This window comes from Gadus morhua, chromosome 19 (assembly GCF_902167405.1).
Source record: "Gadus morhua chromosome 19, gadMor3.0, whole genome shotgun sequence".
Taxonomy (NCBI): Eukaryota; Metazoa; Chordata; class Actinopteri; order Gadiformes; family Gadidae; genus Gadus; species Gadus morhua.
In genome coordinates, this window is record NC_044066.1 from 1,936,841 (window position 1) to 2,000,000 (window position 63,160).

General features: G+C 43.2%; 5 protein-coding genes across 10 annotated transcripts in view; 4 read left to right on the forward strand and 1 right to left on the reverse strand.

Annotated features, from left to right (window-relative positions):
* Positions 1-5,260: 5,260 nt before the first annotated feature.
* On the forward strand, positions 5,261-9,731 carry zgc:122979 (J domain-containing protein). The gene is made up of 4 exons (XM_030341138.1): positions 5,261-6,133; positions 6,833-7,091; positions 7,402-7,976; positions 8,712-9,731. Exons 1-4 carry the CDS (start codon positions 5,303-5,305, stop codon positions 8,943-8,945), a joined length of 1,899 nt encoding a protein of 632 aa, XP_030196998.1. The 5' UTR covers positions 5,261-5,302; the 3' UTR covers positions 8,946-9,731.
* A 2,623-nt stretch (positions 9,732-12,354) lies between these two features.
* On the forward strand, positions 12,355-14,729 carry hwa (huluwa). The gene is made up of 3 exons (XM_030341184.1): positions 12,355-13,196; positions 13,877-14,090; positions 14,165-14,729. Exons 1-3 carry the CDS (start codon positions 12,570-12,572, stop codon positions 14,329-14,331), a joined length of 1,008 nt encoding a protein of 335 aa, XP_030197044.1. The 5' UTR covers positions 12,355-12,569; the 3' UTR covers positions 14,332-14,729.
* A 1,703-nt stretch (positions 14,730-16,432) lies between these two features.
* Positions 16,433-27,842, forward strand: ark2n (arkadia (rnf111) N-terminal like PKA signaling regulator 2n). 5 transcript variants are annotated; one of them, XM_030341484.1, is made up of 5 exons: positions 16,436-16,647; positions 18,302-19,211; positions 23,656-23,826; positions 24,908-25,039; positions 25,198-27,842. In XM_030341484.1, exons 2-4 carry the CDS (start codon positions 18,368-18,370, stop codon positions 25,021-25,023), a joined length of 1,131 nt encoding a protein of 376 aa, XP_030197344.1. In that variant the 5' UTR covers positions 16,436-16,647; positions 18,302-18,367; the 3' UTR covers positions 25,024-25,039; positions 25,198-27,842. The 5 variants fall into 5 exon arrangements, with proteins under 5 accessions (XP_030197342.1, XP_030197344.1, XP_030197345.1 ...); XM_030341481.1 differs by having other exon boundaries at positions 16,438-16,647; positions 24,908-25,019; XM_030341485.1 differs by lacking the exon at positions 23,656-23,826.
* Positions 27,843-29,311: 1,469 nt separating this feature from the next.
* On the forward strand, positions 29,312-38,762 carry LOC115532183 (E3 ubiquitin-protein ligase RNF165). 2 transcript variants are annotated; one of them, XM_030341775.1, is made up of 8 exons: positions 29,312-29,586; positions 34,852-35,188; positions 36,117-36,242; positions 36,630-36,762; positions 36,851-36,955; positions 37,929-38,024; positions 38,136-38,248; positions 38,577-38,762. In XM_030341775.1, the coding sequence occupies exons 1-8, from the start codon at positions 29,526-29,528 to the stop codon at positions 38,692-38,694; spliced, it is 1,089 nt and encodes a 362-aa protein (XP_030197635.1). In that variant the 5' UTR covers positions 29,312-29,525; the 3' UTR covers positions 38,695-38,762. The 2 variants fall into 2 exon arrangements, with proteins under 2 accessions (XP_030197635.1, XP_030197636.1); XM_030341776.1 differs by having other exon boundaries at positions 37,941-38,024.
* Positions 38,763-40,686: 1,924 nt separating this feature from the next.
* The window catches only part of LOC115532180 (lipoxygenase homology domain-containing protein 1), a 72,045-nt gene continuing 49,571 nt past the window's right edge, over positions 40,687-63,160 (reverse strand). Inside the window, exons 34-40 of the mRNA XM_030341772.1 lie at positions 63,038-63,155; positions 61,409-61,586; positions 59,542-59,727; positions 58,053-58,223; positions 57,379-57,517; positions 47,193-47,348; positions 40,687-43,460 (exon numbers count right to left, since the gene is read on the reverse strand). Coding sequence (XP_030197632.1) covers positions 42,980-43,460; positions 47,193-47,348; positions 57,379-57,517; positions 58,053-58,223; positions 59,542-59,727; positions 61,409-61,586; positions 63,038-63,155 — 1,429 coding nt within the window. The 3' untranslated portion in view covers positions 40,687-42,979. The remainder of the gene's footprint in view (positions 43,461-47,192; positions 47,349-57,378; positions 57,518-58,052; positions 58,224-59,541; positions 59,728-61,408; positions 61,587-63,037; positions 63,156-63,160) is intronic.

Genomic DNA, 63,160 nt, shown 5'->3' on the forward strand with positions numbered 1-63,160 from the left:
GCATCTGAAGCTAAGCTAACAGACGCTGTGGAGAAAACTGAATTAACGACAATGGCGGAAGGTATTCGATCTGATATAGAAGATGGAGATTTCGAAGATCTGATGCTCGAATCAGATGTTCGTGGGCCCTAACAAACACCCATAGACACGCATAAACAGACAGAAAGACACATACACACTAACAAAGAAACTCGCACACACAATTAGAACCACACATGGCTAGCACACTAACAAACACAGGCACACTTACACAGACACACATGAATAGACACAATAAAAAACCTCCTGATTCTCCACCGGGCCAACTTTATTCAGAGTTATTTTCGTGCAAAACATCAGTATGAAGTGCTTAACTAGAGGAACCACACAACAGGAGGTAACCTGATACGATCCTTGGGTGTACAGTAGTGTTGGCTCGTTCGTCCGCGAACCGGTTCGAATGAACGAGTCTTTAGGACGAACGAACCGAACCGGTTCGTTTCTCTCGTTAGTTCGTTCGTCTCGTTCACCATTCGATTCACCGGAAACTCGACTGAACGAACGAACGGGTTTCCGGTAGCACTAACTCCACTGAGTCTGACTGACTCAGCTGAGAACCGTGCAATGGCGTGCATTCCATGATGCGATTTACCGCAACCGGAAACCAGGCTGAACGAACAAACGATTTGCGAACAACTCCTCCCAGGTCAGTCAAGTTTCCGGTAGCACTGAGTCTGACTGACTCAGCTGAGAACCGTGCAATGGCGTGCATTCCATGATGCGATTCACCGCTACCGGAAACTAGGCTGATTCGCGAACGACTCCTCCACCGAGTTTCCGGTGAATCGATTCACCGGAATCTCGACTGAACTGGGAGGAGTCGTTCGTGAATCGTTTGTCCGTTCAGCCTGGTTTCCGGTAGCGGTAAATTGCATCATGGAATGGACGCCATTGCACGGATCTCAGCTGAGTCAGTCAGACTCAGTGGAGTTAGTGCTACCGGAAACCCGAACGATTCGCGAATGACTCCTCTTTGCGAACTGAATCACGCGAACTGGGTAACGGAAACAAATCATTGAATCCACCACTAGTGTACAGCAGCTCAAGGGTACATCTCTGTGCTATGTCTGTGCTGACTCAGCTTCTGATGGGGGGGGGGACACTGTTAAGTTATTTAATTTTTATAAATATTATCATAGATCAACAGATGATCGTTCGGTTGCAACCCGGTATCACGCGATTTCGTGCTCATTGTCGCGGAAATTAATCGATTGAATCGTTTCCCAGAGCACCATTGTCCGACTTTTTTTTAAATTTTACAGAAATGTACAGAGTATTGCATACATTCATAACATTGCTCACAAGTTATTTCTTGTTGTTGATTACAGAGAATAAAAACGGTACAAGTGTACTGTACAAAGTACAAATCAGTACAAATCAATACTGTTCGTAACCAGCAAAACCGTAATACTACCCTTTCTGTCATTGTCCGACTTTTTACCCTTTAGTTATGTATAGACATTCCGATATTTCCGATTTCTTTCACAGGTCCGTGTCCTTTTAACTCACTAGCCTATAATTCCTGTTATCCTGCAAAGGTATGCAAAGTGAAAAAGGCTTGTCCACTTAAGATGTCTGAGAAAGCCACTGTCCGAGAAAGTGATCCATCTCTGACTCACATTCACTGCTGTCTGATTATTCCTCTACCATTCCTCCCCATCTGGGTGGTTCAAGAAATGTCCCTCCAACACACGGGTCAACAACCCTTGGAGATTGGAAGCTAAACGACACAGACAGCCTAGAACCCCTGTACAGCCTAGAATGGCCGTCACAGCCCATGTCACCTTGAATAGGTAAGTGTCCCTTTCGTACGCATCCATGATTCAGCTGTCGAAGCGTACAATAGGCAGTGTTGATTTAGAACTACCATATAAGGGAAGCTATCTTTCTGTTATAGGGGGTAGGATGGTTCCTTTAAATTGTAGCCCATCCCCCACGTCCAGCGGTAAGTCGATCATAGAGTCTCTGGAGGCAGTTATGTTCTTCACCAGACTCAAGGAGAGTGTTTCTATAAAACAGCCAGATGTTATCAAGTGCTTGAATAACACAACTCACTCAGCTGTAAAGTTGTTCCTCGGGACACTCGTGACACTGAGGACCGTAGGTTCATTCTCATAGGGACTCTGTCATAAATCATCCATACACAGCCTGTTAAGCCCTTTGAGACGGTAGCTGGGATTTACAAATGAAATGGAATTCAATCTAATTGAGCAGCACAGCCCCCACCTCCACAACCCCCACCACACCCTATCCAAGGAGAAGGATCCTTACACAGGGACTTACTATGTTGACAGCAGCACTTCCCCCTGATCCCCACCACACACCAAAACTACCACAGCAAAGCAGTCCCAAACCGGGACTCTCTCTAGGGAAAGCAGCACCACCCCACTACACCACCACCACACACTAGTACTACCCAAGAGAACGAGTCCCACACAGGGACTCGTTCTGTGGGGTGGCACAGCAGCACCACCCCGCTTCATTCCAACCCCATATTTCTAACATTAGACTATTTTTCCGCCAACCAATTTGTGTACAATTCACTCTGCTCTGAACCACTGAGCTTTGTCTTGGCAGCAGAATATATTAATGGCTGTGTCCAAGAGGGTTAATCATCTAAGACACTAGTGTAATGCCATGGTGTGTGGCGCATGAGTTAACACACAACTCAACAACGTGTCGTGCATTGGGGTTCAAAGAGGATCGCAACGTTACTTTGAGTCGTATACATGGGGATAAGATCTCCCCCCTCCTTTCAGCAAAACATACTTTTTAAAATCTAATAGCGGTTGAATTGAATCTGAAATAGGGCTTTCACGCAAATTGTAAGTATTTTCAAGCATAGCCAGCAGAGGGCAGACATGGCTAGGAGATGGCAGAGCCTGGATGAATGTTGCAGTTGAAAGCAATCCTGTCTAAAATAAAGAAGACATTATTGATACATTCCTTAAATAATTATTTAAACATCAGCCGATAAAGTATAGTTTTTGCATTATATCACATGAGCTAAAATCTCATTATATTCAAGGTTCTGCTGCCAATAACCCATTTGTTGATCAGACAGAACTGCTGTGATGGACTCATGAGATGATTTAAAATTCTGCAGACTTCAAAGAGTGAGAATGACTTCTTATCATTTCATGTAATTGTTGCTTAATAAATACATCTCAATATTCCCTGATAAATATGATATTTCCCCTCCCATCTATTTGTCTTTTATCAGTCATTTCTTATTTCTTGTTATTGCATTGAGCCTCTCATCTTAATTTCTCACACAGCTCTCTGTTCTTCTCTGGTCGAAGGATTCACATTGACACTCGTGAAATATCACGACCACGTCAAGCTGGAAGCTCCTTTCTGCCACCAATGCCATTATGTGTGTGTGTGTGTGTGTGTGTGTGTGTGTGTGTGTGTGTGTGTGTGTGTGTGTGTGTGTGTGTGTGTGCGTGTGTGTGTGTGTGTGTGTGTGTGTGTGTGTGTGTGTGTGTGTGTGTTAGTTTATGTATGAATGTGTGTGTTGGGGCCCGTCTGTCTGTGCATGTGCGTGTTGATGTGTGTGAGAAAAGTAGTGGACATTTGGGGGTGGGAGGGCTGCCTGTGTGTGTACTAGCCAGTGTGAACATTTCTGAAGCAGTGTGTACGTGGTGTTCCACAGGATTCGGGAGGGGAGTCGAAGTCCCCAACATGTGTGAGAGAGAGAAGAACAGGGCACGATGTGGCAGACAGAAAAACAGATGGGCCACAACTAGACTGTCTCGTTATAGTGGCACATTCCCTTCATTTTGTTCTGGTTCCTCCACTACTTTGAAGATTTCTGCTTTCAATTCTTTCCACATTTTAGGTGCAGTCTGAAGTGTAAACCTTTGAATCGTTTTTCATTACGATTCAAAATCAATTCCTTGATTCATTTGCATAAACTTTGAAGGACAGGAGAGGTGTGTAGGTGGAAGCTGTTTCTCACAGTTGGTGTCAACTTCAGTGTTATTTTTTTAATAGCCCTGTGTCACCTCTCATCCCTCTCATCCCTCTGTCTGTCTGTCTGTCTGTCTGTCTGTCTGTCTGTCTGTCCGTCTGTTGTTCTACTCTACCGATCCATCTTTCTATCTATCTATTTACATATCTTCCCTACCTATCTCTTTTCCTATCTGTTTAGTTATCACTCTGTCTTTATATTGGAATGTTTATCTATGCATCCATTTATCTACATTACTATTTGTAGATCTCTGTCTGTCTTGGTATGTCTGTCAATGCACATCAGCATGTCGCACTATCAAACCAATGACACTGTGCATTTGCAATTTAAGTTATGCCGTCTTTTCTGTCAAGCTGCATACATTACAGTGGATGTGGTGTCTAACCCCCCCCCCCCACCCCTCTCTTCCCATCCTCCAGGAGGGCAGCCGGTCAGACCAAGAGGTGCCTGTCTGTCCATTAAGCCGGTGGGGAAGGACTTCTATAAGCTCCTGGGAGAACTCCATGGAGAACGACATCAAGAAGGCACAGAGAATGGCGCTAAATCCATCTATCTATATATCTTTTTGTACGTCTAAATATCGGTCTGTCTGTCCATGGGTATGTCTGCCTAGGCACTTGTGCATGCACATGTAAGAGTGGGCATTCACAGCAAGAGGAAACGAGGTCCCCGTGGGCAGCGATAAGAACAAGCATTACTGAGAGCCAGAGATGTGTGATTCACTCCGTTCCTCCGATGTGAGCGGTATGTGAGTGCTCCTGCACATTCACACCAAATTTGTCCATGATATCCTGTTGGAATGATGGAGAATCTCATGGAAACTCCACAACTGATTGGCTGTGCTTGGCGTCAGAGCCAGGAAGTGATACCATGTATGTACGTACGTACCTCTCCATTCATAGCCCCGTCTGCTCCCAGTGCCGACGTGATGAGACAGTGTTGAGGTAGACCATCACGTGATCTGACACATACATCCAATACTTGCTGCAGGCGGATCTCTTCCAGTTCAGTCAGACACCCCATACATATAGTCATTTCATTTAATTGTATTTGTTGTATTTGGATGCCCTTATGATGTGTGATACTGTGATATATTGGATACTCATCTTTATTTCTCCCTTAAAGCTAATATATGTCCTATAGTAATACTACAATCTAATTTGATTATTATTTTATGTTAAATGATGATTGGTTGCGAAAGATAGTTTTTTAACATTAATAAATAGAGATACACTTTATTTAGCAGCCAGCACCTGCCCGTAACTTTTCTTAATACCACTCTCTGGCAATATGCCGCTGTCTATTTGTGGAGTACAAATTTGGCCAAATATGCCATGGTACAGCTTTAATGAGTTGAATGATAAACATGGACCTGTTAACATAGGTGTGTGTGTGTGTGTGTGTGTGTGTGTGTGTGTGTGTGTGTGTGTGTGTGTGTGTGTGTGTGTGTGTTTTATGTGTGTTTTAGGGTTGCTTTATAGCAATAGCCAGAATATCCGGTCTGTGCCAAGGGCAAAAACTGCAAATATGTACACAATCTATTTTAAAATCGGTTTAATAATTCAGAAGGCGAGAGATTCAGAAGGACGGAGTCTGGAATGCAGAAACCTGTCTGTGAATGTCTATATCCGTATATCTGTCCGTCTGCATTTGCACCCCCGCAGGATTTACATTGTCGTGACTCCATCCTTCAGAGCCCTGCCTCTAGATCTCCGGAAACATGCCTCGAGATGGAGAAGGAGGACGCTACATCCGCGTGATCATCGCAGGACCACCAATCACAGGCAGCAGGATCACCAATCACAGGCAGCAGGATCACCAATCACAGGCAGCAGACTGAAGGCACGGTGTTCCCTCTCGTCACAGCGCGGGGGCGGTGAGTGCAGCGATGCCCTGCGCCGCCGTATAAAGAGAGCGCAGAGGAGAGGAGATCTCAGGGCAAAGCAACCAGCTCACAATCAGCATCAGCACCACTCTAAACGCGAGGGCAAAGCCAAAAAAGGACCAACAACCATGGTGCTTATCTGGACCCAGTTTGGTGTAAAAAACAAGAATGTCAACTGCAAAGTACGAGTTATGCACCGGGATGACAGCTCCAGCTCAAACTCCTCTTCGTCGGGGGTAAGTTGAACACATTCTGTTTAATGAATTCTGTTTAGTTTTCCACTTTCACTGTCATTTTAATTGCTATATATTTTGCATATTTTCTGGTTAATTAAATAGGTTTGGGGTGTTGTAATCCAACTTTATTAATATAGCATATATAGTATATAGCATATACAGTAATGCTCTGAAAGTGTTATAATTGCAGTAGAAAATCTATGAATGAATGCCTCGAGTGTGCCGACGCTGTTTCTGAGGAATAACTCGGATGCAGAGTGTTTGGCAGAAAAAGGGAGGGCCATGGCTTTGGAAGATACCGACAGCGATTGAGTGGTTTACAGACAACTAATGTGCTACTTCGGCTTGATATAGACTTATTTGCATTGACAATGAATGACACAGAGACTGTTGACTATTTCTCAACCATGATTTGACAAGTCCCATATCCAACCAATATCACATGATAACCATAATGAGAAATGAGACAGATGAGAAAAATGTAAAACAGAATGAGCATTTGGACTGAAAGTGTATTCATGATACATGTAAAAAATCTGATCATCCTATCTTGAAGCTTTTCAAAATTGTATCATCAAAGACACTGCATTTGCAATGGCAATTGAAGTTATGCCTTTTAAATCTTTTCTGTCAAGCTGCATACATTACAGTGCATGTGGTATCTAACCCCTCCCCCCTCTCTCTTTTCCCTTCCTCCAGGAGAGCAGCCGGTCGGACCAAGAGGTGCCCTGTCTGTCCATCAAGCCGGCGGGGAAGGACTTCTATAAGCTCCTGGGCGTGCCGGCCGACGCCAGCGAAGACGACATCAAGAAGGCCTACAGGCGGATGGCGCTGAAGTTCCACCCGGACAAGAACAGCGACCCCGACGCAGAGGACAAGTTCAAGGAGATCGCGGAGGCCTACGAGATCCTCACTGACCCCAAGAAGAGGGCAATCTACGACCAGTATGGGGAGGAAGGTGAGAGAGGGGTGGTGGTGGTGATGATGATGAGTGGTTCGAGTTCTACTGTTTCTAAAGGCTGTAAAAATGATTAACAACAAAAACCTTTTATCTATTCCCTATTCCCGTGCTGCATGGGGTGTTAAATCATCTATTAGCATGTTTGGATTGAATGTAGGAATTGCTGCTCTAGTGTGCATCATTTAGGTTTAGCACTTAAGTCATACATTGGGAAGGTTTACAGATCAGATCGCTGAGTTCATTGGGAGTCCCTTAGTGAAATGGAACTGATCAATAACCCCCACCTCCTTTGTCCGTGTTGTTACAGGTCTTAAAAATGGTAACAGCACGTCAATGGCGAGCCACGGCAATGCCCACCGCAGCGGTTTCCAGGGCGATGCGCGGGCCACCTTCTCCACCTTCTTCCACGGCTCCGAGAGCTTTGACATCTTCTTCGGCTCCGACGTGGACAGCAGCAGCAGCGGCGGCGGCAGCGGCAGTGACGATGACGCCTTCAACCCCTTCAGCCGCTTTGTCTTCACCCAGGGGGGCGGCGAGGGGGGCCGCAGGGGCCGGCGCCGCCGCCTTCAGGGCCTTGCCGTGGTCCATGACCTCCTGGTCAGCCTGGAGGAGGTGTTCAGCGGCTGCACCAAGCACGTCAAGATCAGCCGTAGCCGCCTCAACCCCGACGGTCGCAGCCTGCGGTCGGAGGACAAGGTGCTGGACGTGGTGGTGAAGAAAGGTTGGAGGGCGGGCACCAAGATCACCTTCCCCCGCGAGGGTGACGAGACGCCCAACAACACGCCCGCTGACCTCACTTTCGTGCTGCGCGACAAGAAGCACGTGCAGTACAAGCGGGACGGCTCCAACATCGTGTACACGGCTAAGATCACCCTCAAAGAGGTGCGTGTTTACCCTCCGTCTACCCTCAGACCATACATGGTGCAGGAAGGGGTTGGTGTAGGCTGTAGACACCACACAGCTTATGATGAAATACACAAGGAAATCATTGGATGGGGGTAGGGGAGACTGAAATGGAGGCTTTATATAATACAAACCACTTAGTGACACCCACTCAGAAGAGGTTTGGATCAACGACTTTGCCTCCGTTATGTAAACTCACAACTAATAAGTCAAATAGATGACCCGAGTAAAGGTAGATTTGGTAGGTTTGAATTGTTCAGTGAAGTTCAGAATGCACCTGAGGATGCCATTGTTAAAACAGACCTGCAATAGAGAGAGGCTGTTGGCAGTCAGCCAGCCTCTGCTACCTCCCTGGCCCCTGCAGGCTGAGAGAGAGAGGGACTATATTTAGCTTTGGTGCTCACCGCCCCCTCTTCTCTCTCCTCCACTACACCACAGACTCCTCTGCATTCAGTCTCTCTGTCACAGAGAAAAGAGCTCCTCCATCTTCTCTATGGAGCATGTCCTCCCACGCACACACAGGAAGTGGAGCGCAGAGTAACAATAGATGCTTGCATAACTGAAAGAAATAGATATGACAAATCATGCAGGCATTCGGTTCATTTACAAATTTGATATTTTTCTTTTCATATTGTTTCTCCAACACTTACTGATAGATATATCATTCAGCAGTACTAATCTTATACGGCTCTTTTATTTTCTTCTTTCCTCCAGGCTCTCTGCGGATGCACGGTCAACGTGCCAACGTTGGACAACCGCATGATGCCGCTGCCCAGCAGTGACATCATAAAGCCGGGCTCGGTGCGGCGCCTGCGGGGGGAGGGCCTGCCACTGCCCCGGACCCCCGCGCAGCGGGGCGACCTGCTGGTGGAGTTCCAGGTCCTGTTCCCAGACCGGATCCCACCCCAGTCCCGGGAGATAATCAAACACAGCCTAGCCAAGTGCTAAGGTGCTAAAGGAGGGAATCATGATGAGGAGTCACGTGTGTGCTGAGAGTTCATGCAATCGCAGCCCTTGTCTGTAAGGTGCTGGTGTCCTGATCAACCAACCACAAGCCTGTCTTATTGTGTTTGGGATGAGACGGCAGTGAGACCGAAGGGCTGACTTGACTTTTGGCGGGGATTACGTGAGAACAATGATGATGATGGTGAAGATAATGAGGTCTGACTTTTTAATAGACGAGAGATGATGATTCTACTGTTGCACTTTAGGCATGCTTGAAACACAACCCAACAGAGGGTTGGAGGCCCCCAGCAGAATGGGTCTTGGGTAGTCTGAGGTCTATAATATTCCACTGACTCCATACTAGCCTTTCCTCTTGAAACAAAAGGACATTTATATGTACTGTTATACTTGCAGGAATATACCTGGTTCCTACAACAGTTTGCAATTCAGCTCTTGATTTATATGTCTACTTCGATCTATATATAGATCGATATAGACTCTTATATCATGCCTGAGAGGTAAAACGGTATGAGGTTTTCAAAGTTATATGGTGTTCATATGACAGATTGTTTACATTGAATTATTACAATAACAAAAATGTACTTGTGTACAAAGAAGTTTATACATTGTCTCTAAGAGAGATGCATATCTGTCAAATGTTCTATTGAATCATTTGAAATGTTTATATACTCTACAATGATGAGCCTTTGAAGTAATATACATTTATATGGATGTAAAGCATGTAAAACAAATATATTAAATCATATTAAAAAATGCCGGTATACCTGTACTTTTTCTCACCATGAAATACATAAGCCATGAGCCAATGGTAGGACCCAATGATTCTATATTACGGTTAAACTTTACTTTGATAGTCACAGTATCAATCGACCAAGCCATCACCAACCTATCAACCAAGTAACAATTGAGAGGAAATGGATTATCAGTAAATATCAACGTTGCCTAATTATACTGTCAGTTGACTCTCAATCGACATGTCAACAATGTGTGAGTTGACACTCAATAAGGTTATCAAGAACAATTTCATATATATTCTATTTAGTTTAACTGGTTATTAACATGTTGATTACATACATACAATTTAGTTAAGTGAAAACTCCCAGCCATCAGACAGTTAGATAACACTTAAATTTAACATATATGGTCTTCATAACCTAATTTAGGGTCAATTTACAGAATTTGGACAAATCAAGGGAGTGTCTGCTAACAATTAACTGAGCAAATGGTTATACTAAAGCATTGGTCGCCAACCCGTTGATCGCGATCGACTGGTCGATCTTTGAGGCTTTCCATGTAGATCCCGAAAAAAAAAGAAAAGAAAAAAAAAATCTTTTTCATAATACATTTTGCAAGCACATCTCTCTCACTCTCTGGAGGCCATTTACCAGGAGTAAAAAAAGTATATCGACGAAAACGACATCCCCATTAATAAACTAGTTGCCATTAGGCTACTACTGATGGGGCCCCGGCAATGCGAGGTGTGCGGGCAGGTTTCATAGCGCTGTGCCTTAATGACCCCAAATTTCCTGCATTCATGGATTATCACTGTTATCCATCAACAGGCCTTGGTTGGGAAAGTCTTGAACTTTTCCCATGTCATGACACTGGTGGTCAAACTGATAAACTCGATTAGAGTGAAAGCGCTTCAGCACCGCTTATTCAAGGCGTTATTGGATGAGCTCGATGCCGCATACGGAGACCTACTTCTCCACGCTGAAGTCCGGGGGTTGAGTCGCGGCAAAGTGTTGTAGCGATTTGTTGACTTGCTGACTTTTTTGTCAACAAGGAACGAGGAGCACGAGGAATTGCCGATGATGCGTGGCTACTGGATCTCGGCTTTTTGACCGACCTAACGGCAGAACTTAACACACTCAACAACGAGCTGCAGGGAAAAGACAGACACCTGCCCCACATGAGTTGTGCAGTGAATAGGTTCAAGGCCAAGCTGGGTGTTTGGACCACACACCTAAAGAACAAGAGGCTGACCCACTTCCCAAACTTGGAGAAAATGTCACACGCCATTAAAAAAAATGATTTTTTAACCCTGAGTAGAACTGTGCCGAGCTGGACAAAGTGACAACTGAGTTAAATCGGAGTTTTGTTGAGTTAGACGTCATGGAAGTTATTGTTGCATTCCTCTCAAACCCATTTCTGCACATTGATATAGAACAGGTAGCAGACAGACTCCAGCAGGTATTTGCTTTGCCAAGTGGAGTTGACATGGAGATGGTTGATTTGCAAAATGACATAGTGCTGAAAAACAGATCAAGGGACAGGGACTTTTGGAGACTGGTCAGCAAAGAGAAGTATCCTCTCCTCACTGCATGTGCACTAATAGTGAGTGCCTAATTTGGATCTACTCATCTTTGTGAAATGGCGTTTTCACAAATGAAAATAATCAAATCAAAGTACAGGAGCCGTCTTACAGACCAACACCTCACTGACTGTCTCAGGCTGGCTGTCTGTAGCTATGAGCCAGACTTCAAGGCACTCACTGACAGTATTCAGTCACAGCCACAGCCATCACACTAATTTGAGTAACATGACTGCAAGAGTTTTGCCTTTAGATGGCGTTGTAGGGTGATGCTGCTTTAGATAGGACATGGCGCTTACTTAATTGCACTGAGAATTTTATTAATACACATTACAGTTCCACTTTCTAAAATGTGAAGCATACATTTGTTAACTTCCATGTGGTTATTGGGTAAGCAAAACAGTTAATTACACTTCAATATCTGTCCACTGCAAGTCTGTATATTTTGTGTGTGTGTTGTGGTACAGTTGTACAATATTATAAATGGGAAATAGGGCACATGGCTTTATTTTTTGTTTCAGTTAGTTTTGATTGATTGCATTAAAAAAAAAAGCTGAACAAAGAATTACAAGTAATTCATACAATTAGACTCAATAAAAGGCCTTTCATTGGAAATACATTCTGCGCTGTCTGTTTTTTCTCAAGTCTTCAATAGGTAGATCTTGCCTTTCACACAGGTCGAGGTCAGAGATCTTGGGCTTAAAAAGTTTGAGTCACATAGTCTGTACTAAAGGATTACTCAATTCATAGCGGTAAAACGAGTAATCCCCAACATTATTGCGTAACTAAATGTCGCCTCCGGGTGGGCTTTGTTGGTAGCACCTCACTCGTGGATAATCTCAACATAAAAAAGTTAGATACAGGTCTGAATTCTCTAATTGGGGTTCTGCCAATTAGAACAACCGATGTAAGCCTCACAACAGGGCTCGTACATCCCCATTCCTCATGGAATTGGTTCGTTGGCCATTCTGAGCCTTGAGAGAGTTGAAGCGATGTGATGTTCGGAGGTACCAGCATTAGTTCGTAATTCGGAGAGAGGAAATCGAGAGATGCTGTACAAAGGCATACTATCTGTTGGGAGAAAATGAAGCAAGTTGGATTCCAAGATCAGCAACATGTCAGTGTTTGCAACTCTCATCCAGTCAGAGGGAGGCTTGAGGAACAGGCTGACAAACAGTCTGACTAGTGCACATTGATTGACACGACCGACCACCTGCGCACAGTCAACACTGCAAATCTCCACAGCGATAACTAAGTTTATAAACATCAGCCCGAATGTCCCCTCGTATGAAATGTCGACAGTGGGTGTTGCATCAACAAACCTACACGACGCTTTCCCCGTGACCACTCTGACTATCCTTATCCTGTCGCTCATACCCTGTGTGCTCATTCTGCTGCTGCTCAACTGTCTGTTCCTGGCCTACAAACTACTGAACATCTCCAGAAACAAAAGACAGACCCACCAACAGGACTCCGAACAAATGCTGCTCCACTCGTGCGTCTCGACTCGCCACCGGGTGGCTCGGATCACCGAAGAGCCCTTCTTCCAGAGTCAGGGCAGGAGAATGTCCACCTCCATGTCAGAGCCGACTCTGCCTGGACCAGTGACCTCGTCGAGGACCTCATCCAAGGAGAATGTCCCTGGGGAGCACGGCCTACGGTTCTTGAGACCAGATGGGGCCACTGGAACCGGGTCAGGGTCCCTGACGGCGCCCAGCACCATACTAGCGAACTCTGCTGCGTCTGGCTGCCCCTCCAGGGTGCATAGAAACGTGAAAACAATCAACAGGAATAAAGTGGATTGGTGTAGAAGTGCACGTCTCTTGTGGCAGTTCAGCGATTCAGACGTGGACACGAGATCAGACCACGCACCGCCCAACTCTCCTGCAGTAGTAGACTCACAGGACCAACCCTCAAAGGTAACACCTTGTAAAAGATACCACTGTAATAATACAGTTCTCATGATGCATGACTTGAGTTTTGCAATTTGTGTATGTGTGTCACTTTTAATTTGAAATGAGATTTCTTGCACAACCGTAGCCTTCATTAAAAATAAAAAAACAATAAAAAAGTATTTAGCCTATATATATTTTACATTGTTTTCTTATTGTAAATGTTTCTGTTTTTCTATGTTTCTTGGCTTGCAGTACTTGTGGCCTACATTCTTACGCTATCTTCAGTTGTTTGTTGTTGCTTGCACCAAACACCAAGACTAATTATTTGTACGTGTAAGACTTACTAGGCAAAAAAGCAAATTCTGAATGAATAGGATGAGCTATATAGACCTATCAGATCTTTAAAATAACCTTATAGGAAAAGAAATGTACCCTTTTTTACTATGTGGTTTCACGTCTCGTAGCAATTTCCCAGTTATTTTGGTGTACCCTTTACACCACAATAACCTAAAATAAAGGGTTGTTTGAAGAATATAAGCCCTCATTGTGATGCTTTGAAAATGTTATTGTAAAATTATTCATTTGATTTGAGGAGGTCTGACTGCAGGACCTTGTCTGTTTCATGTATCTTGGATGTCTGTTTCATGTATCTTGGAGGTCTGTTTCATATATCTTTGAGGTTAAACCTTCTCTTACGTTGACAGGTGACCAAGAGTCTAGATCTCATCAGACACAGCAGCAATCAGGAGTCTTTGGCTGATATGAACGAGAACCTCCGCCCAGTGCTGCGTCTGTTTGACAAGATGGAGCTGGAGTGTGAATACCAGCTCCCCGACACCTCAGCCCGGAGGAGGTCCTCCTGCCTGAGTTCCTCCATGGTGGGCCCAGGGCTGGACAGCGACTTTGGGGCCAGTGCAGGTACTCCAGGCCAACAACGTGTGTGTGATTGAGAGGGTTGTATGTATGGCAGGTTGATATGCTTTTGGTTTCAGGCGTGTCCCTGCGCATCGTGTCAGCGGACAGTGACGACCTGACCAATGGGGTGATGGCGGTGGCCCTGGAGTGGGACTACTACGACCCCTGCTACGTCCAGCAGAACGGCGTGCCAGTTCAGAAGCCCGGCCGGCCCTCCATACACTCCAAACAGTACTGGGTCTGAGGGTCCTAGAAACCTCCTCCTAGGAGATATGCTATGTTTTTAATGTTTTATGTCCTAATTTATTGTATTTAATTTAGTTAGAGAAAAACCTCCTTTCGTACACTTCCACATCTTAAGTGTTTCTTTCCTCACGTCCACAACCTTAATTTTGCAAATCGAACACTCTTTGAATCACAAATTAATTTGTTATTTTCACTTAAAATATCAGAACATTTAAAGCCATTCTATTCACTATTTACTATTGTTCTTATTTCTTATTTTTAATTCACAATTTCACCCTTCAAATGATCCCACATCACGTTTGTACACTTCCACTATCAAGGTTAATTTGCACAACACGGATCATATTTTAGATGAGCTGATTTTACACTTTGTTCAATAAAGATTATACACAGCCACCTCGTTTTGATCTCTGGGTTGATTATAAACCCAATTAGAATTTTTTTTTAATCTTTTGACCGAATGTCAACATTCTCTGTGACAGTGAAAGATTCCAGTAGAAAAAGTTGAGCAAAACAAAACATCAACACGTATTTACAAAGGCTCGGAGGCAGTGCTATCAGAAACCTTACTGTTTCTAATAGCACTTTTGTTTCTTAAGAAAGATTTTCAATTAGGTCATTTTGACTCCTATTTTGATATCAGTCACGACGGTTTCAACAATGCGATTCTTTCATTGCATATTAAACATAAACATACCGCAGACCCAGCTCTCTCCACAAAGAAAAACTGTATTCTTTCTTTCTTTCTTTCTTTCTTTCTTTCTTTCTTTCGGACATGTTCAGTTATGATCTCTTTTGAGTATGGTATCTAGTTTGGTTGAGTGACGAAAAGGATGGAGATTTTTGACTTTGTTTGAAGTTGTCCTGACGAAGAACCACTTCAGGCCCCATTGTCCAATAGAATTTTTTTTTTTTTTGATGATGATTGTGGTAAACTAGGTCAGATTATTTAATAATCTACAAATGCAAGGTAAAGTTGAATTGACACAGTTGCTTATTTATTGTTTATAGAATCTGAGCTCAGATTTATCTGCGAGCCATATGCAGTCAACGAAAGAGCCATATTTGGCTTGCGAGCATATGTTCTGACTGAGTGTTGGTGACCACTGCTTTGAACCTATTTGAAAGGGGAGCAAGGAGTTATTATAGCTGGTAGAATCCCGCTGAATGCGATGTTGATGGATAAGAAAGGTAATAGTTTTCCTACGTTATTATCCATTATTATTCTGTGCACCAATTTACTCCTACGTATTTATTTTTATTTTCGAAGGTGCTTATTGACGTAAAATATCGACAGATTGGGAAATTTACTACGTTTTGTATCTCTTTAGCAAATTACTCTTAATAACTGAACTCAGTTCTGATTGGAGAAATAAATTTAAAATGGTATTCTCAACTTCTATTTAGTAGATTTAACCCCAATGTAACTGGTATGAGCTTACAAAAGCACTGCCTCGCCCTCTTCAGTGATGAAACGAGTCAAATTGCAAAAGAAACCCCAACAAAACTGTATATTGTGCATGGACGGACAGCAGGGGTGCCCACACTTTTTCGGCTTGAGAGCTACTTTCAAAATGAACAGGTCAAAAGGATCTACCTACATAAAAATAATATATATACACATATTTATTTATGCATACTCCGATGACTTGCACTGAATGGAATCAGCCAGGGTTGCATAGTCCAAGCTGCTGGTAGTCTCAAGCAGGCTTCCAAAGGACCATCAGTCATGATGGAACAGCATTTTAAATTATTAATCTGCATGTGGGAAAAGGCTGACTGGCATAAATAAGTAGAGCCAAATAATGCAGTCAAGGAGGTAGCAAATTTCGTCATATTCGGATACTTTTGCTTTTGGAGTAAATGCCAAAATTGTCTTTGAGCCCTGGACTTAAGCTCAATTTTCGTCAATCAAGAGGTAAATGCCATAGAGACGATGGCCTACTTGAAGACAAATATATATTTATTTTTTTGGAATGTCACGCCATCTACCCGCACAACCTTGGCAGTACCCTCTTTTGCCAGCGATGGTGCTCTCCTCTGTGTCTTGGAGCTTGGGCGGCCGGAACTGGAGGGCGACAGGTGGCGGAGACATGTTTAAAATAAACACGGCTAGCATAGCATGCTAGGTCACTAGCTGCGTTAGCGATGGTGCAACAAGACTCGATGAGGTCCCTTTTCATTTAGTTCTGCGATATTAAAGAGCTAGTCAGTTGTGCTGTACTGTATCTATGCGCCCGAAAATTAAAGGCAAGAAAACACTGATCATGACCTTAGCTCGGATACAGAAGAACAAAGTGTGAAGCTCCACTTGGTGAGTGTTTGTGTAATTGGCCGTTTTAGTGATAAGTTGCTAAGGCTACACGCTATCTGACGTTAGCCCGGTGCTATCCTCTGATGCTAGCTTCTAACGCACCGATACGGTTTACGTTTGGGGGTCGACGGGTTAAATCAATACACATTTTTTTCTTGTTTTTTACTCTGATCCCCAACGTAATGGAGAATAAATGTAACTTTTCCATTACTCTGTATTGAGCGTGGAATAAACCACCATCTACATCCATCACAGTCCTCAGCTACAGCATATCGTTATTGTATTATATACTGGACCGTACGTTGTTATCAGGGTTGATTCTACTGTATGCATGTCGTGGTTGTTTGTAAATCCTTGTGAAAATACGCGATATTTAATAAATTAATTTATTTGTGTTTAATGCATATAAAATGTATTGCGGTGCTGTCAGTGTGGATACATTTCAATTCTGCGCACTTGCGATTTAGTGTGTGTGCAGTGTTCTCAACTCCTGGTACAAAATGCTGGGCAATGAAGTACACATTAAATTCCTCACTGTTAGTTTCACTAAGCTTTAACTGCATAATAGATGCGGCCACCAAACCATTTATGATTCAATAACTTTTTTTTTTTTTGGTCATTTGGACGCACAGCAGGTTGTGACTGTTACCCGGAAGCTCCTCTAGCCATGAACACATGAACATCTAGGACGGTGCTCAGTGGTGTTATTGCTGTATATTCTCTTCTCGGCGTGCTTTATCTCTAGTTTTCTTTCCCAAACACAAATGATCCCAGTATATCCGAATTATGATCTAATTGAAATATGTACTGGTACTCCTATCCTATATGGAAATGCAAATCGACATGTCTTGTAAAATAGAATACCAAAGTTTTCCATTGAATTAAAAACCTGTTCCCAGTTGAACGCAGCAATTATTTTGTTGTATTTATAAGAAGGAAAATGTGTTCCAGATATACAATGCATGACAATGAAGATGAAAGTAGTACTGTGGATTTAGGAATGACCTGATTTGATGTTAAACATTTGGGTTATAATTAAAGCGAGTAAAATATATCTTTTACCTAATATGTTAACTTTTGTTCATGCTGAGCACCCGATATACCCAATGATTCAATCACCATGGGTTTCAGTGGCTGGGGTTAGTGTTGGATTGTTATAATCAAAATTACACTGCAGCCTAGGTCTATGGCTAATTAGGACAAATGGGGGGGGTAGGGGTGGACTTAAATTGTGACCACCTGAGGAGTCTCAGAACTCTCCTTTTGTGGGACACCACAGGTGATCAGGGAGCATCAACCATAGTACTGTGCTTAATCAGAAAGGTAGGACTAGGACATGGGACTAGTTTGCGAGGAACCTGTCACATGTTACGGACACACTTGGAGGATGAATACTGCTAGCTTTATGGACTGAACATCAGTGTTCAAATTCAGAGATGTTAATCACTTTTTGCTTTGACAATTGTATCATCAAATATAATTTCAAATATATAAATTTGGTCACATGAAATAACAATAATAGTGTTATGAAATAATAACATTGACTGCATTTCACGAAACTGCATTGAATACTTGTGTTATCCAGACTTTAATGCAAGTCTTCCCTCGGATAATTGAAGGGATGAAATTGACCTGGTATGTTTTTCTTGTCTAGGTGAGTTCCCTTCCAGGCACATCGGCCAATGTCAGTCTGACCTCGAGACCTCTGCTCTCAACTAGCATGAAAATGGCTAACTCTGAAAAGGCAGAGGGATTTGTGGATGCTGAAAGCCTCACGGAATGCCTTGACAACACAGAAGCCGCCGTCAACGCCTCCCTCCAAGAAGACCAGGACGCAATCCTCAAAACAGAGACCACGACCACCACCAGCTCACCGACGAGGGACAAGGAACTGGACAGCGCCTCCCAGACGGAGGGCGAGCCGGGCCTGCTCTCCATGCCCTGCCTTATGAAGGAGCTCCGCAGGGACTCCCCGGAGTCCCAGCCGGCCTCCACCGGGAGCGACAAACCGGCCTCCCGCCATGTTTACGAGAGCGACTCCTCCAATCCCTGCATGCTCTCCCCATCCTCCAGCGGCCACCTGGCTGACTCAGACACTCTCTCCTCGGGGGAGGACAGTACCGACTCCCGAGTGCCCAACCAGGGAGAAGGCAACATGGAGACCGGTGCGGATCCAGCGCCGACCGGAGAAGGGAAAGCACGGCCAGTGTTGGTCGGGGGGAGGAAGTCTCGGCGAACACGCTCAGAGAGTGAGATGCCCAGCAACGCCATGGCGGCCAAAAAGAACCGCTGCCAGCACATGGGGGCCGCGGTGGGCGGAGTGCCAGAGAAGCAGACCAACGGAAAGCTGTCCAAGGTGAAGGGTCACCGCAGCCAGAAGCACAAGGAGCGCATGCGCCTCCTCAGGCAGAAGAGGGAGGCGGCGGCGAGGAAGAAGTACAACCTGCTGCAGGACAGCAGTACGAGTGACAGCGAGCTCACGTGCGACTCAAGCACCAGCTCCTCTGAGGACGAGGATGACGACACCTCGGGGGGGAGCAAGACTATCAACACAGACATCCCAGGTAACCGCCCAGAACACAACACACACCTGCTGTACCCATAGCCACTCTTCTGCTCACTAAGTACTGCTGTATGGAAGTTAAACGCATCATGCTACTTGTATTTATGGATGGTAGAGTTTACATATGGTTTATAAACTATAATTTGCCATACATTCTGGCCAAATTCTTTAAAGATGACATTAGTTGCACAAATTTAATTTTTCTAGGATTGGTCTTGTGAATCTAGGCAAGCCACCTATCAAAGCTTTCGGTATCATCGTTTGTGAACCCTCTTGTTTATATTTAAGTTGTCGTTCATTTTCTGTCATCAATATGCACATTTCCATTGAGAAATCCATAACCCCGATCATTTGTTTAGTGTTTTTCGTTGGAACCATGAGTCCAGGTTGTCTGCATGCTGTGTAATTCATGTGACTTCTCCTGAAAGGTTTTCCAAGGTAGCCTAACCTATCCACTGACGGTGTACTATGAGGGAGACACTTTATTCTGGCCTATTGCTGCCGGCTTCTGTATGATGTCATCGTGAGCCTCTCATGGTGAGCCTCGTGTGCTCGTAGGCTGACGTGCGGGTCTATGTGAAGCTCCACTCTCTGTATGACTAAGAGGAAATATGATCTGAGATGGAAAAAACTACAGTTGTTCAGATTTTGACTGGACTACCTTTTAGTAAGAGTTGCGATTTATATCAATCCATGGAAAGTCTCTGTTGGTGTCTCCTCAAAATGTAGTCGGGTCATAGTTAACTTGTTTTCATTACAAAGGTTGTTTTTGAGTTTTTTCTGAGGCTTTTTAATGTGGTAAACTGAACATAAATAGGTTCTACAGCACATGTCTAACTGGTTCCCCCCCACATTAATATATTTACATCATTTGGGAATCTGATTGATGCTGAAATATATATTTTATATTTTATTTTAAGGCTGGTTATGTACGATTCTATGTGTGCATCTATTTAGCTTATCACTAACTAGTTTCACTGAATATGTATTATTAAACGACCAGGTTAATCCTGGAACAGTGCAAGTTTAAATGAACAGACTTTGTAATTACTATAGCTCATGTTAACTGACCCATTAGGGCAGCTGGCCCTTCCCTTTTTTAAGTGGTGTCCAAAGTATTTTGCTCAAGCTCTTTTTGTTTGACATCTTTTGGTTACAGGGATATTTGAAGTCCCTTATGTCTCAAATGACCCTTACCCATTATTTTCCTTTTGAATGGACACACTTTAACTTGTTCTTGAGGCTCTATATTTTTTGAATTAGCTCTTGTCTGCATAGTTTATACCCCCCCATGGTAGGTTTTATATTGCCTAATTTAAAGTGGTTTATGATTCAACCAATACATCACATGAAGGTTTTTATGGTTCATTTACATTACTCAGCCACATCTACTTCAAAGTTTCACCACCTAAATCACCATCTTCGAGACCATAATCGCCTGAGAAACCGTCCTCCACCATAACGGATCAGTAGATCAAGAAATGTTATCAACCATTCTTGCATTCCGCACCAAACATTTCTTTTGACGGCTACAACTGCATGGCGTAGTATTTCATCAGCATGACAGAGTAAATCTGCACGTCACCACCAAAAACAAACTCGACCAACCACCAAACTTAATCTCTCTCTCTAAAACACAAAATCGAAAAGCGTCCACCGCCGCAGCATGAACCGGTGCTACTGTGTTGTCTTACGGGCCTCAATGTCTTTAAAGCTGCCTTCCGCCGCGACGCCGAGAGGTCCAGAGTGGGCTCGTGGGACAGGAACAACATCGGCAGCGTGCTGGAGGAAGCCATGACGCGCTTCGCCGTCATGCAGCGGCAAACCGAGGAGCGCTTCCGCGTCTGGATGGAGAAGCTCACGCGGCTCGACTCTGACGACGAGGACGACACGTCAAAGCGCTCGAGCGACGCCCAAGAGGGGCGCGGCCGCAGCCACCGGCCGCGCCCTCACGGACGGCGCCCCTCCCCTCCGAGCTCTTTCTTGCCGTCGTCGGAGTCAGCAGACACAATGGCGGCGTACATGATGGAGCGGGGAAACCGCAGCCCTGCGCCCAATCCTGTAAACAACAACAATAGCCCCCTGATGCCCGAGGGGCTCTCTCAGAATGGGAACCTGGCCGGGTCAGACCCGGGCTTTTTGAATGCTTAAATCATTCTTTTTTCTTCTTCTGGACTTGTGTTGGTTTACAGACTTGGATAGGAGTTTCAGAACTTCATCTAGGCTCGTGTGATACTTTTTTAGCTTGAAAGTGTACCTGTGGGTATTTTTTATTATGATTGATTTATTATTATTAGTCTGTCTCACATATATCTGCATAAATGGGCTTTGGATGTTCATTTTGAAAGACTTGCTACTCAAACCTGAGGCCCAGTGCGTCCATTGGCACTGAAACACTGTGAGAACTGAGAAGTAATTTAACTCACCAGTCCGCTGAAGTACCCTTTCTTCTTAAAATAGGATCCTGGCTGGCATACGATTGACATGACTTGGCATAAATAATCCGGGTCTCAATGTATGTGTTGGATATTGCCTAATTTAAACATTTCTTATATATGAAAAAACGCAAAGTGGTATGTAACTAATACATAATGTGCATTACATATTCGGTGCAGCCAATATTGCAATGCTAGGTAGGGTGCTGTTACCTTATAGCATGTGCCTTGCAAAGAAAAGATTGCTGGAATTGATGGTACACCATAGTGGTATTTATGACTCAGGCATGTGGTAATGCATTATCATCTTGCATTTTAAATGTATGTCTGCACTCTTAAGTGGTCTAACATGTTCTCCATTCCTGATGCATAGCTTTATTTCACAACATTTAGGAAAATAATCTTCCTCCAGCAATACTCTAATCTAAACAAATCCTTGCCTTGTTTTTTTAAACATAGCCGGCCGTTAGGCAGTTACATTACATGGTTTTAATGACACTTATTTCCCTAAACTGATTGCTTCTGTGTTTACTCTGCTGCATTGTGTGCAGTGTTTATGAAGCCAGTGAGGGAGAAATGTCTTCCAATGTTTTTTAGCTTTTTGATTTGCCAACAAAAAGGACATGATTGGTATTTGTTTCGTGTTCTCTTCAGGTGTTGGCATATCCAGAGCCTCAAAACCAGATTAGAATGCTTTCTGGCACTGGTGTGCCGTTGGTCAGTGTGGCTTGAGTGTTGCTTGGAATAATGTTGCCTTTTTGTTTGTTCTCTGGATTAATACTAAAGGTCAAATGTTTATAATTGGATTATGTGAAATGCATTGGGAAAGACAAGAGATCCACCAAACCATGTAATAACTGACCAATCCAGTGTGTCCAAGAGACTTCACTACCTTTGTGGTACAGTTTATATTTAAAATGCTACCTAATGTTGCACAAACACTACTGTTCATCTCCCCGTCTGCATGTGATTTCGGTCCTGCAAGTATTTTAGTATCTATTGAAACTGGAAGCCCAAATTAATATTAGCAAGGGAAAGCTTTGCTCTTGTTGAGTTATCGCCTTTGTTTCTTACACCACCATGTTTTATTTCTTATGAGCTGTTTTGAGTGTCCATTTTTTTGCATTCCGCCAAATAAGTTGCCATTGTAATATTTTGTTAGAGATTAGAGCGTTCCTTTTTAAATTCCTTTTTAATCTGAGATTATGAATCGATGTAATGTGCCCATTCTGACTTGTTAAAAGAGACTTAATCCCAAACTGTGCATTACAAATGGGGAAAAAAAACGGACAGTGTAGTGTTTACCAAAGAAAATATTTTGGTTTATATACTGTCCTTTTCTATGTAACCTCCAGAGACTCCGTTAGGCAGTGAGTTTGACATTGTCAGACGACCCCTTTAATTCTCTGATTAGCTCTACACAAGGTAGTCCTGCTGTGGCCGTACACTCAGGCTGTATTCTGGAAGGCCTTATTTGTCATTCCAAGTTACTCTTACAGGGTAGATGACGCTACATACATGACCCTGAAGTCTTTGTATCTTAGTTTCTTTGACTATTGAACCATGTTTCACTAACAGTATGATCACTTCATTAACTTTTATGTAATAGCTGTGTCTTTTGTTGTTGTGAATGGCTGTTATTTTATGAGCATTAAACAAAGAACTACAATTATGTCGGTACATTTGTTAATGCATTGTATTACAACTCAAAGACGACACATTGTAAATCGAACCGGTTGGAATATACACATAAATATACCGCAAGCCAAATAAAGTACATTTTATCAACCTAGTTTTATTTTTTTACTTAAATTTAAATGGTAAGCTATTAAAAAATGACCAAATAAGTGTTTGCCTTTGCTGTCCAGCAGAATAATTTGTATTGTCCATAAAGATATTGAGGCTAGAATGTGCTCAGGGGTGTTTCTGCTTCATGCTCACACAACCACAATCCCCATGCTCTGCGCAGGCATGATGTGTATAATGAAGTGTTGTCTTTATCTTCTGCAGACGGTCCAGCAGTAGTGGGTCACTATGATATTTCAGACACTGATTCTAACCGGGAGAGTATGAGTGTGGAGACAGTCCGAGCCACGGTGATAAAGAGTGAGCTAAAAGCACACAGAGGCCAGGATAAGGCAGCACACTCTGGATGTATAAAAGCACGGGGCATCCTCGCAGGTCAGTTACCAACCTGGTGCATCCAACTGAAAACACATTGAAGACGCAGCTGCTTAGATGCTCAGGGCTCGGCACCGCCAACTTGGCATTCTGTTTGGGGACCTGTTTTTTTTCTGTTTTCCAGGCCCATATCCTGGTGGATTTATATATTAAGGGTTTCTGTCTTTTGGTTTTCATCTTATTTTTTTCCTACTGGTATCCTACAAACTCTTGGGTCTGTCCCCTGACACAAACTACCCAAATGTAACTTGTAGAAAATGTCAACATACATAAACATTAAAGGGGTTTGGAATTTTGGATTTAGGGCCTGATTCCCAAGTTAGCCATGGTGTTCTTTATCATTGGAGTCAGTTTTCAACACATTTCCTTCAGTCCTAGTTGCAGAGTTTGCTCGTGCTAGGCTAGGGCACGGCAACGGGCATTACTAGCCTGCTAAGAAAACAGTCTTACCCACTCCACAGTACACCCGAGGCAAATCAACTATAACGCCAGATGGTCAATATAAATCTCTGTGTTGATAGAATAATGTTAGAAATAAAACCAGCATTGCATTGCATTTTGAGGGACTTGCTGTGTCTCAGCAGCAGTGTTATATTCCTGGTAGTAGGCTACGGCAGCGGCGGACTGATACCTAGGTTAAATTCCATTGCTGCTGAGAAAGTAGTCCCTCAAAATGCGATGATTCATGCGATGCGAGGTTAGTGAGCCACTCACAGACATTTACATCTATAGTCTGGCATTATAATTGATTTACCTCGGGTGTACTGTGGAGTGGGTAAGACAGTTATTTGCAGGCTAGTATTGCCTTTTGCCGTGCGCTAGCCTAGCACGAGCGAACTCTGCAACTAGAAGGACTGAATAAAATGTGTTGAAAACTGAACACCAAGGCTAACCTGGGAATCAGGCCATATGACCAAAATTCCAAACTACCCCTTTAATGTTAATCCAAAGTTTCCAATGGTTATAAACCCTCCAATATCATGTCATTCTCTTGTCCAAACATCTGTGTGTTACTTGACTCCTGCAGGTCTCCCACCACCCGATCCACTGACGGTGACTTTGTTTTCGTTGTGTGTTCCAGGACGCGTGGAGACCGGACTCTCCGACAGGGAGAGAGCGCGGCGCCAGGGCCAGATTAACATCGCGTCCTCAGACAGCGAAGTGGAAATAGTGGGAGTGCAGGAAAACACACGGTAAAGAAAGCATCCACTGGGTAACTGAACACTTTGAGACTCATCCGTTTAGTGTGGCTTGTGTTAACTGCTTGTATGGTTTTCAGAACACTTTTGATGACCAAATGGGTTCTGTTGGTGTTCATATGCATGTATATTGGACCTGGTTTGGTGTCCCTTAAACGTGTTGTGTGTTCAGGTGTGCCCATCCTTGTGGCGGAGTGATCAAGAGTTTGTCTTCGTGGAAGTGCAAACCGACGGAGCAGCTAAACACCAGGCAGCCCCCGCTGTGGACGTCGGCCTCCACACAGCCCCCCTGTGTGTCCCCTCCTGAGGTGGTGGACCTCACGCTGGACGAAGACACTGGACACAAATACTTACTATGAAGGACGGTCCATATACTAAAGACAACCTACCGTTTGGTTCTTCCTCCCTCAATCCTTCATCATCTGGCCTACACCTTATAACCTTCATAGTTACTCACACCTGCTGTGACTGAGGTCTTTCTTGTCCATTTCCTTTCTGTTTTAAAGTATTATTTGTAACCAACTGTTGGAGATGTGCGTGTGAAAAGGACTCTACTGAATGGATTTCACAACCATTGTTTTTACACTAATAATCAGTAGATTACCCCCCCATCCCATTGGAGACTAGCCGTAAGTATGCTTGATTAAGCAATGAAGCTGTTGACTAAGAGTAGGCCAGTATGCATGGCGTCTGATCAGTGGTACAACAGGTGTACGCATATAAACCATACACATCTAAAGACTGGGTTTGCAGTGTCTTAGTTTATCAATGGCAGCTCAAACAGTTCCCTTTTGCAAGGAATAGAACATAAATGGATGGCTGTTGGCTTTGTCTGTCGAAGTGTAATATTTTGAGTTTTGGTCGTATCACTGGCTCTTCACTTAGTTCACGCTGCATCAATATGCATACCTTTGGGCTTTTGATGCTGTTATGGGCTGTCTTTTCTGTTATTTTATGATGCTTTGTTTGTTAGTGTTAAAACAAATGTATTTTATCTTAATTTTGAAATGGAACAATAGAAAAACAAACCACTGATCAAAATTGCCATCAGAGGACACATGAGACTCGGGTGATACCATGAACCAGGTTCCCACAACCTCTGCTTCAGTGTGTAAGCTCTTTGATGGAGATAATCTGAGATGTTTGCCAGGTGATGTGGTTTTGGTGAATGTAGGACTCACTACACTGTACTGCTTCACTTAAGCCTATATTGTGTGAATGAAAAATTCCAACATTTTTGAGAAAATTCTATTATTTTTTGGAAACTGAAGAAATCGATCTGACATTGAATATTGCAAAACCCGGACGGCCTGAAATGTGCACTATTTTGTTTTACTCGTATAAAGCCTATTTATTAGTTGCAAAATGTTTTTGCTACTTCAACAGCATATTTTATTAATATATGTGAATTGATAGTGAATAAATATCAAGCTGAGGAGTTTTGCCTCCACATTTGAGGGGCTTATTAGAGTCTAACTTGGGTATATACAGTTGTTAGCCCTCATGCTCGGGCCAGCTTGCTCTTCTTCCTCTGGTCCAGCTGTTTTCTGATCATGTACCGCTGCCCTTCGTAGACTGCAGCCACTACAGTTTATCATTTAGTTTTATCCAACATTTACTACCATTACTACTCTCTTGCGCCACCCCAGATTGGTTATATGCCACCGTTTCACATCACATCTCCTTCTGCACGAGGAATACAACGTCTTGTTCAGTTTCTTCTAGTTACAGACCAGGAACTAAACCAAAGAATACATATATTTTAGATCTCAGACTCTTTTATTTGAAAGCGGAGGGGGGGGTATCAGCTACAAGCGCCTGCCGTCCATATGGGCAGGTGGGGCAGCGAACTACTTGCAAAAGCATGCTCCCAAAAACAATATCCTCAGTAAATAATTGCTCCATGTCTATATTGAATAATGTGATTGTCTCATTAACTACCTATAGTTTCTGTAGGCTTTCCAACTATTATTGATCTGTTGACATCAAATTGGATGGATGATGGTGGCGATTCTAGTTGAGTTTAATGTGTCAGGCAATGTTGGGGAAGGGCAGCTCATCGATCACGTTCTTCCGTATGTTTATCGCATAACCCTGCAGGCTTCAATAAGGAATTCAAACCGCGCTAAAAGACGCCTATATGGTCGTTAAGTAGTCTGCCCCATGGTCATATTCTAGAACTGTTGTTTTAACTTCCGCCAGTATCTTTCGTTTCTTTATCAGATGCAGATATTGCGAGGGTGTTGCCCCTGTGATTAACAGTGTTGAGTTTCTGTTGAAAAAACAAACATTTGAGAGGTTAAAATTGGAAGAGAATTAATTTTTAAATCGTCCACTGCTTTACTTCGGTTAATAAGACTAAACCTGCGTTTTACGTTTCCCAGTGCTCAACTCAGCCATTTACTTTTTTATAATTCTTTCTGCTTAGCCAGTTTTCTCAATTTCCTGACAAAACGACATGCTCTCACTTCTGCCCATCAGGCTATTTCCCCATGTGTTTATTAAATAAAGTTATCAATATACAATATTCCCCTGTAGCTCTAGGGCTTGTGGTTGGGAAGATACTGCAGTGATGCTTTGCTAAAGTTGCACATAGCATGCTTTGTCACATGTGTAACCTCAATTACTATCCTCACTACCGGTTCTTGTCATTTCGTTACTTCCGATTGATTTCAGTGTTTTGTCAATGTTTTAAATTAACATAAAAGAGTGTTGATACTTTGTTGCTTTTGCAAGACCATGACATTGTTGAAAATGTTATCTGTAGAACAAAAGCGAACTATTTTAAAAATGTAATAAATAGAATATTATTTATAATCAAGTTGTCCTCGTTTCTGTTCCTAGAAAATGGGATTAAGCCTTTGTCTTTGATTTGTCATTGGAACGATGTAGCCATATTGCCATACCACATAGAAACTAATTTGTTATCTTCAATAAAAGAAAATATGCTATTATAATCACAAATATATCCAGTCCAGATTTGTATATATTTATTGGTTTCACTAAAATAGATCTACTCCTTATCTTTTTAAACAACTGATACGTATAGCCTGTATTGGACCAAAGAGCCTGGCCCCTAACGTTCCTTCTGTTGACCTTTGTAGATATCTGAACATGTGTACGGTCAAGCTTCTTCAAGTTTAATTCAATGCTCATTGTTTCCTTTGATTCAACGGTTGTGTATAGCCTAGACAACGGGCTTGCCAGCGACAATACAGAGCCCTTTACACACTGAAGAGGCTGGTCCAGGAGGGCGTACTGTGACACCTGCCGCTAGAGGGACATGTGGAGGGCCTGAAATGAGGAGGACAAAGAAGGGGGACTGAAGCAATGCAACCACTTGGCCCTGGTCCCAAACCCCAGAAGCCTTGAGCAGCTCACCCCTGGGGCAGACTTCAGCTGTATGGTAATACTCCTCTTCATTGTCCTATAGGGAGGCACGAAGAGATTGTTCGCCCCAGTCTCAAATCCAGTTTTTCTTTTCACATTTACGTATAATTATTTATTAGAAACCTTTCAATTTGGCTTTTTTTTACCCACATCCTTACCGTAATGTTTGTCCACCCCTAAATGCATTTAATTACCTTTATTTTAACCAATTCTGATGCTATTTTTTGCTAAAATATGTATTTACATATAGCTATTTTAATTGTAATGACTAGGATAATTTATCATGAGCCTACTGTCTGAGGGCTGTAGACTAAATAATTGGTTATATAAGGCTATTGTTGAGAGTGATTCAGTCATGTTGAACCACCATTTTGGGTTCAGATTGCTTTATCTGGCCTACCATCTCTTGGCTTTATTCTAGAGAGGTGTGGTCTACTTTTCAATTTATACCGTTTCTCGTGGGTTTTTGAAACTAGTGAAACGATGGTAATGCTTATTTAACGTGCAATTATAGCTTGAGTAGAAATCCTTCGTGGTCGAATGAATACTACTACTACTAGTAGAAGGAGCAAGAATACCCCAGGTCAGAGACCTCTCTATCCAGACCATCTGGCGCTCCGCTCCCCTTCTGTCAGTCATGGGCCACGACGATTTCTCAGAACGGACAACATCCATAAAACGTTTTGACATTAATAATTAGCAGGCTAAATCTAACCTGCAGGGATATAACATAGTATGATGGGTTGATTATGGATATTCGTTGTACTACTTGGACTACTAAAACAAACAAAGTAGAACCGTATATATATAATCTCAGCGTTGACAGATGTCTCCTCACCGAACGGCTGAGACGGTGGCTTTGATTGACCTGGGGGGCTGTTCACAAACTCAGACACCTCCGCCTCCTCGTGAAACGCAGACCGGCATAATGTCTTGGCGCCTATTGGCTAAGCAGGGTGCCGAAGCGCGAAGGTTTTACGGGAATATCTTCTCTGATTGGTCGCTTGCTTCTTTGTCTTTGAGCACTGTGTTGTGTGAATGCGCTCAGATTAAAGGGACTATTTCCCCGGACCAGCTGTCTACCAGCACGGACACAACAAAGGACCCAGGATGGTGTTGGTACACGTTGGATATTTAGTTCTCCCCGTCTTCGGCTCGGTTAGAAACAGAGGTATGGTGATGTATTTTTTTTATTTACTACAACCGTATTTCTCTGGGATGTTTTTCCAGGTATATTGATGGATTTCATCCCTCGCTAGTTTACACCTGCTAGCAAATTAAGGCGAATACACACAGCGTGTGGCTAGCACGGACATTAGCCGTACTGCTAACGTTAACGTCAATACAACGGAACCACCACGACTTAAACCGGTGGTACACGCCTGTGATGTGTTTATAAAATCCCAGCCGTATGTTTATCAGTAGGCCGTCATGTCGTTGGGCTCATTAACGTCGGGCTCATTAACCACTAAACCATCGCACCTGTCAAAGTCAAACGGCTGCTCGAGCCCGTCTTCGCTCAGCTGCTGTGCGCAGGCGTCACTCAGCGAATTCGGACCGTTGTTCGGTGTCTTCACGTTCTGGTGCGACGTAAACATTCATTCAGCACGAATTGTATTCAATGAAACGATTGAACTGTAAATGTGTAGAAATGAGCCTCAGTTCTTGTACGCTAACGTGTTGTCTCCGCTCTCTGATCCGGCCCAGCGAGTGGACATCAGTGTTCGTGTTTGCATGATGAGTTTACTGGTGGCTATCCTGACATCTCCAGACCATTCGCTAATGCGGTTCATTTTCGATTTCCAAAGAGCATTATCCACGGGCGCAGACCGAAATGCCTGTGGTAATAAGTAATTGGACACAACTGGCAACGAAACGTGTGGCAGCTCGGTGGTCTATGATTATGATTGTTTACGATTATGACAATGCCTCAACGCTGCTTCTACATGGCGCTCCTTTATACAATAATCGTATCAAACCCTCCCCAGATTAAATAAACTGTTGTGATTGGCCCGACCCCAGAAAGGTAGGCTGGAAATCCGTCTGAACATCGAAGTGTGGGGGGAGCGCTTGCATATTAATCTTGTTCCAAGACTGACTGTTTGCGAGTTCCCTTTGTGATTGTAGTCACTTCACTCCAAAAACGTGATACCTTGTATAATGAGTTGCTATGCAATGACCGACATGCTCCGATTTAGTCCGATTTGTTTCTGCCTATGAGAACAAAAATATGCCATTTTGATTGGCCAAAGATATTCCACACCCTTCGCTGCAGCAGTACCCGCCTGTGTGATGATTAAATAATAACTACTACTACATGCACTAGCACCAATGATTTCATTGTGCTTTTATTTGTGTTCTTTTTCCTGCTCCATAGTATCGAGGCTGGCGCTACATTCTGCATTTCTCAGCCCTTTGTCCCCCTCCTCCATTCTGTAGCTAACGATCATCTGCTGATCATCTGCCGCTGTCTGCCGTAGCCCCTGCCTGTTCTCTGCATCTAGCTGTATTGTGAACCCCTTCTTCCTCATTTCCTCTTTCCATCTGAAGACGACATTGGCATTAAAGCTGAGTTCCCACTCATAAGTATCCTTCTGTGTGACTAAAGAATAACATTCTGTACAACAGTTTGTCTTTATTGAAGCTGTCATGTTGCTCTTTAGTAAGTAACCCATTTCAGCGTTTAGCCTTATACTACAGAATGTAATTGTGATTTTTTTTTTTTTTTTTTTCCCAATCAGTCTGGGTAGACTACATTCTGCTGTAAATGCCTGTAAAGTGGATAGTTTTGATCTCCCAGGTTTGATTACAGCCCTGCTGGAATCAAACTTATTTAGTGTTTCACTGCTAGTAGCACTAAATTGGGGCAAAGGGCACAATGCAATAAGTATAAGGTGCATTGTGACTTTTCTATTTAATACATTATTACATTTCGGTAGTTCAATCACTGCACACAATTACTTAAAAATAAATCACCTGATGGCCATAGTGCCACCTAGACAGCACTGTAAGTTGGGTGCTATTGTCGTATTCCCCTTTGAATGGTCCACTGCACCTGTGTCTTGTTTATCACAATCTAACACTCTTCCTTGTGTGTGGACACGTTTTTATTTTAATCCATTTAACTGATCCCAATCCAATTGGCTTGAGCTTCTTTCATGCTCTCCATTGTAGTAAAACCCCTCCCCGCTTTTGGTACACTATCATTCTCAATCTTTCCTCCTCTTCCTACAACACCCTCAGACTGCTATCCATTTTACAGGGATGTTGTAGATCCTGCACTGCTGTAGAATTCCTTGTAGAATATAAAATGTGTCCTCTTGTTTTGTATTCTTTGGTTGTGGTTTTTCTACCCATGTTCTTATATTAGATCCTAATGCATGATCATTATTTTTTTACCAGAGATTTGAATGTAATCTATTTGTAGTAATGTCCCTGCTGTACTGAATATGCTGTAAGCATATAAATCTACCCATTGGTTGCTGCTTCTCCTGTTAACCCTAAAGAAAGCATGATGGCAGCTTTGCCTCTTTACACCTAATTTGCATGAAATTCTATTACTATTATCATACAGTGCCATTTATACTCATATTTTCCAATAAAGAATCTAGTGTTGATCTAACTTTCAGTGTGCCCTTTGCTGATTTCATTGTGTGTGTGTTCCCCTCCCCCCCCCATTTTGAGTTTTTATTCATTATTTTCGGCCAGGGGTTAGTGAAAATGCTTTACTCCTGGTTAATGGTTAACCAAAATGTGTCGTCTTAGTATAACTCATTGAGTCAGAACTTAACAATCACTTTTCCTCATTATTTCCTCTTTTTCCTTCAATTATTCTCTAGTTATCCCAACTTATTGTTTGTTTGGTACGCTTTTACCATTTGATCAATTTGCATTCATCACTCTTTTGCTCATGTTAAGTTCTTGGTTCTCTTCATATGCGCTTTCACATCTTGGAATTAATGAAAATAAAATCTATATATCATTCAGGTATACCATATGCTTTGGAGAAAATCCTCTTAAACTATATATTGATATAGCAGCATATGCTCATAAGGAATTTCCTAATGGCATAAGTGTCCATGTTAACATTCAATTGTTCATATCAAATATTCGATTTTTAAGCATACTTTCAAGTTCTCTTGTTTTCAACCTCATCTAAAGATTGTCTTCTCTGTAATCCAATTCATCCAAATAAAAATATCAGTTTGAAGTATTGAATAGTTTTAGTCTTTAATCTAACATTGCTATATTACTTCAGGTTCATCTACCCCAGTTTGATTGTTTAACATTGGTTTTCAAATTGAAATGGATTTTGCAATAATTGCAATGTCCTCAAATTCTCTGTGAAATCCAAATAAATAATTCTTAGCACATCAAATGCATTTTAACATCTTACTCGAGGTATTTCTAATACTAGGAAGTCCTGATGTTGCTTCATATTTGAAATCAAACATAACATGTAATCCGCTTTGCACTAAAGTGGTTAAGGGGAATTGTTTCCTTCCATCCTTCTCAACAGCACAAACCATACAGGTCTTCTCATGACCAAGGTCCCACCATTTAAATATGGAACAAGAAATGTCCTTGACTATGCTGCGAAGGACTCCCACTTGTCAGCAGATAAGGGGGGAGGGTTTGATGAGGAAGCTTCAGTAATGGAAGGAGGAATCCGATGTGGGAGGGAAATATGGTAGGGGGTGTGATGTCAGACAGCTGCAGTGATGTATGGAATAAGATGTCTTTCTATCTTCCTGCGTCGTATTACACGCAGCCCATTCTCCATTAAGTAAAGTTGTCAATATTAACGTTCCAACGTTTTCTGGTAATGCTCTAATCTGTGAACATCAGTGAACTGTCCCTGGGAGTGAAGGGACAGTATTATTCTTATAATATTTCTATCAGCACTTAATGGTACTCAAAATCAACATTTATCCTTCGTCAAAAATATAAACCGAAATCTAACATGGTTTTAGCATGTGCATGCCATACCTTTTGTATGTGTTGGAAAAAGAACTACAAAACGAACGAAGCCCTATTACATTATTTCCCACCAACACACACAATAACTCAGCCCAATAACGCGCCCAGACAAAGACGTACAGTACAGGAAACAGAAGGCCTCATTCTAACGTCCAAAAGGGGCTCCACTATAGAGCTGGATCAATAGGGGATCCCGCTCTCTGAGCTCCCTGGTCTTGGTTTCTCCCAGTGGGTGGGTCCTCCGAGCGGTGTCCGTTTCTTAAAGCAGACAGCTGGAGGTCTATAAGAGGGTCGCAGCTGTCTTCTCCTCCCTCCCCTCCGCACCACCACCCATTCACGCTCCACTCTTCTATTCTCTTCCTTGGCAATGCCATCTCTCTGGTGTCCTCAGATTCAAGCAATGGAGAAGGGTATTTCCAGGGGTGTGTGTGCCTTCATAGACCTTGGAGCTCTCTCCTTACAATTATTATTTTTGCTCCCAGACACCCTCAGAAGGATGATTCAATTGTCTTCCTCCTTCAAATATTTTTATTTTTCAAATATTGTTCTTGACCCTTTCTGAGGCATCTGTGTTTGCAGTGGGGGGGGGGGAGTTAAGATATAGGCCTGTGAACTGAAGGTGAAGTCCTTCTAAGACTAACCGTAATGGGTTGTAGAAATAAACCAAATAGCCTTGACCTGGGGTGCGTGGTCAGAGGAAAGGATTTGCTACGCCTTTGCTTAACGAGATAAGCAGTGCTAGAGGAAATGGCTGCTTTATACAGGACATTCATATGTGACGTCTATGTGGGCAACTTTCACAATGGTATCATAGCCAGTATTTATTTAACATAGTGTTCCAGGTCTATGATGCATTTCCTTCTATCTAACCTACTTTATTTTCCCATCCTTTTCATTAAAGTACAAAAAGGCCATTCAAATACTTACTCATGCATGTTAACTGTACATTTATTTCATTGAGCAGCGTATTGGTATTCTCTCTCACTATTGATTAATCTCCATACTGAACAGATAAAGATAAAGTATCCCTGGTACAAGGCGCTGTAGGACTAGGATGAATCTGTGTAACCCGTAGCACCAGCGTTTCTTTTATTGGCCGACTATAGACACACCACGACACTCACCCAGGGTCTTTACTCCCTCTCGGACCTCCTCCAAACAGACCCATGGATTTACGGGGTGAATCTTCTGGTTCTCTTGTGTGTCTGCCACCTGTCTCATGTGTCCGTCTTTGTTACTGTTTGTTTATGTCCTTCATGTCGTTAATGTGATGCATGTGCTATTCTATCTTATACGTATTGTCTATTGCATATGTTTTAAAGAAAGAGCTTTTTCGTGTTTGTTAGTCCATCGACTCCATCCTGTATGTTTGTCTGTTCTTTTTGTCCATTTTGTGGTTGGGATCTGCTTTATGCAGCCATGAAAATAACATCTGGCTTCAATCTGTCTCCTCTAGGCTCACAGCTGTCCCGACACCAACAAAGTCATGCCCCTTCTTGCCGACACATCCACCTTGGGGCCCCGCAGGCGGCCGTCTCTGCCGAGTTCCCCCTGGGACATGGCGGCCAGCCCCGCCTGACGGCGGCGCTTGCCCCCCACCTGCCCCCGGTGCACCACCAGACCCTCGCCACCTTGACGGCCGCGTCAGTACCGCCACCTCCACCCCCTCCTCCGGCCACATTCCAGGATGCGTCCGGGCCCTCCTTCCTACCTCAGGCTTTACAGCAGCAATACCTCCTCCAGCAGCAGCAGCTACTGGACACCCAGGACCGCCGGACCCTCCCCCACTACAGGTACCACCTGTCAGAAGGGGTTACGCTGCGATCACACTACACGCGTCCCTCCACGGATGTTTATTTTACATATCCATCTGTTTTCCCGGGTTTTATTACAAAGGAGATTTTATTGGACAGTGTATTTAAGTATATTTGCATAACACGATCTGATTGCCCGACGGATCCGTCGCTGCCTGAAGAGTTGAACATTTCTCAACTTTTTGACACATGCAACGGGGCAGACAGAACGGACAGACCCACAATGCATTTCGAGAGCGCCCCATGTAAAGTCAATGAGATCCGTCAACGGACGGATGCACATGCTTTTATCCAAAGCATCTTGCAAAACCATTAATGCATTCTTTTCTTAGCCTGAGTAGCCCCAGTGGAAATCAAACCCTAACCCTAGCAGCATTACTGCCTTGCTCTACCCATTGATATACACAGGACCACTGTGTCACCACCCTGTAGTCTTTCCAAGGAACTGCCTGATTCTGGTGTTGAATGGATTTACTGTGCAAATATGAGTTGCTTGTTACTATGTAAAAGTACACGTTTTATTAACAACCTCTGAAATACACTGTTCAGAGGCATCATCGAAGGAAAAAGTGTGGTAAATAGGATTATTTTAGCTGAAGCTGCACCAATTCAACTAATATCTATCTTAGTATTTGTATTATTACTCTATCCAAACTTCTACTTCACACATTACACTACAACCATAAAAATACAAGCTTGCATTACCTCCTTACTATCTAGACTCTGTATTGTGAGATGATGATCCAGTCCATCCCATCCCCCACGGTCTTTGTGTTGTGTGTTGAAGCACTAGCAATGGTCAATGTGAAAATAACCCCTCTGTGAAGAGGGTCTATTCTCTCAGTGAGATGAGTTCCATCTCCTTTCTATTTAAATCATTACTTATCGTTCTGCGCTCCCATTACAGAAGAGCCCAAGAGCGAGTTCCTCTGATCCATCAGCGTTTACGCCCCGGCTATGAGTATGCCCCAGGGCTCCATGTTCCTCAGCCAGTGGGCCAGCAGCCACGCTACCTTGCTGAGGGCACAGACTGGTGAGTACCCGGGCAGATTCCCCTATCTCACCCACCTCCTGTAGCTCTCTGCCTGGCTGGCAGTGACATAGGGTTGATGGTGGTTGAGGAGTGGATTGAGACAGGAACCCAAATTGAGGAGACATCCTAATTTAATTGAGTTAATGTTGATTGTGGCGATATTTTTTAGAGGTTTCTAAAGCCTCAGAGTAGTGCACTTATCTTCACTAGTGGAGTCTACTACCCATGCTCTGGTATGTAAAGAAAGCAGACTGGTGATTGTGTGAGCACACCTGTGTTCAACCTACCATGGTGCCTCTGTGAAAAGGCTCTTTTGAGGGGGGATTGGACTGAGGAGTGAGATGTTGTGGTTGGTCGTTAATTGAACATTGGTCGTTGTCCTGGCAGGGATCTGAGCGTAGACGCCGGCCTCTCGGCCCACCATCAGTACCAGCTCCAGCAGCTTCCACAGCACTATCAGCACTACCTGGCCACTCCCAGAATGCACCACTTCACCAGGAACTCAACTTCTGCACAAGTGGTAGGGGGTTAATAACATTCAGTTAATCAATGATATGTTTTCCATTCCCCAGTTGTGGATGAGGTTTAGTGTTGATGTCTCTTCTCAGGTGGTGCATGAGATCCGGAGTTACCCGTACCCCCAGCTCCACCTTCTGGCCCTGCAGGGCCTCAACCCTTCACGCCACGCCACTGCTGTGCGGGAGAGCTATGAGGTACAGTTAGCTTTCAGAGACAATTAGTTTATTAACCTAGACCAGCGTAATGCCATGGAGGCTATTATCACTTATTATCATTCATTTGTTTGGATGATACCTTTAATAGACGTTATATATACTGTACATTACCGTTCAAAAGTTTGGGGTCACTTAGAAATGTCCTTTTTTTTCAATGAAGATAACTTTAAGTGAATCAGAAATACAGTCTAGACATTGTTAATGTGGTACATGACTATTTTAGCTGGAAACAGCTTATTTTTTATGGAATATCTACATAAAAGAGGCCCATTTCCAGAAACCATCACTCCTGTGATCCAATGGTACATTGTTTAGCTAATCATGTTAAAAGGTTAATTGATTATTAAAAACCCTGGTGCAATTATGTTAGCACAGCTGACAACTACTTTGAGTGAGTTTTCATGGAAAACCTCAAATTGTCTTGGTGATTCCAAACTTTTGAACGTAGTGGATAAAATAAGCTGTGTTTCTGCTGCCACATCACTCTACCCTGTCCCATTCTGTTGGGTTATTTGCTATGATGTTTGTTCCTACCAAGTTATTGGATTGGACACGTTGCACTCTGAGAGCTGATCTTGAGATCGTATGCCACTAACTCACCGGACTCTGACATCGGCCACCAAGCGCCCCTCAGCAGACTCTTATTGCACTGGTTGCACAATAAAGGGGCCATGATACAAAGCATGTGGCCTATGTAGACCTAAACAAAGTAGCAAGCTAGGGTGCAGAAAAATGTTTGTGTTGATTGGTAACAGCACAAACAGTTGCGGAACCTATCTGTGTTGGTGGGGACAAATAAATGATCTAAAATCAAGGTCACGAGAGAGGTTGTGCTGTTACACTGAATAACCATTCAGGTACGAGGCCATAGGCCGAGTGCCAAAAATAGTTGATTCAATTTAAATATATGATATATATTCTATTCTAAACATTGTGTCGATGTTTCGCTCAGGAACTGTTGCAGCTGGAGGACCGCCTGGGTAGTTTGAGCAGAGGAGCAATGCATACAACCATCGAGAGATTCACCTTCCCACACAAATACAAGAAGGTAGGACTCACTGCTAATACATTAAATACTGGTTCACTCAGCGCACCTGTGCAGTCTGTGAGGTAAACCCCCAGCATTTAACCCTCTGTGGGTGATGTGGTGCATCAACAGAGGAAGCCTCTAGAATGGAAGATGGGAGAGGAGGATGAGGAGGAGAAGGAGACAGATGTGGATGAGAAGTGCACAATCTGCTTGTCCATGCTGGAAGAGGCTGAGGATGTTAGGTAAGAACCACATCATTCTTAAAACATCCATACGCCTAATGCATCCGTTTGATGACTTTCTTGATTCAGGGTCGGGTGCGATGATGTGAACAAATGCATGTTCATCTGTTTAATATTTTTCTTATGGTCCTGCTGTAATATTTTTGGAATATGGTTATATGTAAAAAATCGACTACTACTTACTAACTGCTATGCATGTAAAGGCTCTTCATGTTGAACGGCAAATACTTGTAGGCCTTAAGTATCTATACTCCCCTCTGTCAGTCAATCGAGCCAATCCATGAGTCAATGAGCTGAAGCCGCAGCCTCCTTTTGTCTCCCCCTGCAGGCGGCTCCCCTGCATGCATCTCTTCCACCAGGGCTGTGTGGACCAGTGGCTGGCCACCAGCAGGAAGTGTCCCATCTGCAGAGTGGACATTGAGACACAGCTGCACCCCGGAAGCTGATAAGCATGAGGCTCAACATCTACAGTACATGCCGGCTAAACACCCCGAGATCGACTTCCACCCCCCCCCCCCCCCCCCCCCCCCCACACACACACACACACTTTCCCCACCTTATGGGTGCTTTGCCAAATGTGTCCAGACCTTCACGTGACTTAAACCCCCACCCACTGACTCACGCGTTACTGAGCCAAGCCACGATTACTAACTGCACAAGAGCGTGTGTGTGTGTGTGTGTGTACGCACGCGCGTGTGTGTCTGTTTGTGTGTGTGTACGCGCGTGTGTGTCTGTTTGTGTGTGTGTACGCGCGTGTGTGTGTGGGGGGGACAGACTGACTCTAATGTACCCAGGGTTTACTCCTAGCTTGCTGGATGTTGGTGGTGTGTTCTTGTAGTCTAGGTAGCCTGGGCGGTGTAGCATGTTCCTTAAGCCATGGTCCAATTCCAACAAATTGAAGGAAAAACTAGTACTTCTACTCACTGCTGTCTACTTTATACTTGTTGGATTCCTTGGATTTCTTTATTTCCCTAAATGTATTCAGTCAAAATGTGTATTCGGCCACCCAAGGAATAGGAAACGCCCCTCTGCCATACGTCGCCTCATGGTTCATTTGTGGTTGTGTGGTGGTGGTGGTGTGGCGTTGCCCATATAGTTGCATCCGGTAGTCCTATGCTTTGTTGGAGGAACAAACCAACACACTGTTTCTACGTTTTGCAATACAACCGTACGTGTATCTTGTAACCCAAAGGGTCATGTGACATAACCGCTGTGAAGCGCGCGCGTGTGTGTGTGTGTGTTAGAGGCTAAGATAAACATTAGAAAAGTCTGTTACCCAAATATTTTTTTGTATTATGGTGTAGCTTGACCTGATGCTCAGGTTAAATGAGTGCTCTTCCCATGTTGTGCGATTTTCATAAATGTTTTTGTGGGTGAGTGTGAGAGAGATTTGAGTGTTTCAAGACTTCAATCACAAAGAGTTTACTTTAGTTAGACTACAAACATGGCCGCTGAAGTGTTTATACAATTCAAAGCCAAATAAGGGAAACCATGAAAAAATAATAAAAGTGCAAATATCCTCCATGTAGGGCCTGGCCTGGCCCCGTCACACCCTTCAGCGAGGTGTAGGGGGGTGTAGGTAGAGCTGCAATGAACTGCCTTGGTACAGTTCTGGCACGCATTCTCTGGTTCAAGCAGTGTGCTGGACTGCATGTTATCTGTTGTTGACATGGTGGTGATCTTTGTGTTTTTCGTTTTCAAAGGAACACTACAGACTAATCTGAGCATGACAGTTTCTGAGCTGTGACTATCTTATCGACAAAAAAAATGGAAAAAATTAATGTGCACGAGATAGGTGGCCGTGTTCAAACAGAACTTGTAGCTTGTGTTCATTCACGTCTACTGTCGGTAGCAGCGATGGAAACCCACTGATGTTAACCTTTATTGCCTATCAATAACAAGCACATGTGATTATAAATATAGCAAAGAACCGTTTTCTTTTCCTATGTATTGCATTGGAGGATGGTATAAGTATTGTTAGGTAGAGAGGAACGTGCAGAAGGAAACAGTGACACGCTCTGGGTTTATTGTGTTGTGCTGTGTTCTGTAGCAGGGCTCCCCTCGTTATGGTCGTCATGCTGGTGGCTATGCTGTAACGCTAGGAAAAAATGTATAGAATGTGTGACGGAGGAAGAGGTCTCTTTACAGTGCACACAGAAGGAAATGGCAAAACAAAAAGCTCCTTCACATGCATGGTTAAATATGAACATGCTTATTTGTCATCTATTTGGATGAAGTAAACCTCTAGTGTTCCTTCTTCAGCACGGTAACCACCGTGGGCATAAAGTTAGAAGGAGGATCTGGGATTTCCCCCCCATCCCAGACCCTTTAAAGCTTTGTAAACAAAGGAGGTTTAGATTAGCGCTGATTACGGCGGGCATATGTCCTCCTGTCCGGTGCACTGCCATGGACACGGCCTCCTCGCGGTCGAGTCAGTGGGGAAGTTTTGTTAGTTTACACAGGGTGTTATCAGTTGAGATGCCTTAAGTATTTAACAATCATAATTTATTACTAATTGTAGATATGTACGTCATTTTATAACGTTATTTCTTTTGTGGGGGGTGGGTGGTTTAATCATTATTTATTTATATAGAAATAACTCAAAATGATTTGGGACAAAAAAAAACGTATACCTCATTTTTGCAATGATTTTAAATGGGAATGCTTTGCATGCAGTTGTACTTTGAAAATGGAAAACAAAAAAAGCCCTGCTTTTTGCCTCCGTAAGCTGGCTGTGCATTGTTTAATGTGCTCGGCTGCCTTCTTTCTTTTCTCTATCGTGTGGCCCTCCCTCTCTTTCTGTCTCTCTCTCTCTCTCTCCTCACTGGTGCTGTGGCTCTTGGTAACATTCCCTTCAATGCAATCTCTGATCTCCTATGCTATGGCCTCGTGGACAAACTGAAACGGAGGGAGAAGTGAATGCTTTGGGATTTCTTTGTTTTTGTATTTTTTTTCATGCTTTTTCCTGATCTGCTGTTTTAATATGGGAACCCTCTCACTGGCATCATGCAATTCCAACATAGTTTAATATTATCTGCATATTCTCTGCCTCTCGAGCTAATGCACGAACCTGAAGCGACAATCCCTCTGCGATCTCATGCTTACTGCTGATTTCAATCCTTATTTAGTATTTCTACTATTTCTCTCCATGCACAACAACTGCAGCAATGTAAGGGCCTCACTCTGTGTTTCTATATCCATATTATCATTAAAAGAAAACATATTCCCCAAAGAAAACAAAAGTCCTTCATTTAAATGATTCAATTCCCTTCAAACTATATTGATTAAGAATATGTAAGACCAGAGGGGCAAGTTTACCTGTAATCTCATGCATAAAAAACATTTACTTATTAATGTATTTCTCATTTGAATTATAAATATTCAGAATCCTCTTATATATCATGAAACTCGGGTGACGACACAGGATTTCAAAGCACAACCTTTCTAAAAATGCATGTTCTTCTCAGGTTATAATGTAGTCTAAATGGTATTGTATATGGTGGAAAATACATACAAAGAATAAAACTATTGAATACATTTTTGCTGCTGCTTCAAATCCGAAGAACTAAATGGACGGATAATATCCCCCAAAAAAGTGCCAGTGAAAGGGCTGCCAGCATCTGTGTATGAAATCTGTTGTTTAGCTGAGACTGCGCAATGTTTTTCAATATATATTTATCATTAATATTTACTATTTATCATTAATATTAAAGCAATAGCTCAATACGGATGATTGTGTTGATGAAGTAATGGATGAGCATATTATGGGTAAATGTTACAATTCATTTGGTGGAATTTTGTAATTTATTTATTACTACTAATAATAATGATTTTGAAGTTGCATTGCTAAACCCAAACTCTTCTGATTTGTTTTTATATTTCTTTTACTTCATTGCTTATATATTTTCCTTTTGTATGTTCCCTTTTTTTGTAATAAACTGGATAAAATATATGGTGTGTGTGCAACTGGTCATTTACTTTTTTTTTTAACTTAACTTTTAGAAGCTCAAATTGATACTCTAACACGCGTCTTGCTTAAAATCAAAGTGATTGCTGTGAAATTTTGACCATAAGAAAATAATTGACGAAGCTTTATACATGATGAAAAAAAATGAGTTGATGCATTCCTGATCCATATGCAAGCGGCCATCTTGTATATCTCCGTTCTTCTCTTTGGCACCACCTATGGTGAGAAAAGCGAGTCTGTTGGCTCCGCCATACTCTGGTGTAACAGGCCACTGCTGGAGAATGGAAAACGCATCACTAATTGCAAAGCTTGTGATTTGAATGCCTGGCGTGATAGTCGCCACTGACAACCATTTCCTATTCATAACACTGCAGAAGATGCAGGGTTTTCATTGGTGGTCCACAGGCTCAATCCACATTGTTTTGGCTCATCTGGTGGTTGATGGTGACCTTTTATTAAAATGAAAATCTTTGGAGATCCTAGAGATTGCCACTTTAAAAATGATAAGGATGGCAACTTTATATATACCTGAAGAAGAGAATAATTGTCAGTATGAACTCTCAATTTCTAATTGCTGTTGATAAATTACGAAATGAATGTAAAAAAAAAAAAAAAGATATAAAGCCAACATCAGTTCCTGAGCGTTGAGGTTTTCAGTACACTTTTTTATACTTATCCCATGAGTCCTTAGGCAATAAAACAAAACCTCCATACCAAGGGAAGTCTAGGACGTTGGGTAGTGTTTGTTTCTTGGGGTATACTCATCAGTATTTGGGGTAAATAATCCTGAAGATCTGTCCGTCCGCCTTCTTGGTGTCCAGCCACTTCCCACACATAAAGACGGTGGTGACCCCGTTGGCGGTGTTGGTGACCTCCACGCGGTCCAGCAGCCAGCCCGGACTCAGGCCTGTGTTGTCGTGCTCCATCTTCACCCTGAGCAGCTCACCCATGTCCAGCATCTCCAGGACAAAGCGGTCCGCCTGCTCGCGCTCAAACAGGTTTCGAAACTTCTGCCGGAGCTGCCTGCGGCCAGAGTCACCGTTGGTGCCGTAGAGCGTGATGAAGACGTTGGCGTCGGTGCCGGCGCCCTTCTGGTCCGCCGTGATGACGATGATCTCGTACTTGACAGGCACCAGGCTGCTGGCCTTGCTGGCGAAGCTCTCCACCGTGCGCGTGCACTCGAAGGTCATGAACTCGTCCCGCTTGGCCGAGAGTGGGATCTGAGCGTTGCACGCAAAAATGTACCTGAATGGATGGGGGGGGGAAGATGGCTGATGATTGGGACTTTTATTATACAAAAGATATTATTGTTGTAAATTAAATATTAAACTGGACCTGAAAAATAATCATTCACAATCGTATGAGAGCATATACTAGTAAATTTGTTTTTGTTTTAGCAGTAACTTTTCAAGTCAAAGGGTTGATTGAGGGGTGGGTCTTATAGCTCATCATGGACAAACACATCATTAAATGTTTGTCCACTGAAAATCTATCTCCTTTTTACCAGCACATTGATTGAAAAGTCCTGACCCAATGGATGGATCATAGACCACCAACAGGTGTCCCTCATAACACTCATCATGAGTCTGCTTCTTCAGGGCCCTATATACATAGATATTGGAATATAAAATGTAGAATTTTGTATATTGTACAAATGTATGTATGTAAGAAAAAAAAATCATTAGCTAAACCTTACAAATGATCAATAATATCACTACTAGTTCTAGTTCTGCGTTATACTGTACTACTGGTCTCTATATTTCATCACGATAAAATATTATTACGGTTATATTGCAATGTAAATTATTGTCAGAAAGTTACCTAGCAAGCATCGATTCTGAGCATTATTCCACCCGCTATCATTGTGTAAAGTAAGGATCCGTCAAATGTTCACAACAGTTGTTGATGGGGAGCGCATTATTGTGACAACGTATCAATATTTATAGACGAGAATTGCTGGAAGTTAGGATTCATTTATTCGATGTTATTTTTTCCTTAAAGACGTCTGCACCGGTTTTACCTTCAAAAGTATGGTACTAGGGATAAGGGCTCCAGTTTCTTTCCCTACTGGGCTTAACATTTCTCTTAATTTAAAACAGCCAAATATATTTTAGAATAAAAATAACACAAATGTACTTAACTTCACAACTTTAAATGCAACCACAATCTACATCAGTCAGTCAAAGATGAAACTCACTTTCATATGAACATGTCTGACTGCACACTGGCATTCTCTCATATTAATTTCACACTTTGTGTTACTGCTTGTCTGGACTTTTGGAACATTTATAGAGAGTTGCATTTGCAATCGCTTGTCTCTTTTCCTGTGTTTTCTTATTTCTCTCCAGGTTAGGCTGTTGGAGCAGAAGCGAATTACGCTTCATACATTGAACTCTGAACGCTGGACACAGATAGTATCAGAGTCCCCCATATCAATGAGATCAATGCAGACTACCAACCTTCCTGATGGAACCACCTTGAACTTTATATTTTGATGCCAAAGGAAACACATCACTGGTTGGAGGAGTCTACTTTGAAGGCATTATTCCAATATTGCAGCGGCATTGGACATTATCTCAGTCCAATCAATTTCTTTCACTGCGCGCAAATTGTATCACAAGAAAGTGACGCTTTAAGATTCCTAATATCATCCGGAGGGGCACATAGCTTTTGGCTGTGATATTATATTAGATAGATATCTTTACATAATATAATATAACATTATTTAGATATAGAGCTCCAGGACTCCGCCCGGGGCTCCAGGACTGTTCTAGAATATTTTACAGAACACGGCCAAAAGCTTTGTGCGCCTCCAGATGATATTATGAATCTGAGCCATTGCGATAAATCCACTGTAAACACTAGCGCATGGTACCGTGGCCGCAAGCTGCTCAGAGCCACACTACCACCCTCCACCTGGACCCGCCTCTCTCCACCTCATTAGCATTTAAAGCTAAAGACACAGAAACGGCACGCTTGTGGAAAGCTCATTGTGGGACTGGCTCGTAGTGGCTGTAATTCTGCACCAATGCTGATTTGGGGAAATAGACTTTAGATAAAGTATTAGGGGACCACTAAGACCTATATAAAAGCATCCAAATAGTAGCACGTCATGGGATCTTTAAAGTCGGCTGCTGATTCACTGTATATGCCAAATGAACCGATATGTCAGTTGAAAATCAGCTCAGCATGGATTTTCTTACAGCGTCCATTCTTAACTTTAAACATAAAAGATGTCCGTCTTTCCTAGCTGACCTCCCGGGAAAACCTCGTCCGGTCACGGAACAAGCAGGGAGAGGCCATGGCTCGATAATAAATATAATTCTCTCATCACTAAAAGCTGTTGACCCTACGCAGTACTGAATGATAATTAGAGATCCAACCCAGCATCACGCAATTTGTGCACATGCTCACGAAAATGTATCGATTGAATCGTGTTCAAGAGCGCGATTGTCAGACTTTTTTTGTGCTATACAAAATAAGATGTAAACTAATGCATTTTTAATGGGAGTGTTTCTCAGACTTTTTCGTGCTACACAGAACGACATTTAAACCAATACATTTCAAATGGGATGCATGTATGCATACGTGAAAACCACAAATGCCGTGTATCATGGATACTTTGGATTTTTGCAGCAGACTTCCAAGAGATCAAGTGAACAAATGCAGTTTAACGATTGTTATGTTTTATAACTCCGGTTCTATTTCATGTAGAACCGGAGAGACTACGCCTTCTGAGCTTGTCCCGTGTGCTAGCTCCCGCAGCTTCAGCTGACCCTCATTTGTGGTGTCACCAGCATCTCTAGACTCGTCTGACCTTTTGCTCTTAGATTATATTACATCATCCTCTTGCACCCACTGCCACCTCCACTTGTTCTTTAGCCCACATCCAGGTCACCTGTCGCAGTGCATCTAAGCAGATATTGCATACCCTAAAGCTAAAAAAAAGACCTTCAGTCAATTGTTTTTCGCAACATTCCTGAGAGGGTCCTTTTAGGCATTGACATTGTGTGGACTTGATAAACAATGAATGGTGATTACACCTCAGTGAAGGTCTTGTCGGCCACAATTGACAGCGCCACCGAGGTGGTCCTGGTGGTGCTTTAGGTGGTGTGTCTCGCCAAGCTGGTGTGTCTCTGCAACTCTCGGGGTCATGCAGTGTATGGGACACAATGTTGCGAACTGCTATAACCTGGGCTCCCGTCTGGTCATTCCCATGCTGCTCGCCACCATACTCTTTTCGGGGAAAAGTTTATGGCAAAGGTTGTCTGAAACGGCCTAACAGCATGCTTCCTGGCCTCTGTGAGGATTTAATCTTCGCTGCAAACCATCTCAATGATAAAAACCCACAGGGAACTGTATACATTGAAATCTTTGCAGGGGAGACTCTAAAGCAGTGAGCAATTTTTCTTCCCTGGGTTTTCACGCTCCATTGTAAGGGGCACTCGTGTTTTCTCACTTGGAAGGGCATCTAAGAGGGTACCTGGATGGAACCTCAAAGTTATCCCATTGGAAAGGGCACCTCTATGGCACCACATCACATTGTATCTAATGGGGAGGCCCTTATCCATTAGAGGAGCACCTAATTGGGCACTTCATCATGTTTGCTCACCTGTAGGAGTTCCCTAAACAGCACTGCATCACATCTCTCCTGGAAAGGGAACCCTCTGGGACACAATCGTGTGGGGGCACTCTTCCATTGGAAGTGCACCCATAAGCCAATGGGCCTTCCCCTTGTTTTCCACCACTCTAGGGTACACATTAGCGATGTCATGGGGGCACTATGGGGAGCTCACCCCCCCTGAGTCTGCCAGAGACTGTGAAAGTGTCCCTGGTATAATGAGTGGTATCTACACTAGTTTAGTCTATTACGTGCCCTGGTACATGAACGTAGCAGACCCATAGTTAGTGTTATGAGCAGCACCTGTTGGTCCTACTAGGATGGCTCTGTGAAAAGTCTCCAGGGGAGGTATTTACCTGTTCCCCATCTCTTTTTCCGTGACGATGACCTCCTCCACATGCCAGAACGCCTCTCCCTTTACTTTCTTCCCGTCCTTGGGCGTGTGGCCCAGGCAGATGCTGGCGATGTCACCCACATTCTTGGAGGAGAAGTCAAAACTGTCCACACCTCCGCTACATTAGAAAAGAAAATAACTTCAATTAATTCTCTAATTAATTAGAGTTGTATTAGTGCTTAGGACCAAATCAATCAGAAGACTGTGATTGGATGTAGAGAACAATCAAAAACCTCCACATTCAGCAGCTGAGCTAACTTGACTCTCTATTAAGACAGTTCTGTTATCATTGGATTTTCATTTAGTCATTGCTTCAGGCTCAGGGGTTTACTGTAGTGTCTCACAATTGCCAGACTGGCTGTTCTAATAAGGTTATTTCTGCATGTTTTTAACAAAAACGTAATCAGTTTTCATTGAGTGTGAGCATATAAAAAAATTGGTTAGTTGGTCCAGGGTACTGCAGTTGTGTCTACTACTCGCTGATACACATAAGTTTATCTTAAAATGTCAAGTCAAAAAGGTTGGTGTCATGTGCTAATGAGTATGCTCAACAGCTTACAGGAAAGGATTGACAGAATACCACGATAAGCTGGAGAAGCCTAGCTATGTTCCTTGGCAGATTGGATATGTGCCGAAAGAGCCCCAGCAGGATCAGGCACCCAGCTAGGGGGCCAGCAGCAGCAGGCACCAAGCTATGGTGGCAAGAAGCAGCAGGCTCCAAACTATGGCGGCAAGAGAGAGTAGGCACCAAGCTACAGGCAGCAGCCTCAAAGGCAGCAGGCATTTAGCTATGGGCCCCAGAAGCAGCAGGCACCAAGCTACCGATCCCAGAAGCAGCAGCCTCCAAGAATTCTTACTTAAGAACTGCTATAATTCCTTTAAAGTATGAAAGGTTCAATGACTATGGAAATGTGTTTCCTGAAGTTCGCTAACTGACCACATTATAATTTCTAACAGGTGGATAACTGGAGTTCCTGCAATGAAATGGTTCTACAATGCTAGTACAGCAATAAAATTGTCAATTTAAAATGTTTTTATTCTATTATTTTATTGTCTGCATGCCAAGAGCTGTCATCAAATTCGGGGGCCTTCACTGACTCGATAAGCCTGATACTATCATACGTTTAACATGTGCACGGCTGCGACTTGGCTTAGCCCCATGTGCAGCAGAATGTCCTAGCTTTAATACAATAGTGTTAGAAAAAAGAGGATTTGACCATTTTAGTATGTCGTCCAGAAATATAGTACCCTTATTCTAACTTGCAATATCTTAACGGTAGTGAAAATGGTAAGGACATGCATAGCAGCATCCTTAGCATCCTAAGTTTAATAAACATGGTTAATTTAGAGCACTGAATAGACCTATGTTGGTCTTTAACAATTTTATACTCGGCTTGATTATACCTACAAAGCAGAAATCAACAAACTTAATATCGCTGCTTTCAAAGGTTATCGCGGGTTTGTGTTAAAGATTGGCCGAATCGTGCTTCCCTTGGCCCTGCACCCTCTAGGTTGAACAATTGGCTGGGTGTGATACCTAGGTAAGATTTGCCCCAAGACCTCAGTTGCTCTTTGATCAGTAATTTAACAACCATGGGGGGTTAGAGACAGAGCTCTGGCAGGGAGACACAAGCTAACAGGAGCCTATTTTGTCATCGCCTGAGTTCAAATAGGATAAGCTTTCATTCTGAAATTCCTGCTGAGCTTTTTTCCCTTTAGGTACTTCTATAACCTTGAGGTACTTCTATAACCTTTAGGTGCTCTTATAACCTTGAGGTGCTTCTATATTAGGTACCTCTATAACCTCTAGGTGCTCTTATAACCTTGAGGTGCTTCAATAACCTTGAGGTGCTCTTATAACATTGAGGTGCTCTTATAACCTTAGGCATTTACAGTATATGACCTTGAGGTGCTTTGCTACTATAACCTTGGTGCTCTTATAACCTTGAGGTACTTATATAACCTTGAGGTGCTCTTATAACCTTAAGGCCCTAACCCTTAATTTTTTCCCAATATTTTGAAGATTTGCACATAGGGGGCATGCCCTGCGCATCCATCCTGACATCAGGGCCAGACGGGGACTATACATGCAGCGGCCGTGCCTGGGAGGTCCCTGCACCTCACCAACGGCCCCTTACAGCCACTATGAGGCAAGCTTCTTGTTGAACTCTTTCTGTGCTTGTCATGGACAAGAGATTTGAACCTGGAGAAAACCTGGAACACAGAGGGTTAGCTGGAAGATAAGCCCGCCCAGGGCTGCAGGGATGTCTTCTCTCGTCTCGTTTGGTTAGATAATGGCAATGAATAACTTTATGGTAACCAATCGGTATGCATCAAGTATCCATTTAAAGGAATTTCTACACTAAATCACAAAATAATAAGTGTGTTCACCCACGCACTACGGTAGGTTATTTAAGCAGGGATTGATGTGATGCTTTTGAACAATGACATAATGGCTTTGCTGGACCTTTGGTGGATATCAGAACTTCCATGGTATAATGTTCATGTATTATAATACAGTATGTTAATATATATTACATATTACTTGTCTCATCACCCGCTTTTTAAGTAGGATCTTGTGAGGATGCTTGCAATTGTTTAAATAACATATTTAGTCCAATAGCAAAAGCTTAATCTGGAATAGGACATCTCCACGATGGAGTCTTCATAGGAGCCCAACACTCAATGCACTGCACTGTATATAAGGGAAATAAAAACATAAAAAATATATATGAAACAGTTGCTCTGAAATTTCCAGATAGCCACTCTATCTTCCTCTAATGTGTACAGTTCAAGTCAAATACAAAAGTCAAATAAAGAAATGATACATACATACCGTTTGCACTGAAAGGTTAAAATACCACTTCTGCCTATCAGGTGTGCAGCATTTCATTTAAATACAAAGGCAAACAACAACATTGAGCCTGTTGTTTCAGTTCAACCAGTGACCCTCTTACCTGGCGACCTTCAGCCCAATCCTCGGTTGTAGTCGTAGTATGAAAGCTGTTGGAGAGCAGGTGAATGGGGAGCTGTGCTCTTGAATGCCTCTTTGTTGAGTTGTTCCTCCAATTATCAAAACGTACCCGTCTGATTCTTCTTTCGAGTCTTGAGGATACATGTGTCATGTAGAATGTATATTTATTCCTTTAGAATGTAAAAACTCAAAAGGTTAATAAATATAGTTAAATATAGTCAATAGAGTTAGGGATTAAGATTGCTCAATTATGGCCATTTTGTTGAACATCAGCCAAAACAACTTGTCAACACTGTCAACACACTTACGAAAAGTATTCTAAATTGTATTGAAGTGCTTATATGAATAAACTATATAAGCAAATTTATAGATTGACGTAATCACATGGAAAGTGAATTTTCAAGATCCAGCATCAGCTTCAAAGTAAAATATAATTTTTCAGACCAAAAACACATAGACTGAGTTCCCTCCCATTAATGATTGTTGTGGCGAGGGGACTTCAACGAGTCACAGAACTGAAATAAGGGATTTACTGAACTCAAGAATAATGTCTAATGGCAGGCAGGGAAAAGGTAGGGCAGGCAAACAGTTACCAGGAGAAGATGGTTTGGCCATGGCCTGGTCGACCAGCAAGGGGTCGTAATGGGGACAGGTAGTTTGATAGGCCAGATGTCTGCGACCTGCAGGTAGTCTGATAGGCCAGGAGTCGGCGACAGGCGGGTCGTCAAAAGCTGATGTAGGCAGTGGCTAAGCATGGCGTGGAGTACTACGTCACCACGGTTGGCCCCCCAGTCTATGCACGAGCCCGGCGCCTCGACTCTGACAAGGAGTTCCCCACCATGGAGTGCCTCGGCATCGTGCGCCGTTCCAACAGTCCGTGCGCCTCCCTGCACATGGTGACCATGGCTGATGGCGGTTGGCGTCCCTGTGGTGATTTCCGTCGCCTGAACAACGCCCCCACCCCCGACCGGTACCCAGTGCCGCACATTCAGGACCTCTCCGCCCACCTGGCCGGCGCCGCCATCTTTTCGAAGGTGGACCTGGTGCGCGGTTACCATCTGGTGCCCGTCTGCCCGCAGGATGTCCCCAAGACGGCAGTCATCACACCCTTCGGCCGTTTCGAATTTCTACAGATGCCTTTCGGCCTCAAGGGTGCGGCACAGACGTTTCAGTGCCTCATGGACTCTGTTCTGCGGGACATGCCGTTCCTGTTTGTTTACTTGGACGACATTCTCGTGGCCAGTGCGTCCGCAGATGACCACCTGACGCATCAGTGAGCATGGTCTCATCGTCAACCCGGCCAAGTGCGAGTTTGGCCGGTTGTCCCTCACTTTCCTCGGTCACCATGTCAACCCGCAGGGGGCTTTTCCCCTCCCTGCCAAGGCGGACGCCGTCACCAGTTTCCCACGCCTGCGCACTATGAAGTCCCTACAGGAGTTCCTGGGCATGGTGAACTTCTACAATCGTTTCCTCCCCCATGCGGCCCGACTCATGCAACCATTGTACAATGCCTTGCAGGGCAGGAGGCCGGCGGACATGTTAGATTGGTCCCCAGAGATGACTGATGCCTTTGATGCTGCCAAGACCGCGCTGGCCAACGCTGCTCTGCTGGCGCACCCGTCTCCGACCCCCCCTGTTGCTCTTACTACGGACGCCTCTGATTACGCCGTGGGGGCTGTCTGTGAACAGTGGGTGGGCGGAGCCTGGCAACCGCTGGCCTTTTTCAGCAGGAAGCTCCATGACAACGAGAGGAAATACAGCGCCTTCGACAGGGAGCTACTGGCTCTTTTCCTCGCCACCGAGAGAGAGAGAGGGGTTAGAAGTGCTCCTTGTCATTACCCCGCTCTCAGGTGACCAACGAGCCCGGTCGTTTCCATGTCAAGTTGAACAGACAAGACAAGTAAGGCCCAAGATGGCAAAATAGGCAATTCAGGCAGGCTATGTTCTGCATACAGCAGTCTCTCTTCTCAGGGTGAAGACATAACCCGGTTGCCTGGGCTCTTGCTATGGATGACAAAGAAACTCACGGCGGGACTGGCAAATGCTTAGCGGTGGAGAATGGGACGTTGATGATGAAAAAGAAACAACTTTTGCAGAGGTCCTATACCTGTGACGCTTGCGGAGCGGGTTGTCAACACTGATGCAATGAGCAATTAATTGGTTGAGGTTGTGACACTCCTCATGAGGAACCAGCTCATCATTGATACTGTCGTTGAGTGCACACTGGAATGCCCCCTGCATCGCCACATCATTCAAGCCGCTCCTGGCTGAGAAGGTCTGACACTTGATGGCCAGGATGGAACAGCTGCAGTGACCCTGGCAAAGAGAAAAAGTCTGGGCCTTGCAGCCCAGTGGATGAACTGAGACCTTACCCATCTTCTGAGCTCTCGTTTTCTGTATGAGAAGCAGATTGCAGATCAATCCCCACAGGGCCCATGCCCAGGCGAGAGCAGCTTCTTTAACGGCTCCATTCAGGTGAGCGGTGGGTTGGTATGTCTGATGCTGTTGTTTGAAGACCAGGGAGCATAGCACTAGGAACACGACAGGACCCCAGGTCAGGAAAGTGGGGAGGAATAGCCGCTACCTCCTGCAGTGCTTGGTAGGAGGGATACCTGCCAGTGATGACTTTTTCTCTTGTTCACGTCACACAGGAAGAGGTGGAGGCCGTCATCAGAAAATTGAAGCCGTCCACCTGTGCACTGGACCCCTTCCCTTCAGCCCTGCTGAAGACCAACTTCTCTGCCGTCCCTCCACTCATCACAAAGATCATAAACCACTCCTTCCTGGCTGGCCATATCCCACCTGCATTAAAAACAGCTGTCATCAGACCACTATTGAAAAAACTCACCCTGGATCCAGAAGTTCTCTCCAACTACAGGCCCATCTCCAATCTTCAGTTCCTGTCAAAGGCTCTGGAGAAAACAGTTGCAGCACAACTTCAGGATCACCTCATACAAAATAATCTGTTTGAGAAATTTCAGTCTGGTTTCCGCCCTGGCGATAGTACAGAAACAGCTTTGTTCAGGGTCAACAACGACCTCCTGATGGCAGCAGACAAAGGTTCCCCATCATTTCTCATCCTCTTGGATTTAACAGCTGCTTTTGACACAGTCGACCACAATATCCTCCTCCACCACCTGCTATACACCATTGGACTCACAGGAAATACACACAACTGGGTCACCTCTTACCTCACCGGCAGAACCAAGCACGTCGCCCTTGGCAAAGCCAAATCACACACCCACAGTGTCACCTGCGGTGTCCCCCAGGGCTCGGTGTTGGGCCCCACCCTTTTCTCCATCTACATGCTTCCCCTGGGCAGCGTCATCAGCAGGCATGGGTTATCTTAACTTTGCTATTCTGATGACACACAGCTATACCTCAGAACCACCCCCCCACTTCATCTTGCCCCCTGCCAACATCCACACTGACCACCTGCCTGGAGGAGATAGAGGCATGGAGGAAGCTCAACTTTCTTCAATTGAACAGCTCTAAAACAGAAGCCATCCTCATCGGTACATCACATCAGCTCTGCCACTCCCACATCACCAATATAACTTTCTCTGGCAAAAACATTCCCCCTGCCACATCTGTCACCAACCTGGGTGTTTAAATGAACCAGCAACTGAACTATGACACCCACATCAATCACCTCCGCAAGACCGCATTCTACCACCTCAAAAACGTTGCCAAACTCCGGCCTACACTCACCCAGGCGGATGCAGATAGGCTCGTCCACGCCTTTGTCTCCACCAGGTTGGATTACTGCAATGCACTCCTCATCGGGATCTCTGGCAAGAGCATCCAGAAGCTCCAGTACATACAAAACAGCCCTGCCAGGATCCTGATGAGGGTGCGCAAATATGAACACATCACCCCCATCCTCAAATCCCTTCACTGGCTCCCTGTCACATTCAGAATTGAATACAAGGTCTCCCTCCTCACCCACCAGTGCCTCAACGGACATCCCCCCCCCCCCCTACCTCAAGGAGCTCCTAACCCCCCAGACCACCTCTCGCACCCTTCGCTCTGCATCAGCACACACCATCAGACCACCTAAGACCAAGCTCCACACCGTAAGCGATCAGGCTTTCTCCGCTGCTGCCCCAAGACTATGGAACGCCCTCCCTGACTACCTGAAGGCCCCACAGACTACAGCTGTTTTTAAACTAAACCTAAAGACCTTTTAAAAAGCCTTTTGCTAATTTGTCTCTTACTGTATATGTATTATATGTTTTAACAACCTTTTTTTTGTCTCTTTTAAACTCTGTAGCACTTTGAGATTTTCAAATGTAAAGTGCTCTACAAATAAAATGTATTATTATTATTATTATTATCATTATTATCATTATTATTATTATTATTATTATTATTATTATTATTATTATTATGTTTGTGGTTCCACTAGTTGTGTTTAGCAAGATGAATGAGCACTTTTTGTGTCCGGCCTGATCATCACAAGATTAAATGGATGTCCTCTTTGTTCTGGTCACTGACCACTGTTGAGCCCTTCTTGGTGCCATCTTCTCCCAGGACCTGAAGCTGGAGCTCAACATCAGCTCTATCTAATAAGCAGAGACTGTACGGCCTGCGGCCACTGAAGAGGTCCAACCTGCTTGGTTAGAAGCCATCTGCCTTCATGTTACGGTTCAGTTCATATTTCAGCAGAATGAGATGGTTTTTGCTCTGTATTTGTGCATGAATCATGTATTTTGTTGTAAGCAGTGTAGGGACCTTAAAGGCCCACTATGCAACTTTTTTAGCCAGAATTACATTAATTATGCTGGTTGAGAGTTATTCTGATGGTTCTGCAACCATTTCTGGGTCGTTTGGTGGGTGTGTCATTGCCCCATGTCACCTCTCCAAGGAAAAAGCGCATATGCAACTTGCTCTGTTCGGACCGACACAATCCGGATGTGACGCAGCGGAAATATCCAATCGCGCCTCGAAAATGTAGTCGGATTGTAGTTTCGAAAATGCTTTACGGCACAGACAAACACCCAAACATGGCACCGGCTAGATATAAACAGCCAGTTGCGAGGCAATTGTTGCATTCATCATGGATCAATCGACTGATAAGGGACCCAAGAGGCGACTGTCGGTGGAACAAAAGAAGAATGGACCAGAAAAGAGATCAGACACGAGTGAAAGGGGAACTATGCAACTTTTTTGGCTTGATTTACCTTAATATAACAGGCTAAGAGTCATTGCGATGGTTCTATTATACATTTTTGTTCAATTGTTCGTTGTTTCGACTCCCCCTTGCGCATCTTGGCGGAGAAAAGGAATATGTTTCTGCCGGCGACCCGCCGCCCACTCTCGCGGGAGTCTCGGGTCTCGCGAAGTGACGATTGACGAATTGCTTTACGGCACAGACCCCCAAACACGGAACCGGCTCGATATAAACACAAGTAACTAAGGGATTGTTACATTCATCATAGATCAGCCGACTAAAAAGAGACAGAGAAACCCAATGTCGGAGGAACAGAAGAAGAGAAAAGGGAGACTGACCAACAGAGAGGCCAGACACGAGTAAACGTTGGGCAATCTTTTCAGGAATAGCGTGAACTGAAAGAAAAAGAAGACTGCAAATCAGACGCCGACTTGGCCGTGTTGCTTTTGAAATTGAAAGTACCCTTGGGTGAACTTTGTCTTCGTGGTATTCTTGATGTTGATAGTCTCTGTACAAATGTGTTTTCTTAACCGTTTTGTTGTGAGCCCTGTATGTTTCTAGCTTGCTTGGTTGCAACCATATAAACACCTTTGTTTCTATGGGTGTTTTTCTGTTCGTCTGTCTCGTCCGGTCCCCCAGATACAGACTGAATCCCCGAATCCAGGTTCTTGTTTATTTAGATTATTATGTTGGCCAACACTCTTACACTGATTGTTCTGTTCAAGCTAAGTTAAAACAATTATAATCTAGGATATAAATTCTCCCCGTCAACTATAAAAAAGGATGGATTTATGTTTATTGCAATACAAATACACCATTTTAAAAATGTATAACCTTGCCTACACTTTATGAACATCTACTTCGGACATGTCTCCACGCATTCGCCGGCTTCTTTGAAAACAAATGCACATGCTCGCGTAGAAGTGCATGGGGAAGGGTCGTCAACGAGTTGTTACGACAGTGTTGTAAAATATCTACTACGAAGCTGTAGGGGGCGCTGTGTAGAGAAATGTGCGTGCCAAAACCAAGAAAACAGCGAGGAAATGCCCGAAGTTGCATAGTGGGCCTTTAATTCTAAGCATTTAGAAAAAACTGTTGACAAATATTTATTTGTGATTATGCAGCTGATGCCAGACCTTTGATGAGCCGCTTATTGTGTTGGAAACGAGTGCGATGACAGTTTTGTCTGTGTAAGTGTTTCTGGCTGACCGCCTGTTTTTAAGAGGGATGGCTGCTAGTAAAATTAAGTGGTTTTATGCGACACCTAATATCCAACAATTTGGTGATAATGTTGCACTGGAATGATCTTCCTAATTTCATTTATCTTCCCCAATGGTTTTATAACCAGATTCCAAAGAAGAATGAGTCTTTGGAAAATGTTTTGAAAATGTATGAAAAATTAAACAAAAAGGCTTTCACAAGGATAGCTATGACTTTCTCACTTTCTCAACAGCTGTCTTTCCAACAACCAACGCAATCAGATCAGATGAAATTTGCCAGTTAACTTCTTCAACCAAAAAAACGATTTCCTTTTATTTTGTCGAAGTAGCCCTCCTTTGCTTCCTTTTTCATGTTATTTGGGTAAAAATCGTGCATTTGTTGCACGTGCATTGTTGCATGTTCACATGGTCCAGTCGTTTTTTAATCATGGTGACCCATATCTTAAATCCAATGCTCCAGAACCGTTTAGGCTGTATTGGTGTTTGGCAGCTGTATTGATTTATTTTGGTTCAGATCAATGGTTGGAATCCATTCATCAGTAGTTCTGACTAATTAAGCGATTTTTCGATACTTACCGGTTAATCCTTACTACCCTAATATACATATATGTGTATATATATATATACACATTTTGATTGTAACGTACAAATGTAGTACAAACTATGGCTGCATTTCTAAGTCATATACATTCATTTGATTGTTTCCATGTCAACTTATTTTTCACAAAGTCAAACAAACGAAAACACCCAGATCAGTAAAAGTATCCCTGAAGCACCGTACCGCTGAAACCTCTTCTTCTTGGATGAATTCTCCAGGGTGAACTCTTTGGATCTTGCCTTCTTTCCCTCCAGGATCACCCAGCCATTCTCCTTGGTCTCTGCATCATCGGTGTCTGCCGTGGTAACACTAATCTCATATTCTGGAAGAAAGAAAGAAACACGTTCCTTCTAGGAAGTATGTCTATTCCCTCTATGTCGGAACTGTTACATGAAAATGCTTGCATCATATAATAATTAATAAATAATTATATCGTAGCCTCATCCACTCGCCCAATTGAGTTTTCTTTGGTAGAAAGGAGAGACGAAAGCAAGCATAAATCCACCTGTTGTCGGTTTCTGGCCCAGGCTCTGTGCCTCCTTCCCCTAAAGTTGTGCTACAACATAGTTGGACTGCGGGATCCATGACCAAGATGAATGTCAATATAGATTTAGATATGCAGGTGAACATACAATTAATAGTTTAATATCTAGGCCAACAAAACAGAAGACTCACACCCAAGACACAATCAAGATCCCATAATTTAAAAACCTCTCAGAATTTAAGAATTGTTTAAATAAAGACGCTCAATACAAATAACCCGGCCTATCATTAATTCCCTTTGATAGTCTTTAGTCGTTTATTCGTCCCTTGATCTGACAGGACCTTAGCATGACGTTGTGAGGTCCCAGTCTTACTGGTCTTCTCGTTGAAGTCCAGCTTGTCGTTGTTGGCACAGGGCAGCTCCCTCATGATCTGCCCATCGTCCTCGTTTTTGGCCAGCCAGCGGTCGCACGGAAAGCGGAACGTCTGGTCCATCACCTCGTCCTTCACGTCGATGTACTCGATGTGCCAGCCGGGAGCAGGACCTGCGGCCAGCCGGGGAGATAAAGGAATACACATTTAGAGTTCTTTGTAGGACGATAGAACTAAGATTAAGATGTACCTCATGCATCCCGGTTGAACATGTCTCACAGCAGAAGTACAGGAAATTAACAACAACTAGAAATCCTACAGTTCCTGAAGAAATTGTACTACTTTGCTTATATGTGCGTATATTCATATGTTATTTTATGTATGTGTATACATGTAAACTGATGTTTATGTATATTTTATTGTAAGTTTACTTTGTATGTGTACTTACGTATATATACATGTGTATATATACATATCTATACGTATATGTGTATGTGCATGTATAAGTCTTAGTATGCCTACATATGTTTAGCTATGTTTATGTATTTGCAATATGTATGCGTACATATATATAGGTTTGTGTACGTATGTATGTATGCACGTATGTAAACGTGTGTTTGGCTATGTGTAGGTATGTCTAGGTGTACACATTTGTATATGTACTTATTTATACAAATGTATGTGTACTTGTGAATATGCATGTGTACGTGTATGCATTTATTAGATGTAGATTAGATATTAGACACATTAGATATATTACATATGAGAAATCAGCTCATCATGCTGAACATTTTGATACATAAAATGTGTGGGAAATATTGAGGGAGAAAATTGAGTTCATACATTTTCCTTGGTTTCAATATTTTGATGGGCCAGACACATGAGATTTCTGATTAACTTTAACTTCAAAACTTCAAAACCAAATGTAATATTGCTTGTGAAAGCTATAGCACATGATTCCACTATAGTACCTAGAATATGATATGACATGTCTTTCCATGTTATTGTTTGTGCGAGTAGTTGATGGCGACCAAAAAAAGTGTAAAAGAAAGAAGAGGTATGCAAGAGAACAGGACTTGTCTGCGTGCAGCAGTGCAATAATACTTCTGCAGTGCCGGCACCACTGAACTTTGACTGCCCAGCCCAATCTTGATGGTCCATTTTACTGCACTGCTGCAAGAGTGTGATATTGACTCTTGAAGGCTTTGGTGTGGCATTTTACTGAAAAACCTCATGGTCCATCTTCACTGTTCATATGCTTGTAATATGCAAGAGTAATTCAACTCCAATTTCACATTACATACAATGTGACGATAAGTTATCCTATTAAATGGCTTTTGATATAATATCAGAATTTTAAGAACACACGTGACCTGTGTAAACTAATTACTATTCATTAGTACAAATCTACTATAATTGAATTATATTAAATACAATTTCTAGTTATTACGCGGAAAAAAAACAAAGCAAACAAAGAGTGTGTTTTCTGACCTTTGTTGTCATGCCACACACGTACTTTGGAGAGCTCTCCTAAGCTGAGGATGTCTGAAAAGCGGAACGTGTCCACCTGCTTCCGTTCAAACTTGTTGGATTTGCTGGAGTCTCTCAAGGTCAGAGTTCCCGTGTCTCCATTCTCTCCGAAGATAATGAGCCAAACATTGGCGTCCGTGCCAGCCGCTGAGAACATAAATATAAAGAGTCTGCTTAACTCTTCCTCCTTACGATATCACAGGTTCACCTAAAACAACACAATCAATGAAACCCTGCTGGGATACAGACAAATACCAAAACATTAGAATTGAACAAATGTTCCGAATCTCAACCAGTACTTCAGTACTCCTGTTTCAGTCACAACATTTTACAAAATATATCTAGATAGTTTCCACTAATTGAAACACATCATGGTCGGTTTGAGTCAGTATTCATATAGTCTATGTGCAATACAACTTCTAAACATGGCTGGCCATGGCATTTGGACCTGCTTTTTACTGTTGTAGAGCTTTACGATGGCTCTATAGAGAGGAGTGTTACTGCCCGACGGCTTGGCGCCCGGTCCAGGGGCAGGTCTGCACCGCTAGACACACGGACTAACACCAGCCTCCGTAGACATAACAATGGAACTAGGTAGCCTGTGTAATTGCATATGTTGTTTACTTTAATTATTTAAGCTTTGCTTTTACAGGTTGTGTAATCTAGCCACCCCATTTGTTTACTAGTGTCACCTGGCCCAGTCTGATAAGACTCTGGGCCTGGGTAAGGCTTCACACCTGTGGCACTTTAAGTAATCAGTGGGCACAGGTTAAACCAGCCATCTCCATACATACAGGGGAGATCTCATGGATGGCAGCGGAGCACCCCTGCCATGTTCATTATCATCCTTTGCAATAAACCGGATTATCACCACCACCCTGTGCCCTTTTTCTTGAGGAGCCCAAAATAAGTCACCTAGGTTGAGTGCGGCATGAAGTGGTCACAAGAAGCCCCTTATGCATATAACTCATGCATGAAACTCTGGCCTTTAGGTAAACATCTCCCTCCTTTCATGTTGGGACAATAGCCTTCTCGGGAGGGGGTGAAACTGTTAAAAGACCCCAAACCACAAAGACAGTTAGCTTAGCTCGGGGCTCACTATGCTGGACTGCTATATGCATACATTTAATTAGTTATTTTCAACAGCAAATGTTTGCTTTTGCATTTAGAAGTCTCATCTGTCCTAGTAACGCAGTATCTCATAAAGGAATGGCCTAGACACGAGTGAGACCACTGATACCACCAAACCTCAGACCGCTCACAGTGGGCTGACTGGAAGCAGAAGTAACCAGTATACATTGTATAGGGACTGTAGTTTAGGGGCTTTACTGTATGTATATGTAGGGGTTGTACTGTATGTATGTATAGGGACTGTACTGTATGTATATGTAGGGGTTGTACTGTATGTATGTATAGGGACTGTACTGTATGCATATGTTTGGGCTGTACTGTATAGGGACTGTAATGTATGTATATGGTCTCTACTGTATGTAGTGTATGTATAGGGGCTGTACTGTATGTATAGGGACTGTACTGTATGTATAGGGGCTGTACTGTATGTATATGTAGGGACTGTACTGTATGTATAGGGACTGTACGGTATGTATAGGGATTGTACTGTATGTATATGGACTGTACTGTATGTATAGGGACTGTACTATATGTATAGGGACTGTACGGTATATATATGGACTGTACTGTATGTATATGTGGGGACTGTACTGTATGTATATGGACTGTATGTATGTATAGGGACTGTACTGTATATGTAGGGGCTGTACTGTATGTATAGGGACTGTAATGTATGGATATGTAGGGTTGGACCGACCTGAAACGTCGCTGGTCTTGACATTGATGATGTATTCTGTGAGCTCCACCATCTCCTCGCCGTCCACCACTGCCGCCATCTCAGAGACCAGGGTGTGCTTGGGCCCCAGCGTCCTGGACAGCCAGTCCTCGTAGGTGAACAGGCACTCTTCTTCTGTGGTCAGGTTACGCAGAGTCACCTGGAAGAACACAGTGGAGCTTCAGCTAGTGAACGATGCAGAAGAGCACCAACAGGATGGTTTGGGAGGGCACATGTGATCACATGTCATTTATCAAGTAATGAGCAGATGAGTGCACAGTTTAGTCAGAACTTAGTATGTACCATTCCATGATGTGGCTAGATGATCATGTGTCAATAAATTCCTCTGAATTTTGTGTTTTTTTTCCGAGGACGTCTTTGGTAATCTTTGCCTTGAAGCACGAGGAGAGCCTTCAACTGTCTCATTAACTGTCATGATAACATGATTTAATGAAGCACCAATAGAACTGCCTCATTAATGCATGATATAATGAGTTAATGAAGCATCAATAGAGCCTCAACTATCTCATTAACTCATACTATCATGAGAGTTATGAAGCACCAATAGAGCCTTCAACTGTCATTAACTCATGATATCATGAGAGTTAGTGAAGGACCAAGAGAGCTTTCAACTGTCTCATTAACTCATGATATTATGAGTTAATAAAGAATCAAGAGAGCCTTCAACTGTCTCATTAACTCATGATAGCATGAGTTAATAAAGCACCAAGGGACCTTTAACTGTCTCATTAACTCATGATGGAATGAGTTAATAAAGCACCAAGGGACCTTCAACTGTCTCATTAACTCATGATATCATGAGTTAATAAAGTACCAAGAGAGCTTTCAACTGTCTCATTAACTCATGATATCATGAGTTAATAAAGCACCATGAGAGCCTTCAACTGCCTCATTAACTCATGATATCTTGCCTCTGAAACTTTTGAGCAAATACACAAATTTGTGTTGTGTTGTTGGATGTTGGGGTTTGTGGGTTGTCATTGGTTGAGGACAGTACTTGGTGTGGTTCCTGACTGTTCCTGACTGCTCTCTTCCAATAGCTCATACCATATTTCAGGCTAACTTTAAAGTATTTTTTTCAAGGAAATTAGAAAACTATAAAAAATTATTATCTTGTCTATAATTTTTTAACTAGTGTACTGATAATAGTAGTAATAGGTATTCTCAAGTCTCAATAATCAAAAAAACATAACAATATTTTATATTGGTTACATTACAAAATATAAAGATGAATCATAAACATAAAAATAACATGGCCTCTCTGATGTCTACTCAGTGATTGTTATGGTGTCTGTATTTCAAATGAATGTGTTCCATTTTTCTATTTTTTATTAATCCAAATCTGTATCTATTGAACATATAAAGGCAGACAAACACAGATTTTGTTTTTCTCTGTTGATTGAAACTAATACGTCCTCTACACACCAATACGTCACCCACCAACAGGGGGCGCCATGTAACAACACGGTACACGCTCACATGGTAGGTAATGGTTACCATGATGGTAGGTAATGGTTACCATGATGGTAGGTAATGGTTACCATGATGGTGAGTGCCTACATCGTAGGTTCCCATGGTGTGGTAGCTTGCCTTATCGAGGAACCAGTCGGGTCGGCTGCCCGTGCCATCGATGCGGACCCTCATCTTCTTCAGTGGAGCGATGTCATCAATCTCTAAGTTGAAGGTGTCCTGTTGGCCCCGCTCAAACCTTAC

Bases quoted from the DNA above. Each gene is read 5' to 3' on its own strand.
- ark2n (XM_030341481.1), top strand. From the start codon at position 18,368: ATGAAAATGGCTAACTCTGAAAAGGCAGAGGGATTTGTGGATGCTGAA. The intron at 23,827-24,907 runs GTCAGTTACCAA...TGTGTGTTCCAG, and splicing joins AGCACGGGGCATCCTCGCAG to GACGCGTGGAGACCGGACTC. The intron at 25,020-25,197 runs GTAAAGAAAGCA...TTGTGTGTTCAG, and splicing joins GGAGTGCAGGAAAACACACG to GTGTGCCCATCCTTGTGGCG.
- zgc:122979 (XM_030341138.1), top strand. From the start codon at position 5,303: ATGCCGCTGTCTATTTGTGGAGTACAAATTTGGCCAAATATGCCATGG. The intron at 7,092-7,401 runs GTGAGAGAGGGG...GTGTTGTTACAG, and splicing joins CGACCAGTATGGGGAGGAAG to GTCTTAAAAATGGTAACAGC. The intron at 7,977-8,711 runs GTGCGTGTTTAC...TCTTTCCTCCAG, and splicing joins CTAAGATCACCCTCAAAGAG to GCTCTCTGCGGATGCACGGT.
- hwa (XM_030341184.1), top strand. From the start codon at position 12,570: ATGTCGACAGTGGGTGTTGCATCAACAAACCTACACGACGCTTTCCCC. The intron at 13,197-13,876 runs GTAACACCTTGT...TTACGTTGACAG, and splicing joins CACAGGACCAACCCTCAAAG to GTGACCAAGAGTCTAGATCT. The intron at 14,091-14,164 runs GTACTCCAGGCC...TTTTGGTTTCAG, and splicing joins CGACTTTGGGGCCAGTGCAG to GCGTGTCCCTGCGCATCGTG.
- LOC115532183 (XM_030341775.1), top strand. From the start codon at position 29,526: ATGGTGTTGGTACACGTTGGATATTTAGTTCTCCCCGTCTTCGGCTCG. The intron at 36,956-37,928 runs GTACAGTTAGCT...TGTTTCGCTCAG, and splicing joins CTGTGCGGGAGAGCTATGAG to GAACTGTTGCAGCTGGAGGA. The intron at 38,025-38,135 runs GTAGGACTCACT...GTGCATCAACAG, and splicing joins TCCCACACAAATACAAGAAG to AGGAAGCCTCTAGAATGGAA.